The sequence below is a fragment of the Cricetulus griseus genome, chromosome 3, assembly GCF_003668045.3.
Source record: "Cricetulus griseus strain 17A/GY chromosome 3, alternate assembly CriGri-PICRH-1.0, whole genome shotgun sequence".
Lineage (NCBI taxonomy): Eukaryota > Metazoa > Chordata > Mammalia > Rodentia > Cricetidae > Cricetulus > Cricetulus griseus.
In genome coordinates, this window is record NC_048596.1 from 178850134 (window position 1) to 178922222 (window position 72089).

At 37.0% G+C, this 72089-nt stretch overlaps 1 protein-coding gene across 2 annotated transcripts; it reads right to left on the reverse strand.

Moving 5' to 3' along the window:
• Positions 1 to 11870: 11870 nt before the first annotated feature.
• Positions 11871 to 58226, reverse strand: Cdh11 (cadherin 11). Of its 2 annotated transcripts, none has more exons than XM_035441423.1 (11): positions 57929 to 58226; positions 53301 to 53595; positions 50863 to 50982; positions 49040 to 49207; positions 45062 to 45249; positions 38470 to 38723; positions 29741 to 29877; positions 27252 to 27356; positions 26860 to 26994; positions 14777 to 15028; positions 11871 to 12680 (listed from the first exon to the last, which is right to left on the reverse strand). In XM_035441423.1, exons 1-11 carry the CDS (start codon positions 58154 to 58156, stop codon positions 12184 to 12186), a joined length of 2379 nt encoding a protein of 792 aa, XP_035297314.1. In that variant the 5' UTR covers positions 58157 to 58226; the 3' UTR covers positions 11871 to 12183. The 2 variants fall into 2 exon arrangements, with proteins under 2 accessions (XP_035297314.1, XP_035297313.1); XM_035441422.1 differs by having other exon boundaries at positions 26860 to 26977; positions 27223 to 27356.
• Between the last annotated feature and the right edge of the window lie 13863 nt (positions 58227 to 72089).

Below are 72089 nucleotides of genomic sequence, written 5' to 3' on the forward strand. Positions count from 1 at the left end.
TTGGAACCCATCCACAGGGGAAAATCAAAGCCAAAAACTGTGTACATATATATTAATTTGAATGCTTGTATAAAACTGGAAAGTGGCAAACTGATTTCCATTCAAATTATAATGGGTTGCTTCTATGTCCTCTATAATTACAGGTTTTAGTTATATACCTCTGTTAGTACTTCATTTTCCATCTGGACATTGTCTCTAGAGCTGGATTGATCAGAAGGCAGGGACTTGGTCCACTTGGTTACTGCTATTTTCCTTGTCCTCTCACCAGCATTTAGCTTGTCATAGGGTCCACGTTTTGGTCAAATATATTAGGGAACTTTTTGTAGTACAAGTAGTGATTCCTCCACATAGTTCCTAATTGGGCAACCATTCAAGCAAGAGCTGAAATCATTAATTTTTAATATTCACCATGCACCTACCTTGAATATAATATAAAGAATGCAAAAGTATGTGGAAAATAGGAGCACAATATTTGCCTCTTATTTTTAATATTTATAGATCCCAGGAGAAAGGCTTAAGGATATTTTTTTAAGTCACCACTAAACTTCAAAGCTGCAAAGAGTGGAAATGTTTTTAGAAGATTAAGGAGATCAAACTTTCTGCCCCTTTTACTCCTTTCTTTGGGCCATCAGAGACCCAGTTGACTACCAACACAGTATTAGAACTATATAATTTGTTCAGTGTAATGGGTTAGTTTGGGGAAATAAGTGGCATTATCTAAAGTTACTCTAAAACTATGAACATTAGACTATCCTAGGGAGACAACCAATGACCATGGACTTTAGCAACACACAAAAGAAATATTCTGGTCTAACCTCTCTCTACCACTAAAGGACAAAAATAATCAGGAAATGGTACTGTTGTGATATGCTTAAATCCTTAGGACTCCAATAATTTCTTCAGGTGTAGTAGCACACAGGGGCAATCCTGGCACTTGGGAGGCAACATCAGGAAGATCAGTGCTTCACAATAGTCATCCTCTACATCGTGAATCTAATGCCAGCCTAAAATAAATGAGACCATTATGCAATAATCAAAATCATGAGCTGCCAAGGTGATAAGAAGATAAGGGAGTTTGGAACTAGAAGTGAGGACCTAAGTTCAATCACCTTGAATTCACATAGCAGAAGAAGAGAAGTGATTTCCAACGGTTGTCTTCTGACTTCCACAAGTTAGTCCTTATATGAATGCAGCACCCCATACACAGATACAAAAATTATAAAGCAAACTAAAAAATATCTTGCCAGGAATATCTCAAAAGAAATAATATCTATAAAGTCTGCAGTATCATAGATATTATGCGTTTTACATTAAAAATAGCCATTTAAAGGGACTTCACTAAGAATTTTAAAATGTGCTTGGTGGTGGTGGTGAACGCCTTTAAACCCAGCACTCAGAAAGAAGGGGCAGGATTTTAAGACCAGCATGATCTACAAGAGCTAGTTCCAAGACAGCCTCCAAAGCCACAGAGAAACCCTGTCTGGAAACACCCACCCCCCAAAAAAAACCTTTTAAAATTACTCAATATTTTAAATACAGTGGGCAATAAGTAAATTGCCCTTTTCATATTTTAGGGTGTGAGTTACATGTATATCATCCAACATCACAGTAAAAGCAGATGTTTAATATTTAGCACAATGACTGGCACTGTTGTAGTTTTATTTATGTAATGTATGGACTCCATAATACATCAAATTTAAAGCAGAAGTCCATCACATTGACCACAAGGAAACTTCATTGCAAGGAAGTCCATATTTCTGTGGGACATTAGAATAGGCATTTGAAACTTTCTATGTTTAAATATTCAGATCATGAGCAAAGATGTCTATGAGAACTCTTTGCCAAATCACATATCTGCATTCCCTTCATCTGCAGACACTTGTATAGCACAGGAGATATTTGATTTCTGGTAACCTGGGACTTTGGACACTCAAAAAGCTGCCAAGGAAATCCTCAGGAGGGATTAACACTAGCTAATCAGTCTACTTTCCTATAGATTCTCTGGAATTGAATACAGCTCAATCATTTTTTCTTGATCCACATTTTGTATTAATAAAATAATAAATTTGTATTAATTAGGAGGATTAATATACAAGGTTGTCTGAAAACACTCAAACTATGCAACCAGAGCTTGAGAGTCAGTTTTTGGTAATGCTTATCATCCATTCCATTGTTAAGTGCATATTTACTAGGAGGACAAAAGTACCAGGTATGGTTTTTGCATTCTTGCATTGGTGTACTGAGAAGTACAAATCAAGCTACTCTCCTAGTGAAATGTTCATTATGCTGTGAGGTGGTATGGTGTGTATTTGTGTGTGTGTGTGTGTGTGTGTGTGTGTGTGTGCTAAATGCTAAATGTGCCTGCAATCAAGCAACAGTTACAATATCGGTATGAATTAATAATGATTTTAAAAAGGTAAGATTTTGGGAAGACTGTCAGAGAGAAACTGCAATTTTTTACAGACATGATCAACAGAGGTCTTTTTAAGAGGATGATATTTCAAGGAGCTCAACAATGGATAGGAGTGGAAGGGAATGCCTGCTTCTGGACATGAGATGATACAATAAAAAACAAGGAGGACCCTAAGAGAAACATGCACGGTCCCCTGGAGAAGGGGAAAGGGACAAGATCTCCTGAGCAAGTTGGTAGCAAGGAAGGTGGGGGGAGGGAGCTAGAATAATGAGAAGGGGAGAAGAGGAGTGTTGAGGAGTACATGAGGGAGCAGAGAGGTTGAGTCGGAGGAAGAATAAAAGAAAACAAGAAAGGAGATACCATAATAGAGGGAGACATTTTAGGTTTATAAAGAAATCAGACACTAGGGAAAGGTCTGGAGATCTACAAAGATGACACCAACTAGCAATCTAAGCAACAGAGGAGAGGCTACCTTAAATGCCCTCCCCTGATAATGAGATTGATGACTGCTTTTATATGCCATCCTATAGCCTTCATCCAGCAGCTAGTGGAAGTAGAAGCAGACACCCACAACTAATCACTGAACTGAACTGGAATCCAGTTGCAGAGAAGAATGAGTGATGGGCAAAGGGGTCCAGACCAGGCTGGTGAAACCCACAGAAACAGCTGACCTGAACAAAAGGGAACTCTTGGCCCCCAGACTGATAGCTGGGATACCAGCATGGGACTGATCCAGACCCGAGGAATGTGGGTTTCAGTGAGGAGACCTGGAAAATATACAGGACCTCCTGTAGTAGTTCAGTACTTATCCCTAGCATAGGTGTAGACTTTGGGAGCCCAATCCACATATAGTGATACCCCCTGAACCAAGACACACAGGGGTGGGCCTAGGCCCTATCCCAAACTATATGATAGACTCTTATGACCACCTATGTAAGGCCTCACCCTCCCTGGGGAGCAGAAAGGATATGTGATAGGTAGGGTATTAGTTGGGTGGAGCGGCAGGGTAGGAGGGCAGGGAGTGAGGGAGTAGGAACTGGGATTGACATGTAAAACAATTTTGCTTCTAATTCAAATAAAAAAAAATAAAAAAAAACCTGGGATGAGGAACTGTCTCAAAGACTAATAGATCCCTTCTTGTGAAAGTGAGGTCACAGTAGAATATATGAGCTTTTTTTTTTCTGGATCCTCTTCCTTCCTATGTCCCCCTAAATCAACTTTTCTTGGCTTTCAAAATTGTGGTTCCTGCCAACAGCAATGGGATGATGCAGATTTAAGTATGGAACATCTCCCAAAAGCTCTTGTTTTAAGGCCTTGGTCCCAGTTGCTGATGCCATTTTGGGAGATTCTGGGAAGTTGGGGAAATGGTACCTAACTTGAGAAAGGAGATGATTGAGAAGATGTCTTCGTGGGTGCATTATACCTGTCCACTTCGAGCCACTCTCTCTACTTTGTTTCCCATCATTCCCTGCGGCCTGCTCCTGCAACCATGGTGATCTTTTTCAGGCACACAGATTCAAGCAACAAGGGACAGAACCCTCAGAAATTTTAAGTCAAAATGAATAGCCCCTCCCTTAAGTTGTTTCTGTGAGGCATTTTGTCACAGTGAAGAAAAGATAACTAATACATCCTGGTTGGGCATTTTGAGACCAAATGCTAAGGACCCATTTGAATTCAGCAACATCCTTCTTTAAAGTAACAGACACAATTTTGTCTGAACACCTTTAAATTGTTTTTTGTACCCAAACAAACGAATTTGGAAAGGAAATGTGCTATTATTCCTGTGGGTGCAAAAAAAATAAATTGGAAAATAATTATATTGGGTGTCTTCTGGACAAATTTGTTGCTGAAGATTTAAACTGTTAATCTTAATCCTTTTCAACACCAAAATTTTATGATGGTTAGCCACACAGTCCAAATTTGGACTTAACAAATCAGAAGCTATGAAACCCTAGTTAACATGCCCACATCTCCAGTGATTAGTTATGAGCAGTTACAAAATTCCACACCCTGGAACACATTGTGAAAACAAAGTCTTTGCTGCTGTTTTCAGCCATCTTTCCTTGTGTCTGTAAAGAAAGATAGTGAAAATATACTAAAGAGAGGAGTATCCAGAGACAGAAAAATGGTTAAAACATGGTAGTCAGCTCTGGGGGTCAGAGAAAGAACGTGTAAAGAAGGATGTGTCTGGCACACTGAGGGAGAGCTGTGTAAAATCACATGTTTAAGCTTGCTAATTTAAAGGGGGCCATATTTTTCTATTTAAAATGTCACTTATACTACATCTTTCCAACAGCCAGTGATGAAGCAGACACATTTCAGACTTAGAAAACACTGAATCCAGATTTCCCCCACAGCCCAGACTTTCTGGGAGATTGATTTGTAGCCTAACGGACTAGAGAGTGGTGCTGAGCCAAAAGAACTTTTGTTGTGACCATCCTTACCCATCAAATGATAGGCTCCATTTTTCAGAAGCAGTGTCTTGTGGCTACTGGACCAGAGTCTTCAAAGAGGGAGCCACGGACCCCTCAACTTTGTCTTTTCATCTGAGGCTTTCTTCTAAATATTTTACCAGTACTATGTAGCTCTGTTTTACAGCAGGATAACTCCCATATGATAACAAAGGAATGGAAATCATTAATTTACTCAGTGAGTTATACATTTGCTTTTTTAATTTTCAATTCTTGGGTAATGTACCTTTAAATTTGTGAAAGAATGCTACAAACAGATATATAACCCTACTGTATATGCATATAAAATGGGGGTGAACCTCCTAAAGATGATCTGATGTCATTTCATAGATCTGTTCAGTGGAGTGAGTACTGTTTCACTGTGTGTGCTCTTCAATTCTGTATCACAGAATTCTATGGGGCCATAATGCTACTAATACAATGTGAGAGCTAGAAAAGAAAAACCACCTGTACAAACTCAGATGCTTGCTATTATAGTGGCTTAGAATGCTATTGTACATAGTACATGAAATGACCAACGCCTTTCCCGTTCCCCTTCATCTATCCATCCCCGAGTTTGTGTCTCTAATATTTGATCAATACCTGTTCTGTGCTACTAATCTAAAAATTTAAATTTAAATAAAAATGAAATGGGTATTCCATAAGACCCCACTAGCAGTCCTTGACATTGTATTATCAAACTGACCATCTGCTTACTAAATCATAAGAAAAAAACAGTTTGCTAATTATAGTTTAAAATATAGTTATGCCATTTTCTTTCTGAGTTACTGCTTGGGAATCAGGGGAAGTGGGGGGAGTGTCACCAAAGCATACAGTAATTCCAAATTTCTAAGTGCTGAAATGATGGAAGTATTGTAGTTAAACTCATTAGATGTGTAATGAAAACAGGATTCTAATTGTATGTCTTAAAATCTAAATATTTTTAGAGAAGAGTTATGTGTCTAATAAAAGTCAGCACCATTACTTGAACAATGAGGCAAAAATATATCAAACTTGAAATTACTTATGTTGGAGTTGTCAAATTGCGTGCAATTCTTGACATGTGCAATCAAATTTCGAATATCAGTTGATACATATTTCCCTCCAATTGCCCTGAGTAATTGTGATTGTCAATTTCAGTGGATTAAAATAGGCCTAGAAGGCTAGGGAAGCCCATCTCTTCGTGTGTCTGTATAGGTATTTTCTTATACAGTTCAAACATGAGGGCTCTGACTTCCTGGGTAGACTCATCTACTGATGAATATGGACATTTAGTATCCTGGGAAGTGAAGAGGCTATGGCATGTAGGGCATGGATGAAGAAGAAGGTTACTAGGTATACATCCCTGGGGCTCTGTCTTGCCCTGGTCCTTTCATGATGTGGCTCCTGTTCTGCATTCTGCTATGACATGAACTGTTCTGTTCCATCACATCTTCCCTGTCATGGACTGATCTCTGAAACTGACCAAAACAAAACAAAACAAAACAAAACCCTCTAAAATGATTTCTTCTGAGTATTTTTTCACAGTAAGCATAGCTTCAACGCACCAATTTTGTATATATAGATATATATTTTACAGTCATGTGAATTTGTACTTTGAACAAAATACTTAAAGAATATTTTATATGTTTCTTTCCCAGTATTATGCTATTCCGTTTACACAAATATCCATGAAATCACTGAAAAAGTAATCATGCTGTTGCTTTGTTTTTAATCTTTTGGCATAGGAGCACTGTCAATCAGTTCCCTGCCTAAACGAAGTTATGACTGTGTCAAGATATTGGTTGCCTGTTTGGATTCAGGAGAAAGGAAAAAATAGGTAATGAACTGATTTCTAACGAGAGGAAGAAACTAGATGCCTAAAGGGCGAATCTTCTCTTGCAGTCATTGTTCTAGAGCCTGAAGCTGGGAAAACAATAAAGGTATTTATAAGATGTTCTGGAGAATCCGGGGCACAATTAGTGGATCCAAAAACAGGAGTTCATTAAATGTAGACACTACTGGCAAATTAGACACTGCTATTTTCATCATACATTTGGAGAAATTAAGTTCAGCGGGGGTCAAGATACATGTATGAAGTCACAAATGTTGGGGTGCTTTTTACAGAAACAATTGAAGGGCAGCTAAACATGGTATGAGGCCTGGGCATTCTATGGGATCTCTGATAGTGGATCAGTATTTATCCCTAGTATACAAATGGACTTTGGAAACACATTCCACATGGAAGGATACTCTCTCAGTCTAGACACATGGGGGGGGGGCTAGGCCCTCTCCAAATGATGACAGACTTTGGATATCCCACATGAAAGACCTCACCCTCCCTGGGAAGCAGAAAGGGGATGGGATAGGGAGCTGGTGGGGGGCAGGGGAGGAGGGGAGGGAGAGGGACCTGGGAATGACATATAAAACAAGATTGTTTCTAATTTAAATAAAAAGGAGAGGAGAAAAAAAAGAACTTTTTCTAAAGAATTAAGCTCTGTGAGTCCTGAGTCTTAATGTGTTTTGCCTCTGTGAGCCAGTGAGAGATATTCAAGCGTTGACCAACACTTCTAAAAGTTCAAAAGAACAATGGAATAATTCATCAGAAAAAGGAAACAAAAGACTTTCCACTTAAGGAGATGGGCTGCAAATGCCCCCACCAAGAATTTGCAGAACCTCCAGGGAGAAAATTTCATTGCTTGTATACCTTTTAATTCTATAAAAGACAAAATATCAGACTTCTCTATGAAACACAACATGAACACCTGTGGGTTGTCTAACTGCTCCCATTTCTATTTGATTTAAAGAAAAACTCACAGATGGACTTTCTAGTAGTACAAATGACAATTCTGGCTCATAAACTACTTTGGATCTAGCCCGGAACTGAGTACTCAGAGGTTTGATACCAGTGTGTTCTAAAACCAAAAATAATAAACTGAGCCAACGAAAGTGAAGTGGAAGTTCCCCTTCCAACTTCTCATCTCCAGTATATCAGCAAAACTACAGATCCCAAAGAACAGCCATTTCCAGTGATCCAATCTGCCGAAGTTTAGAGGATGAGACTCCTGGTCAGTGTGGGAGTGCTGAAACTCTTTCCTATGCAAACTTTACATGGTTTCTGCAATTCTTTGGGGGAAATATTTAGCATTTCAAAATTGCAGCATCCTTCACTGTAACACATGGTTTCAGTTGCCATAGAAATAAGATATGTGTTTACATATATTAGCATATGACTCCCATATAATAATCAAGTTCAAATGTTTCTCTAATATAAGGGGATATTCAACACACTAAGTAATACGCCCTGTCTACTTTTCAGTCTTTTATATACAAAGGTAAATTTTGTATTTATTAATTATAATAATAAAAACAAAATCTGTATTATTCTTGAAAAGCAGAGGTCCCTATCTTAATTGAATTGGTCTTTTAAGGTTGGGAAATAATAGTAAAAGTCAATTAGAGGAAACTGCTGATTTTGTGTACACACTCAATAATTCCTCAATCTATGCTCACCCTGCTTCACTAGCTAATGCTTAGACACCTGTGCTTATGAGTTCCTACTTGGTAATAACCTGGCTGTCACAACATCTCTGAGTCAAAGGACTCCTTAAATTTAACTCAATTTCTTTCCTCCAATCTCATTCTCTTTTTTTCATAACCTAGTCTGAGGTATCAAGGTCATAGTAGACTAAATTTTTCAGAAAAGGAAATTTAAAATCATAATGTTGTGTTCCCATCCACAGCAAATATTTATTGTTCTATCATAACCAGAAACCAAGAGCCTTGCCTCCTGATTTTCTCAAAGGTGGTCAGAAAAGCTGAAGGAAAAAAGCTATAAAGAAAGTAACCTTAATGAGTGACCACAAACTGACCATATAAAGGGAAGCACATTTCATCTGTATGAGAAATAAAATGCAGCCAGTGTGGTTGCATCACCAAGCACTGACAACAAGATGAACTAAGATGAAATTGAAGAGATTTAGAGAGTCACAGTCTCATAAAATAATAAAGAAAAGGAATCAAAATTCCTCTTAAGTCTTCAGGAAAATAAAATGGGGGTCAAAGTATGGAGCCCTGTGATCTGAATTATTTTATCAAAATAATACTGTAGCTATACTGTGGAGAAAAAAACAAGAGTAAAAGTAAGAATTGCAGGCCACAGGCAACACTGCATAGACTAGCCTTATAGTGCTTGAGCAACAGAGGTTTTTTCCTTTTCTCCTTCTGTGAAGAACTTAATTCCACAATTTCAATATATCTTATTTTGATCTTCCTAAAGATACATGTCCTGTTTCTGAGTATATATACTTCTAATCTGTCCTGAGCTGCTTGTCTCACAATGTAAGGCACTCTTCTTTCAGCAGTCCAATTTCTGTATATCACTTTTGATTGAACTGTAAAGATGCTCATAAATAGGGAAATGTGTAACAAAAAGACCCAAGAGCAATTTCAAAGACATCTTACCAGATCCCACCTGACTTAGAGAACTGTATTCACTGGGGATTATGAATCAATATCTTTAGTATGTTCTCCAATAGTTGTAAATATTCTGCTCTCATGTTTCCACGTTATCCTCAGAATCTCTTCCCCTAACAGCTGTAATGAACATACACTCCATCTTATCTGATACTATGCATTCCATCATACATTGCATTGTCTCCAGAGGTGGGTGATCAAAACATGAAACAGGTGAATGGAAGACAACAAAATAGATACTTTGGGCTATAATTGGGAAGAATAAACAGTGTTGAAGAAGGTAGCAAGGATTATTTTACAGCTACTATAGGGCATGCAAAATTACACTGTGGTGAATGAATGCATCAATAAGTTGATGAATGAATGAATGAATGAATGAATGAATGAATGAATGATGCACACAAACCATTATGCACGGACAGGTAGAGCAAAGCTGCACTCATTTTCATGTATGTGTATGCCAATCTCATAAAGTTGTGATTGCTTTATTTCCAAATAAGGAAGGACCACTTTAGATAAGATTGCTTTTAAGGCAACATGTTCCAAATGAAAAAGAATTCCATGAGTTTGGAAAGACATTTTATTTCCAAGCTTCTGTGAGGGTTCTACAACATTAAGAGCCTTAAAGTAAAAAAGAAAAGCAAGTCTTTTCAACTATTGGAAAGTAGACAATCCTGAAAACAAAACAAAAAAAAAAACCCAAAAAATCCTTGACATAAAAATGTGAAAATTTTGCTGTCAACTCTATTCTGACTACATTCCTATATTAGTAAAATGGATCATTGTTGGGGTGGGGTTACTTGCAGCTGAGAAAGTGATGTTCGTTTTCCTTTTGAGTTATTCAGTCATTTCAAATTCAATTGGAGATCTTCACAAACCTAGGAAAATATTCTTTGGATTACAAAGTATATCTAAAAAATTAACGCAACCAGCAATTATACAATTACACACTCCTTCCTGGGATAAAAGTCTCCAATGTGGCAGTGTCCACTGAGTTTATCCCATTGAATTATTCAACTGATTTGATTTCAATGCAAAGTAAACTAGGAGTGAGCACATCATAAATATCATTTCTTTTTCTATGCATTTTGACTGAGTCATAAAAATAGTATATACCAGGGTGTCATGAACTAATCACAATAAAGTTAAAAAAAAGATAATCAAAATTCACAATCCAAGAAAAAAAAAAAAAGCATGTGCCCTGTGTTTCAAAAAAGGAGGAGAAGCATTTGCAGTGAGATTCTGTGTGTTGTCTCCCCAAGTATTGCTTTTTGTCTGGACCTTTGGTCCACTGTACAAGTGAAATGTCCTTCACAGAAGTTCCAATCCCCAGGAAACTAGGTGACTGCAGATGACTGAGATGTAAGCACAGATCAAATGACATCAACCTTCAATGTTCAACTTGGTCCCTGATCTCATTGTGAGCACATGGCCCAAAACATCTAAAATAAAGGTCTCTAAGTGAATTGCCCTTTCTTTCAAGAAGACTTGAAATTTTCTATTATTTTAAGACAAAATAAAATTACAGGAGGAAAAATGAGCACTTTCAATTGCCAGTAATCATACTTTATACTACTAAATTTTACATTAAAAAGCCAGAGTAGTGTGTGTTTTGATTATTTTCTCCTCCAACTCTACAATCTCGGGGTGGGGTATCAAGTCTATATCTAGAACATCGAGAGGTCTGACAATTCTTATGAATTTTGTCTCTCATAACTATGAGTTCACAGGTTAAATGCATATTATATAACATATTGTAAAATCATAGGCTAATCATAGGCTAGTCTAGATCCCTAACATCCTTCAGAAGTTATTCTTGAGGAAAAGCCAGGATGTAAAACCAGAACGTACAAAAAATAATTTACATGAAGTTACAGAATCTTATCTTAAAAAACTCAAACATATTTGATTTAAATAAACAAATAGAGCAGCAGACTATAACAGATCATAAATAGGGTTATTAAAAGATCACAATTAAATTAGAAATATAAATGGATCATTAGAAACCCTTATTTTTCAATGTTAAGAATCAAAACCAGAATTAAAAAAGAATCTTTTTTATTTCAAAGGTTGCTTCTTATATTGAAGCTCATATTAAAGCAACAGTACAATGTTCATAAAATATAAGTGTGATGCTGTAACATTTCCGTACATGTCAGAATACTGATATTTGTATGTATACTAAAATAAGAACTTTAAAATTGTACAAATAGATACATTAAAAATGACATAGAAATAGGGTGCTCCTCACTGAAACAAGACAGTTATATCTGGCACGTATTAGTTTAGGATGAAAGTAGAAGCAAAAAGATTTACAAGAATCAGCAGTAACAAGATTGATGCTCAAGAGACATAATTGTACATTGTATTGTACATACATTGTATGGGTTTAAGCTGGCTGGATATTATATATTTCAAGTTTAAAAATGCACTACAGATAGAGTGTCCATAGTTTAAGGCGAAATTACAGCTCAGAACTGTTGTCCTTTCTAATTTTGTGGAAGCTTCTTTGACAAATTAAAAAATAAAGTAAGAGAGACTTAGATGTTCATAACATATAGATGATTTCCCTTCATTGTAAGTTCACTGTAGACTTTTCCTTCATTTAAATATTTTGTGTGCCAAGTGGTTTTTCTCTAATGAAGTTGGTATACAACTTCCATATTTGCTTTTTAGTGGGAAAAGGTACTTCACAGTATTTACCACTTTGATGTCCTTGCAGTTATATTAAATGTTTCCTCTCTGTAAAACTCTGCTTGTTTTAAATGAGCCTTTCCTTGTTTTAAAAAAATACCTGTTTACACATCTTCTAGATTCTTGAGAATGCCAGACACAGTTCTTAAGGCCAAATTTGTATCATTATTGTTAAGAGTCATCATCAAAAGTGTCTTTGGAGCCATACAAGTCTGCTAGTTTCTTAAAGCGAGGTCCCCAGTTCTGGAGATAGTCGTAGTCCAGGTCTGAATCTGTAGTGGCAGACTCTAAGGAGCTCAGGGACCCTGCCACAGAACCCCTGCCCTCATAACCATAGATTTGGATGGAGTCATAGGGAGGGGCCGTGGGGTCATTATCTGCTTCCTGTATTCTTGTGTTGATGAAGTCATCTACATCCACACTGTTGGGTGCTGGTCGAAGCCCAGGTCTAGGCATGTATTGATATTCAGGTTTGATGTCTTTTCGAGGGATAAATCCATTGATACCATCAGGATTCTGGAGGGTAGCGATGTCAAAGGCTTCTGTGTCTTCCTCACCACCCCCTTCATCATCATAGGTTATGATGTTCTCACGGACATCCTCTTCTTCAAACACAATGAGTGGTTCTTTCTTTTGCCTCCTCAGAGTCACAAACAATACAACAATGACTGTAGGAAAAGAAACAGAAAGTCAGCAAAGATTAAGCCCAACCTCCCTGGTTACTCTTCCCAAAGGGGCTCTGCTTCAAAACCTGGAATGGGGATAAGATGATCTCTTTTCCAGAAGTCACCAAGAACTCCACTTGGTCAGGACAGTCTGACATGAGAGTATCATGCCCTGTGATCTGACAGATTGGAATTATCTTGAATGTTTCACAAATGAATCCCATTGCTATTTGGCTGTCCTCTTAAGAAGCAGTGATGACTACTGATTCCTGAAAATGGATGGAACTGGCTTCTCCAATTTTTCCTAATTTGTTTCCTAACAAGTTTTCTCTGAACTTAAGAATGCTCAGACAACCCAGAACTTAACATTCTGAGGCAAAAATAGGCTCCTGCCCAAAGGCCTTAATCTATAATACAAAAGGAAACCTTATCATAAAGGGTGGGGGAGAGGACAACTATAAAAACTCTCAAGAGAAAAATATACCACCTATTTGAACATAAAAAGTAGAGTGTCATTTAAAAGCACAGGTGACATAATCCAGTTTATTCTGGGAGAGGTATTCCATTAGGCTTGGGCACTTACTAGCCAGAGCAAGCAATCATTTATAAGAAACACTAGACTCTTCTTACTTCTTTTACTTACTCTCTTTTACTTCCTGCCCACCCCTATCTGGAGGCTCGAACAAACTTTTTTGTAGACCCTTGCACATGCTCAGCAAACTGAAAACAAGTTTTGTAGCTGTATTTGGCAAATGGGGTGAGAGCTTATTTGAGGTCACATCTGAGATTCAGGAATGAGAAACCACACTCAGATTTCACAAGGTCTCCCGAACCCTGTGACTTGCTATAGTATATTTATTATCCCAAAGCATTTCACAATTATTTCTATATTTACTTATTCGTTTGTTTCTTTGTTTTGCTTTGGCAAACTAGTGGGTTTGTTGTTACACTTATTTGTTGGTGTTTGTTTTTGTCATTCATTTAGGGAACATTTCTTGTCATCCCATACCAGATAACAGAGAGGTCTATTGGCTTCAGCACCATGACATGACAACATTGATTATTGTATTTTGGTTTATGCATCTATCTCAGCTCAGTATTAATTTCTGAGAGAGCCTTTTATCTTTTTGGAACACCCATGCAGTCCAGCCTCTTTCATTAGCTATAAAACTCAGCTTCCAGAATTTATGTGTCTCCTCTAGGATTATGTGTCTGGCATTCTTGGGCAATGATAGACATTCTCTAACCTATATCTGTATTACCTCATGTCCCAATCACAGAATCTACTGTGTGCCTCTATTTGATTGTGAATTATTTCCTTTATAAGCTGTGAATTCATCCAACATAAAGACAATCTCTTAGGGTTTCCCATAGGGTCTGACTCTCAGATAACACCTACTAATTGTTGAACCAACTTTCCTGCCAATTTTCTACGGGGATGGTGGTATTAATTCATTCACTGAAAAAAATGTATGTTTGCTGTCAGAGTACTTGGCCTTGAAGTTTTATGGTAATACTTACTGGTTCTGAAATGTTAAGACATTAGTAGATTAGGAGGGCTACCTCACCAGCAACTACATGAGAAGTTCACAGGTATCACCATAAACTGAGGCATGCACATAGATGTTGCAGATAACTAGAAAGTCACAGCTCAGCTTTCGCTGGCTGTTTTCTCTTCTTCCTTCAGTGATCCATTGCAGCAATGATTACTCTTTTTGCTCTATTGTCACTAGTCTTTCTCTAACCAATTTTATTGTTTGTTTGTATAGAGAAGACCTCCCTGAGAATAACAGGTTTCTGCCTAAATATTTCAGCTACAAAATTGTCTCCCATGTCCCTCTAGGTTACAGATGGAATCTTCCATACAGTCTTATCATACAAAGTAAAATAGTCATCTTGACCATCCTTAGACTCTTCCTGCAAAATTTGTGCATTCCATGCTTACCCATTTTGCAACAGAATTCATGAGAGCTGCCACACCTTGTGGTTTATTTTATACTATGTGAATGTACACAGTACAGTACTTGTAACCACCTTGTCCTGGATAAATCATTTGAAGGATGTTCCTTGGTTGTACCATATAACAGATAAATCCTTACCCAAGAGAATGACAATGCAGGCAAGGATGGCGATAAGTGCCCCAGTGCTCAGGCCAGCATTCAGGATGTAGGCCTCAGCATTACAGGAGAGCAGTGCCCCATTCACATCACACCCACAGACTTTGATAGTGAGGGTATTGGTGCTACTCATGGGTGGGATGCCACCATCGCTGATCACAATGGGCAGGAGGTAAAAGTCCTGCTTCTGTCGACTGAAACCTCCGCGCCGGGCGTATATCCCTGCAGTGTTATCTATATGAAGAAGAGAGACAGTGTGTTTTCATCACAGGACCATACCAATCACAGTTGCTTGCCACTTTCCAGCATTGAAGACATGTTTTGTGTTGCCAAAGCCAAAGTTAGAGCCTTTCTTGCTTGTTAATTCATCTAGATATTTGCATAGGCCATGGGCATATCATAATAGTATGACGGAATGGAGAAATTGGCTTTTCAAGGTTTATATTTTGGCAGCTTGTGTTTGTATTTTCTAAAGAAATTCCACATCCTTCCACACTCAAATCACAAACCTGCTCATAAACCGCACAAAAATTTCTTCAGGAAAGTGGAAATACTTGATTAACTGTGGAGCTCATTCTTGTTTCTTTGAAACTCAAATAAGCCTCAGCAACCAAGTCCTTAAGCATGTCACCCGATCCCGATTTGATTCAACAGTTCTCTCAGTCACCTACATTACACAGCCTAAGCCTGCAAAGCAGAATATTGTGTTTTCTTTACCTAGACTTAAGCATGTTTTCCCAGTTGACATATCCTGCCATCCCAAATGACCAAGTTCAGCCCAACATGGGGAACTCACTTGTGTTCCAAGCACTCACGGCTTTGAATCTGCCTTGTCTTTCCTTCCAGTGTTTTCTCACATCAAATAGCTATTTTCTATAATGAAAATCGAACTTCTCCTGGCTCAAAAATACACCTCAAAGTCATCCCTTAAGGATACTCTCTGAACTTTTCCAATACCCCTGTCTATTGTGAATCTTCATACTCTATATACATATTCTACACATCGCTCAGGATTTGTTGACATAACCACTTTGATCTCATTGAGACTGGGGATTTCCAGAGAGTGGGGGAATTTATCTGATTCATTTCAGCCTCTTTACTGTCAGATGCACAGCAGTCATTTAATAAATATTTGCTGAGCAAATCATGTAAGTCGGTTCTGGGAAAAGTTTAACCAAAACTCTAGATGTTGGCTTTCATATTTCTCCATGTTTTATAACCTTAATTCTCCAATGCTTCCACATCATGTTTGCTCTACAGGCAAAGATCCAATATAGGATGTATTTCTTATTAGGAAAAAACATTGTTTTGGTTTTCAAAGGAGTATAAATTTAATGTTCTCCATCAAATTTCATGTGACAACCTGATCTGCTGGTATGGTCTGGCAATTTGTAGGTTAAAAAGCAATAATTTATAGCAAAGTGAGTGCTATGGCCAAGAGCAAAGCTGCCTAGCTGGCAAGCTTAAACTAGGTTGACAGGGTCATAAATTTCTTCCTATAGTAGGAAAAAGTATATCCAAGAATCTTGAAGTAAAATTGATGGGTTTAGGTAAAAAAAAAAATGTAATTTATTTTACTTGGTCGGTCTGTTTGGTAGATCCGGTCTCATATTAGGTTGAGCATACAAGTCTGAGTAGTCCTGAATCTGAGCTACATTTAGTCACTGACTTTGGCAATCTTTAGGATGATGGTTTCTCAGCCTTGCACTGCCAACTCAACCAAGCCAAGGCAGAATGCCTTGGCTTTCCTTTCTATATTTTCTGGATTTTGTATGATTGGAATACTATGCTTTTATAACTGGAGATTATATATATATCATAAAATAGGGTGAAAAGTAAACTGGCCAAATAAAAGTTAGTCTCCTGGTGACGATCTTCTGTTCATGGTGAAACTACTATTCCTCTTTTCATATTAAATGTATGTGTCTGTAATAAATTATTTAAACACATTGTCTCTTTTCTATTCTTTCCTGTGTTTTTTGTTTGTTTGTTTTTTGAGACAGGGTTCCTCTGTGTAACTTCAGAGCCTATTCTGGCTCTCGCTCTGGAGATCAGGCTGGCCTCGAACTCACAGAGATCTGCCTGCCTCGGCCTCCCAAGTGCTGGGATTAAAGGCATGCACCAGCAATGCCTGGCATCTACTCTTTGTGTTTAAAACATTTCACAACTAAAAATTTACAATCTTTATTTCATTTTAATGACTTGAAATACCATTATAGACATTATGAATAAATAAATATTAAAAATTCATAAATATAAGCAAATTGACTAAATGTCTTTATCAAAGTAGCTATAAAATGGATGAACTTCCCAGTGGACCTTGACTTAGTTTAACTATGCGTTCTACTCTGGTACCACAATATTATGGCTGAGGATAATGTGAACTGAGCATTTTTCTTTCTGTTTTCATAAAATTTTGAAAACCATAATTTGAGATCTATTTTTTAACAGATCATCCATGCAAGTTTGCCTGTTCGGATCACAGCAGTCAGACTTCTACACAAGAGTAGTTGAAACTGAAACACTAGTGTACAACATAGCTTTGTAAACACGGGAATATGTGAATCTGAGATGAGTCATCTTCTGTAAAGCTAGCTGGTCTCAGAGACACTGAAATTATTACAGAAAAGCTCATCAGAATTCCAGGTTGATTGACTCACGTCCAGTATCTGAGTGATAGAACAGGAGGATTTCTAAAACTTCTTTCAAAATCTCTTCTAGTAAAGGCTGTTTACGAAAACAGTGTTTAAGATCAGTTCTAGGGATAGGAAAGAGATGGACTATGAGTCTTCTAGAAATTCTGATTGCAAGTTCTAATGATGAATGTTTTTTTTTTTTCCTGTCTAGAGCCTTTCTTGCTTATCTTTAAAACAAGTAAATCTACTGGGACCCTACATGAAAATTTGAGTGGTTCCTGGAAGTAAATGATGTAATATACTCCACTGATTGTCCAGTAGCTGGTTGGTCTAATGGAAAACTAATGGGAAATCCACAGAATCTGCCAACCAAAAACTTAACACCCAGAGCTAAGACCATCCATGGCCCTTAGTGAAGAGCTAAGTTTAAAGATATGAGACTTCTCTACCAATTTGATCTACCACTGAGATAATATAAGCTGCTTAATTTCTCTAAATCCTCACTGCCCTACTTCCCACAGGAGTATGAAATTTTCCAGATTAGCATTTCTGAGTATGGGCATCAGAACCTATGATGGTATTTCTTATGATTCATCCAAACATGGTCAGAAATGGATAGTATGGTCAGAAACAGAGCAAAGTCAGTTCCAAAAGCACTAATGAGAAGTAATAAACTAACAATAGGAAAACTCCTTCCCTACTTAGAACAAGTGCTGCATTCTAAGAATGACTATCTTTACTTTTCATCAGAATTATTCTAAGTAGTTGGCCATTCACACTCTTTCTTTGAGAGTGTCATTAGTTTGGATTTATGAAAGTAAAAGAAGAGGTTAAGTGTGGGCGTATTTACAGAGAATAGATTTCAACATGTTAACTAAGAGGAACCATAAAAAGATGAATATTGCATTAATTTTAAATGTTCTGTTTTGAGACTTCACAGATCCTTTTCCTACCGATGAAAAGTCTTTAAAGGAAAAACTTCTCAGTCTTAAGGATAAAATGGATCCAAAGTAGTTTACATCTTGAATCTTCTCCATATTTGTTATTCGATTTTTGACAGGAAATTAATATATGTAAAATTAACTTTGCTTCTATTCACAAAAGTACTTAGTGTGGTGTTGGCCTGTTGATGATGCTAGGAGAATATTAATTCTTCTCTGGACATGCTCTTCTTTGAGTAGGAGAATAATGGGGAAGAGAATGTGAATTCTTAGAAATGTCACTAAAGTTTCTATTACAACTGCCTACACAGAAGTGCTAATATTCCACAAGTAAGGAGATAGTTTGTGTTTCAGTTCTAGGTTATATATTTCCTAAGAATAACAAAATGTTTCCAAGCACCTTGGATTTTTATACTGATATTCAATATTTTCATCTCTGGATGCAGATAGGTAAAGAGTTATACTTTTTCCCCCACTTAGGCAAAAGTTTGCAAATGTTTCCATTAGTTACTGTTATATGACATGCACAGAGTGCAGTGTTTCTATAAATGGAGAAAACAAATTCAGGTTTCAAAATTTTATGTCTAAAACATGGACTCCTAATTTCATGCTGCTTTTACCTGCACAGTTTTTCATTATACTAACAAAATTCAAAGTTTCCTAATGATGATGGTCTCCATAGCACCTGGTTGGGATGCTTACATAAGCATTATGATGATGATGATGATGATGTAGCCCAATGGGATTATACATAAAATATGACTCAAAAAGGGAAATTTCTTGTAGAGAGATGCCCTTGATATGTGGATGCACTGGGTATCAAATCTTACATTAGTCTAAAACATATTTCCAGAAAAGGCATAACCCCTGCATGTGAAAATATGTTCAAAGGAAGCATGACAGAAAGGAACTAAAATATTCTGCTGTTTCTATATTGACATCAGAGGGAAGTTTTTCCTTGCTACTCTTGGTTCTCTGTCCTTCTAGTCTGTAGGGATGAATATCCCTCGTTCCTGACCAACTGAAGCACTCTAGCTATTTATAAGACCCTTTAGATGGTTTAGTCTAAGAATTTGCTCTTGGGCACATTACATATTTTGGGAAGTTTAAAGTAGGTCTTGCTCTTAGGGAGATTCTTTCCTTCTCACTCAAATTTACCTGTTTTACCAATATATCACACACTTAGGGACAAAGTAGATCCATCCACTTTAGTAAAAATTGTGCCATATACCAAGGAAGTTCATTATCAAGTTACAAGCAGAATAAATGTTTATTTATTTTCTATTGGGATCCATTTTCTCTAGGACAGGTATAGGTCAATCCTGTGTATGTGCACGTGTGTGCTCACGTGTACACACACAAATACACACACACACACACACACACAAACACACACACGTCTCTCTCTCTCTCTCTCTCTCTCTCTCTCTCTCTCTCTCTCTCTCTGTGTGTGTGTGTGTGTGTGTGTATGGAGAATATATGTGACCCAACAGTCTTGCAGAAGTTTTAGCTTTAATAATTTAGAAAGCAGTATGAGATAGAATTACATAAATGTCATTAGAAAGTTTAAATTTATGCAATTATTTTTATGCTCATTTAAATTTGTGTATTTTTAATAATTTGCTTAAATTTGGTGCATCAAGCAGGTTGTCACAATCAAACTTAGTGTCATAAATATTAGAAATTAAAGTAGTACTTGCAAAGTATGTAGTGTATATATCTGTGTTCAAAGATGAACTTATTGGCCTTATATATTCTCATTTCCTTGCCATTTTAAATATACTAGGGTCTCTTCCTCTAAGTGTGGTAAATTTGTATTTCACTGCCCACAACAAACTGTTTGAAAGCCTGTGGTCTCTATAAAACACAGAGTTCCAGGATTTTTTTCATTCACTGTTTTGTTGATCTCCATATGCCTGTAGTATTCTATGTGTTGATCGAACAAATTATTTCATGTGTTTCTACACTGATGTGGAATATTATCTTAAGATGTGCTACATTCATTCATATGTGCTATGGAATATTTGTTTAATGATGCAAGGATGTGTTTAATTCTTTTATGTTGAAGTTTTTTAGCTCTGTGAGGCTGTGATACTTTACTTGTGTAAAATACCAGATTGGTCTAATAAAGAAGTCAGTGGCCAGTAGCTAGCCAGGGGAGGGATAGATGGGACTGGCATGCAAAAATAAAGAGAAAGAAGAAGAGAGGTGTGAAAAACAGAGAGGGAGATACCATGGGCCAGTCACCCAGCCACACAGCCAGACATGTAGTAAGAAACAAAGAAAGATATAGAGAGGTAAAGAGCTAAAAGGTAGATGGGATAATTTAAGTTCAGAAAAGATGACTAGAAGCAAGCCAAGCTAAGACCAGGCATTCCTAAGTAAGAATAAGTCTCTGTGTATACATTTGGGAACTGGGTGGTAGGCCCCAAAGAACAAAGAGGAAAAGAATAGAAGACCAAAATAACAACAACAACAAAATGCACTACACTTTTCTTCTTTGGTGTTTGTGTATATGTGCCTGTGTATGCATATCTGAAGTTGTGTGAACCTGTATGTGCATAAATGTAGGTGTGTGTCACTGTGTGTGCATGGCTGTAAGAACCTCTGTGTGCATAGGGGGATATTCTAAAGAGGGGTATGTGTGTGCAGGTGAGTTGTGGGCACACCTACAGGGGCCATTAGAAGACAAAGGTTGTCCTGCTTGAATATTTGCAACATTATTCTCTTGAGACAGAGTTCCTCACTAAACCTAAAGCACTTAGCTTTCAGATAGGATGGATGACTAGCAAGCTCCCATGATCTGACCATCTCAGTACTGCAACATGGGGATTTCAGGCATACAAGGACATTCTAGACTATTATATGTAGATGCTGGGGATTCAAACTCAGGTTCTTTTCTTTACACAGAAAGTTCTCTTAGCCAATTTGTCATCTCACCAGTTCCTGCCAGGCTACTGTTTTCAATTCACCACATTCTGACCACATAGCCATTTTATGGTTGGATCTTTATAGTCTATTTCCTCATATTATTTACTTTCAAACCTAATCTGACCTATGCCATATATATCTATACTGTACATATTACTCCTTTGTCTTCTTTTTTGCTACTTTTGTTTCAGGACAAGGCTGAATTCTGTTGCCTACTATGGCCAAGAAATCACAATGTAGCATAGGAAGGCTGTAAAAGCCCCAGCCTCTTAATGACTAGAATTACAAACATGCAACACTACATAGGCTATCAAGATTTCTTTTAGTGACTGTTTTGTCTTTTAATGACATCATTCCTTTACTATTGTTTAGATTGTTATAGAGTCAACCTGGCAACATTTATTGAGCTTTTAATATGGGTATTCTCCATACCTTATTGCCTCTATATATGATTTCCCAACGAATTTCTCACACAGAAAAAAAAGAAAGAAACAATTCCCACAATAACATGGAAATACAAATAGAAACAGAATTGAAATTTTGTAGTTTTCAGGGCATTTCATTTGTCCACAGCTAATCTTTGCATTCTGTAAGGCTATATGACAATTAAGCTTATTTCCTTTTATCAAGATTTTTCCAACACAGATTGTAAAAAAGTGAACTCCATCATAGTTGAAGAACCAGCAAGTCTCATTCTCTAGAGGAAAAGAATCTAAACCAAAAACAACAGCAAGAATAAAAAAAAATCTCTTAAAATGTAAGGTCTTTGTTGCAGAGACAGAAAAGGAATCAAAAGTACACACAGAATGCTTCTTATTCCATAGCTTTGTCAGTAGTCCAGATACACACCCAGCATCCTAAAAAATGTATAAAAGTCAGACAAAATATTTTATTTTACCAGAATTTTGTAATGAAGGGAATACTAAAATGAAGCAAATTCTAAATAAGATGGCCTTTAAATTGCTAATGTAAAAGATGATTCAAGACTGTGGTGGCTGCAATGACTCTCAGAAGAAACAAGAATTTGTACACTGCTGAGGGAATTATGTTGCAGAATCTACAAAATAAAATAAAAATTACTATAAAGGAGACATGGCAGTAATAGTTGCCTTGCGTAGTTATATAATTCAAACAAGCACCCGTGAGACATCTATGTATATATTCTTTGTTGACATTGACAGAATATGAATAGTTACAGTTTATTACATTTCTCATGCTAAACTATTCTGTGATATTTGTTCAATTTTCTCCATGCTGGAGGGGTGCAAACATTCCCAATGAACACTTTGCCTATTAGGGAGAAATGAAAGTATATTATATAAAGAAATCCATTTGTAATAAAAGTAAAATTGAAAAAATAACAACAAAAAATGCTTTTGGTCTACAGAATCCATTCCAAGAATTCAACCATAAAAGAGTTAATCACATAACTGGCAAAGGTGTGCAAAAGTGATGAATTTAAAAATAACAGCCAAATGCTAGTGAACAAGATCCTAGTTAGAAGGCACTGACACCAGTGTTCTGATGCAAACCAATGTATGTCACATGCTGAGTGGAAAACAAATGTTTAGGGTGCTTTTCATTAAAAAATAAGAAAAGAAAACAGCTAGGAGGAATAAAAAATAACTGCTATTTCTTTAGAGTACACCATGTTATTTTTTATTAATTTTAATCTTATTTCTGGTGTTTGTGTTTTCAAATTTTCCCACAAGGGATATGTATTAATTATGCAATAGAAAAACAACATAAGATTCTTTGAAAATATGTTTTATCACAATTATTATGGCTATGATTGAAATGGAAATCAAAGTCATTTTTTATTTTCTCTTTATACGTTCCCTGAATCCTAGACTCATGGACAGAACTATAAATTTTTCCTCTCTGGGGCTTCTTGTCATTTAACTGGACAGTAAATAAAGATAGAAAAGAATTAAGTACAAAATACCACAGTTTTCTATGTACTTTCCATGCACCAAGCAATAACTTCCAAATATTTAGACTTGATTCCAAGACTGAGTGGGAGTATGACCTTTGACAGATCACTGCTTTTGGACAATTCATGTTCTTGCCTCATTTGAAATAGTGACTAAAGACATAAAACACATCCTTATGGGCAGTTTTAAAGTACGTGTGTCTCAATGGGCTGAGTTCACTGACTTTTATCTGCCCAAACAACCCCATTCCTGATAGTAATAGCTCAAGATGGACACACATGCTGAAGAGCTACCTGGTGTTCTTTCTTTATCCCCTCTGATCCAGCTTTAAAGCTAGGACTGAGGAATACAGTAAGATGAAATGAAACAAAAGGCTGGTTTGTACTAGAGGGTTTCCCTCTTATGACTCTAAAGATGCTTAGGAAGACTTTGGCAAACACAATAGTGATTATTTACACTGCATAACGAAAGTAAACACTCAAGGAGAAAATGGCTTGATACTTTTACTCAGCATGATCTACACCATTATCTCCTATTTTCTATGGAAAATAGTCTCTGCCGAGAAATTTGGTAACTCAGTAGGCTATTAATAGGATGTGGAATGTGATTATTCCTTTTGGATTACTTCAATATGTAATTACTTTTAGGAGCCCAGCAGAAAGTAACTCTATTAAATGATAATTATAGGACTGCATTTGCTTTGAGATTCTGTAATAGCACTAAACATGCAAGTTTTCATTAACTGTTTGCCATAGTTAATAAAGTAATTTTTCTTAAGAAGTAGCAATTCTCTGCAAAAGTATAGCTCAATAGTAAGATTAGTCTCCTAAAAGAGAAGGTAGGGGAGATGGATTGTGTAGTTAGCTGGCTCATCAGAGGTAAAATAATCTCTGTGAAATTATAGGAGGCATCCACATAGTACTGTGGTAAAATAAAATACTTACAAACCTCCTGAGAACAATATGCCATAGTACAGTGTTTACAGAGGTTAATGGAGATAAAATATGATTTCTCTCTCTCTCTCTCTTTCTCTCTCTCTCTCTCTCTGTCTCTCTCTCTGTCTCTCTCTGTCTCTCTCTGTCTCTCTCTGTCTCTCTCTCTCTCTCTCTCTCTCTCTCTCTCTCTCTCTCTCTCTCTCTCTCTCTCTCTCTCACACACACACACACACACACACACACACAAAGACTGAGCAGATGATGAATCTGGCTCACTCAGTGAAGCCTAGAAGAGCCTGCTGCTTGCAAGAGGCATGCTGGAAATGCAGATCTTGTTGGGAATAGAGCAAAGCATTAGATATCAAATGTAATTTGAGGATTATATGAACACACAGGTAAAAACATGAGCACAACCAGAGTTTCTTGGACAGCTGTTCAAGTCTCCTCACTACTGACAGAGGTAAGTGAAAACTAAACTAATAATAACACTGAAAAATGGGAAAACAAAACAAGTTGTCAATCCAGACTAGTATTGATAACTAGCTTGGAAGATGACAATGACTATCAATTAAGGCAGGGATTCTCTTGTGCTAAAATAAAGACACATAGATACCTCAGAAAGCCTTGTGAAATCTTAATGTAGTCATTTCTCAGTTCAGCTAAGTACACCTTGATTAAATTCTCACCTGCACTCCTGTCTCTTCTAATGGAGAAACATCATGACAAAAGTAAGTTCCTATATTACTCCTCTCTGTACCTCCTGAAGGTATATGCCCTTGGCTGAAAACTGAAAACACTATCCTAGTGTTTTGTAGAATTCCCCACCTCCCCCCACCTCTCTCTCCCCCACACTCCCTCCTTCCCTGCTACCCTCCTTCTACCACATCTCCTATACTGTGGATTGAATGTTTGAACTTAGTGCCTCTTGCAGACCATGAAAACATTCACTTTCAGCTATACCTCAAGCCCTTTTACTTAACTTTGTTTTTGAGAAGGAAGCTTGCTAAGTAGTGTAAGCTTTCCTTCAACACACTGTGGTTTAGGAAGTCCTTGAATTCCTCCTGCCTCCACCTTCAGAACAGAGGAGATTATAGGCCTGGGTCACAGGTTCTGTTCAATTATTTCCTGAAGGAGCTCACACATAAAGCCAAGAAGGAGAAGGTTATGGACAAAATAAAAGGATGCAAAATAAAGAATCAATTTTGAAATGATAAGGGCTATTTTAAACATCAGCCCTGGCTTTACTGTAAGGTTCCTTTAAAGCAGAAGACTTGCCTTGCTTTGTCTGAGAAAAGCCCCTGTCATAATACCTCAGGCATTTTCCCTTGTAGTCTCATTTTGATATATGCTTAATTTATAAATCCCATAATTAAATGTTCTAGTAAGTTCACGAAATATTAAAATATGTCAAATCACATTCCCTAGAGATCCAAGAAGCATAAGGAATGTTGCTCTGCTTTAATACCAGTACAGAAAAAAGTTAAAGCAGTAACATCAACCGGGACTACAAGGTTCAAAACTCTGCTCTACTTTCCAAGTGCATGGTTAACTTTAGGCAAAATATTTAATGATTTTGTGCTTTATTTTCCTCACCTGTCAAATGGGAATGCTAATAATCACTACTGCCTGTGGTGTAAAGAAAATTAATTCAACAGAATAGGTGAGGAATCTCAACATAGTGCCTAGATCATAGCTATGAACATTATGGTAGTGATGGCAAACATAACAGCGACGGGAAGTAACAGTGTTCTCATGTTAGCTTGAGAGCTCTGTTGTTAGTCTCTTTTTCAGTCAAGAGGAAAGAAAGGCCTACCACTGTTTCCCATTCTGGTTGGTTGCATTGACCTCCACATTTCATAGGCTGACACTGTCCCAGATTTATATACACAATTTCCACTGAGAGGAAATGCTCAGAGCATAGCAGAATGGTCTGTGAATCAAAATGATCACTTATTCTTTGCCTTTGAATCTGCTACCAACTTTGTCCAGAGACTGTGTCACTTCAGGCCTCTACAATCAAAGCATCTCCTTCTAACATCCTGCTAGTCTGTAACCTCCTTGACTGACAGAATGACAATCAAGAATTACATTGAATACTATCATGTGTTTTTGCAATGGACAAACAGTGCTTCATTTTAACCCCTTCTGGCAATACCACTGTCAGCACTTTTAGATATGGAGTTTGGCTGCCAGCCACAATGCGTTGCAACTATGTTTGGAGGGAAAAGCCTGTGTGTGAAAGATTATGCTGCCTTACAAAGTTGAACTAATCTCTTTTAATGCTTTACTTGATATCAATATTCATAAAGCCATGCTTCCCCTGAAGGGTTTATCAATCTCTTTTTAAAAATTAGATAAATGGAGTTGTTTGCATATTGACCCTGTAAGCTTTCCCACTTGGTTTCCCTGCTGCTTCATGAATATCAAAGCCAACACACACACACACACACACACACACACACACACACACACACACACACACACACGAGAGGAAAATAAAATTATACTCACTTATTCATATGTATCAAATGAATCCGTGTGTCAAAACAGAAGTGGCATTATTATTCCTTGTTTATTCTTCAACAGGAAGGCATTATTAAATTAGTGAAAATGTTTGTGCTTTGTGATATGAACGGCATTTATTTTCTATTTCTACTTCTGTGAATGCATAGGAATTTTGGTACAAACCTCTGTTGTCTCTGACTGTGAAATTTGGGTTGTGAATGATTTCAGGGGGTAGACTGAAGATAAATCGTGGTCCATTGGCTGTGTCATCCTGGTCATCTGCACTTACTGTAACTATTGGCTGAAAGAGAAGGGTGGCTCGTAAGTAAATCATGATGATGATGATACCAGCATATCATTTATCTAGAATGTCCTAACAGGGTAGAAATTCTGATCTTAAAATCTCTTAAAAGGAGTTCTAAGACATGAAAAATTTTTAGACAGCGGGAGGTAACTCGAGTTGATGATTTACAAAAACAAACAAACAAACAAACCCTCTTTCAAATACATTGCTTATATGGCCAGGACAGGAAAAGCCACCCTTACCTGGTTGGAGAGTGGCTTGGTCTGATCACTCTCACAGATAAAGCCTTCATAAGGGGCAGCAAACTTAGGAGCATTGTCATTGACATCAAGGATTCTGATGGCCACTGGGACTTTGGCTTCCTGATGTCTGTTGTCTGGGAAAAGAGAATTCAGAAAGTAAACACATACCAAGTAAGAGCATATAATGGTCCATGCTAATTCTCAGAGTGGGCAAACATCTTCCACTTACATATGCAGTTCTAAGAAATGAATAACTATGGTTTGACTAAGAAATGTCTAGACACATTCATATATTTAGGAATTGGTTTCCAGTTCAAGGGCTTTGGGAAGAGATTTGATACAAAGGCTCTCATGTAATTAAGTATCTGTTGATGGTTTTGTAGTAGTGTGTTATTATAGGGAAAATAATGAAAAGCAGAGAGTAGAGTCAAGTTAAAGGAATGATATCACTGGGGCGTGCTTCATGTCTACCAATGCATGAGCATATCAGCTCTGTAGCATTTTGCCCAAAACAATGCTCTGCTTCCTTATAGGCTGGTAGAGATGAAGCAAGGGAACCCTGGGATGAAATTCTGAATCTGTGGGCACAAATAAATTGCTCTTCCCTTTAAGTTACTTCCATTTAAGTACTTCCCTTTAAGAGTACTTCTTTTATAACTGGGGAGAAAAAAACCTAACACATGTGTTGTTGGCACAAAAGCTTTCTCAGCACTGAAGTGTGTGAAATTCTGTAGAAGGATTCCTGGAATAAATGTCATGCATAAACCAGGAAATACCGAACCATTTTCCTACACTGGCTGAGAATAATTCTAAAGGTTGCTAACTGAACCCAGTCCTTCTAGAAAGTACTTTATCATCATGATTTTCCAATGAATCCCCTAGCAGCATCAGATGCATTTGGTCATTTGTTGCTCATAAAAATTAAGTTATTGGACTCTAGGGAATATCTATTGAATCTGGGGCTCTAAAGATGGGTCTAAAAACCTTTGTTATGATATGCATGTGAAATGTGTTGAGAGAGCTTGATATATGATCAACTTCAAGAATTACTGGTTAATATCTATGCAAAATGCCTCAAGTTTAATATGATGATCATAAGTTTTAAACTTCTGAAAGATATAAACCATCTGTGATGGCTTTTCTTGGTTGTCAAGTTGACTACATCTGGAATTAAGTAAAACCCAAATGACTAGGCACACTTGTGAGGGATTTTTTCTTAATTAGATCATTTGAAGTGGGAAGACACAGGGCTCAACTGGATCTTTGAGGTGGAAATATAAACCTTTAATCCAGATCTTCGGAGTGGAAAGATCCAACTTTAATTTGGACACACATTTTGTTAGTGGCATTTAAAAAAACATGAAAGAAGAAAGCTCTCTCTCTTTGCCTGCTTGCTATCAACCTTACTTGCAAGGTCAATCCTTCACTGACATTAGAGCCTACTTCTTCAGGAATTCAGTGCATTTGGAAGACCAAATGAAGCATCCAGCCTGGTGGACCACACAACTACTGGATTCTTGAGAACCCTGACTAATAAGCCATCTTTCTGAGTGTGCACACAAATCTTCCAAAGAAAATGAAATAATTTCCATTTGGCTGATTTCTTTCTATCATGCACAACTACAAAGAAAATTTAAAGACCAACCAATAATTATAATAATAACCCCAAGGACCTGGGGTAAAACCAAACACTAAAAATAAGTAAATAATAAAATGTAACCACAAAATGACTCCTAATGACATTCTGCTATAATCCTAGATCAGTGTCTTGCTTAACCATCATCAGAGAAACTTCCTCCTGCAGCAGATGGGAACAAACACAGAAACCCATAGTCAGGCCATATGCAGAGAGTGAGAGCTTGGAATTCCTATCCATAAAAGGGATATCTGCATCAAATATCTCCCCTCAGGGCTCATGGAATTCTGCAGAAGAAGAGGCATAAAGAATGTAAGAACAAAAGGGATTGGAAGAAACCAAGAAAAAAAGGCCCTCTAAATCAACCTGAAAGTTCCTATGAACTCTTAAAGACTGACACAGCATGTGTAAGGCTTGCAAGGCTCTGAATTAGGTCTGCACCACAGAGATTTGATTAGGGCCTCCAGTTTGATGAGTTTATGAGATTCCTGAGCAAGTGGGTATCTGATATGTATGCCTTATCTGGGACTCTTTTTCTTCTCTTGGTTTGTTTTGCCCAATTCAAATGTGTTATATTTTATCTTACTATATTTTATTTTATCATTATCCCTTAGGGGAAGCCCATTTGTTTTTTAATGAGAGACAGTAAGGGAGTGGATCCCAATGGGAGGGTAGGTGGAGAGGAACTGAGAACAGTAGAAGGAGGGGAAACATAATAACGATATATTATATGAGGGAAAAAATCTATTTTCAATAAAAGGAATGAAAAAATCTAAAACAAAACAAAACAAAAACTCATCTCATCAATTTTATTCTACAGACTAGAGTCACAGGAATTAATATTTAGCAAAGTCAAATCAAAGCCCTTAGGAGAATACTTACGGATTTCTGCTGCAAAGACAGAGATGTTGAGCCAGGCAGTTTCCTCTCTATCTAGAGGTTTCGTGGTTTTAATAAAACCATCCTCTGGATTAATTGTGAAAAACCTGTCGAGGTCAGTATGACGATCAATTGAATACCTAAGCAGAATGCAAATGAGGCAATTAGACCAAGACATTCAAAGCAGCTTAATATTTGAATATTTTCTCCATGCTATATTTAATGCAACTTTTTTTTTTTTTTTTACCAATTGATCTCATGACTTAGGTTTTCTTTTTAATCAAATTTAGTTTTCAAAATTTACACATGAATATTTTATAGAAATCATTTTGGTACATTGGACTTCTTTATTCATACAATGAATGAAAATGCTGTTTAGCATATTTGATTGAGAAGTATAATAATGTGTTGCATATTTCTCCATATTTACTATAATCACGAACCATCTGAATATTTATGAAACTGCATTTGGGGAGTAAAATTGTCTCACTCCCAAACTACTCAGAAAGTCACAAATGTATCAAACCTTTGCCAAATTTTGAGATATGAAATATTAAATAGTTTCAAGTTTATTTAAATTCATCATCAAATATCATTTATAGCTCTAAACACCAGAATTTTCCATATTTAAAGAAAAGTGCTTGCTGTATTTTGCATGTTTTTTTTATTTTGCTAGTTATAGAGACCTATAGATAAATTTGGTTCTAAATTTCAAGGTGCAAACACAAACAAGGCTGATCCAATTACTTGTAGTCAAAATCTCAATACCTTACTGAGTGTTCTGTGCTTTATAGTAAAGTACAAAGGTTTTATCAAGTCCTACTCACTCAGAATTTGTCTCTTTCAAACAAACACAAAAAGATTCTCAGATTATTATGAAGATGCATTTACTGTAATGTCAGGTGGGAGATGGGAAAAGAAACTTGTCTGTGATTGAGGTAAAGTAAAATATGTTAGTCAGACTTGGCACATACTAGCAACTTAGTTTTAATAGGTCTGCTAAGCTTGAAAGTTCCCACTAATTCATTTAATCACACCAAGTCCAAAATGGAGAAGAACAAAGAATTTTGTTCACACAGACAGCATGCTGGACCTCAAAAGTGGGTAGTATCCCTCCCCTGATAAAGAGATTGATGACTGTCTTATATGCCATCCTATAGCCTTCATCCAGCAGCTAGTGGAAGTAGAAGCAGACATCCACAAGTAATCACTGAACTGAACTGGAATCCAATTGCAGAGAAGAATGAGTGATCAGTAAAGGGGTAAAGACCAGGCTGGTGAAACCCACAGAAACACCTGACCTGAACAATAAGGAGCTCTTGGTCCCCAGACTGATATCTGGGATACCAGCATGGGACTAATCCAGAACCAGGAACGTGGGTTTCAGTGAGGAGACCTCTAAAATCTACTGGACCACCTGTAGTAGTTAAGCTATCCCTAGCATAGGTGTGGATTTTGGGAACCCAATCCACATACATGGATACTCCTTGAGACAAGATACACACAGGGGTGGGCCTAGGCCCTATCCCAAAGGATATGATAGATTCTGATCACCCCTATGTAAGGCCTCACCCACCCTGGGGAGCAGAAAGGATATGTGATAGGTAGAGTATTAGTTGGGGGGGGGCAGGGGAGGATGGGAGGTAGTGGGAACTGAGATTGACATGTAAAATAATCTTGTTTCTAATTGAAATAAAAAATAAAGAAAAAAGTGGGTAGTTTTCAGTTCTTAGAAGTTTTGTGCATGTTTTCCTAAATGCATAAAATATGTGTGTTTTGAAGCATTAGTGATCGTTAAATGTATAAGAACACCTGAAGAAGCAAGGATTCTGGATACCAAAGAGCCTACTCTCCTAAATTTATGCAGAAATGGCTTGGAAAATGGTATGTGTCTAGTTTCTGAGGAACCAGTGTTGTAGACCAGATTTTCTAATTTCAGATCTTTCACATCCTTTCCAGGAAAGACAGTCACTCATGGAGCAATACTTTACAGTATTCAAAACATGACACCATTCATGATGGACTTTGAATCTACATCTCCTTATGAGGAATGAAGAGTTTTGATTTCTCCTGGGTATGAACTTCAACTTAGTCTTGCATTTCATCAAAGCTAGCAAAATCTCTGTAGGTGAGTCCTCAGCAAATAGTTCTATGTACAACAACAGACTTGTTTTTTTTTTTTAACATAAGGGAGCTTCCTACTTAAGTAACATGACAGTGCATATACAATAATAAAACTGATATGGCAAGACATAATTCCAAAGATAGTAAATGGTCTATGAATGTGGATTTTGCAAACTCTTAACTCCAGTCATGCCCCACTGCACATAATCTGAATAATATAATTTTGAAAAAGTAACTTAAAATTGCTTAACTTCAGCATATTTATCTTTACACCAGAAGAGCAATTATAACTAACTTTATATTCTATGTGAGAATGAAGTGAAGCATCCTCAAACCTCACCCACATTAAGCAATGCAACCCAGAGGAGCTGTTATTTTAGTTTTTGCCTCTGCTCCTGTTGTGTTGAGGAAATATGAAAGCTCTTGAATGTCAGAGAGTAACCTCCATCCTGTAGCCAAAGAGAAACCATGAAGACCTTTCAGCAAAGAAGCAAATAAATGAAATTAGAACAACTGAGTAATCATTGAGGTAGTGTAGAAAATATGGTCCGAAGAAAAATAGAGAGCAGAGAATATTTAGGAATTAGCTGTAGTTTTCAAAATAAGAAAAATAGCTACTGATAGGTGTGAGGGATTGAAAACTGTGTGGTGAATGTAGTAGAAGTCAGTTAAGAATTAGATATCTGGGATGGCTAGGAGAATTTTCAAACTTTCTTGCCTGACTGTCTGAAAAGGAGCTATTGGAAGACTCAACATTAAGTTCATTCAGCAGAAAATAGAGGCTGAAGTCAATGATGAATATACCTCAATGTTAAGATAACAATGATTCAATTCTATGATGGGCAGAGATAAAATCCGCTGTGTGATGTGATGATTGTGGGGGGTGCATTAGTGCATATACAGATGCATGTGTGCAGGGGAAGATACTTGTATGTGCATGTGCATTTAGAGGCTGAAGGAAAACCTTGATTATTAGTTTTCAAGAATTATACACCACACTTTTGGAGACAGAGTCTGTCAAAAGCCTGGGACTCTCCAAGTAAGCTAGGCTTATGGCCACAAAGACCTGAGATGCATTTGTGTCCTCTTCTTTAGCACCAGAATTATAATTGTGATCTACCATAATCATCATTTTCATGTTGGTTCTTGGGATCAAACTCAGATCATCTTGGTTCCCAAGTAAGCATTTTACTAAGATGTACCTGTGCTCTTCTGTCTATTTTAAATAAGGCACACAGTAAATATGAGCTCACAGATAACTCTATTGTGTTTCTACTTAACTGAAACACACACACACACACACACACACACACACACACACACACACTTTTCAAGTGTCTAAATGATACTATAAAGTCTTAACTACATATCAAAAATTAACAATTACCTGTAAAGATGGAGAGAATAATCAGTACATTAGATGTTAAGAAGTACATTCAGTATAAACTTGTGTGTCTACCTGTAATTTGTCTGACATTTCTAAGAACAGAAATACAAGTGGATAGGACTGGGACTTGACGCTACTTGGCTATTGAGAATCTGTGGGTAATGATAGTCTTGGAAATTGCCTCTATGCACAGAACAGCTACTACTGAAAACATGACCCAAATAAATGGATTGCAGATTTGGATTCCTGGAAACAATAAAGTTCAGGGAAAATAAGCAGTTGTTCCATGTGTCTTCATATTGTTGTTCCTCTAAAAGTTTCCCAAAACACCTTTATATTGTAGGTCAAAAGTTAGTTGTATTAATTCAGAAGTATGCGCATTGTGAAACAGTTAGAGGCACAAGGGTCTCCTGCCATTACATAAGAAGCTTCTTTTACCAAAAGAAAAGAATAGTCAGATATTTCTGAAGAATCATTTCTGTCACCAGTTGCCTATATCTAAGAGAGCAGATTGAAGCTAAAATAGAATCTGGATTAAAATTTGGACACCAAACTGGTCTTGTGAATTTAAGCAAGTCATATTATCCTCCTGTGCATAATATTCCCATCAACTGACTCCTGAAGCAGTCACAGTCTCAATAATTCAGAAAAACTGCCTTAAACATATTGTTCTGGCTAGGCATTGGCAGTGCACGCCTTTAATCCCAGCACTCAGGAGGCAGAGACAGGCAGATCTCTGTGAATGTGAGGCCAGTCTGTTCTACAGAGCAACTTCCACAACAAGCCCCAAAACCCTGTCTAGAAAAACCAAAAGAACAAACAAATAATCATAAAATAAACATATTGTTCTGATTCTAAGAAAATGTTCAAAATTTTATCTCTCATCAGTATGAACAATATTCTAAAATGCAATAAATAATCTTCTATCCTGCCGTGTTTTTGTTTTTTTTTTCATTTTTGTACATGGGGTAAAAGAAATCTCATGTGTCCCAGAATGGACCCAAATTTAATATGTAGCCAAGGATGACCTTGGAATCTGATCCTTCAGCTGCCACCTCTGGAGCTCTGGCAATGGAATTACAGATCCACACTTCTATATCCCATTTATGCTCACCTTTCAGCTCAAACCCAGGGCCTCAGGTATGGTAGGTACCAATTCTACTTACTGAGCTACACGCTGAGTCCCAATTTTCTTTTATGGATTGCATATATTCCATGGACTATTTCAAATTTCTTCATATTTATATCCCCATATTACTAGGGATCTTTTCTGCTGCTACAGCTTTTCAGATAATTGGTTTTATTTTTACATAAGAATTGTAAATATGAATGGTTTGATGGTGCTTCAGTAAATGTTTACATTGTGCAATTTTCAAATCCAAGCCATTAGCATTTGATCATCTTAAACATCATATCTTTCATTACAAATATTCAAATGCTTTTCAAAGTATTCAGATTATTTATGTTAGTGATGTTCATATTACTGTGCACCAAGACACTAGAGTTTATTCTATCCAACTGTAATGCTAAGGCTATTTACCAAACTCTCCTCATGTTCTGGCCTTTCAGTCTGCACAGTATCTCTAATCACTACTCCATAAAAATGTGACTGAATTACAGATTCTACATATGTATGAGAGATAATGTATTATTTGCTATCCTTTACTTTGGTTGGTTGGTTAGTTGGTTGTTTTTTCCCTGATTTATTTCACTGAAGGTAATGTCTCCTTGGTTTACCTTTATTCCTGAAAATGAAAGTGATAGAATTTCATGATTTCTTTTATTGCTGAAAAGTTATTTACTATTATTATGCAACATATTTTCTTTATCCATTTATCTGTGGACAGGCATTTAGGTTGGAACTGTATCTTGACTAATGTGAACAGTGCTGCAATAAGCAGGGAAGTGCAAATATCTCTTCAACTTACAGATTTTATTTCTTTTGTATAGATATACATTAGTAATAGTGCCTAGCCATATGGTATTTCTACTCTTGATTTTTGAAATTCAAGTACTATTTTATATTATGGATATATAAACCTACTATCTTATTGACAGTGAATAAGTCTTTCCCTTTCTTTATTTCTTTGCTAATATTTTCCTCTTTTGCTTTTGTTGTCTGGCTGAGAATGGTCATTATAACTGTGGCAAGAGGGAAATTTAAATTGACATTTACATTTTATTGGCTATTTTTAATACCAATCATGTTCATAATGGCCACCCATCGTGTTTTAAATTCAAGATTTCTCCCTAACATGAAGTTCACCAAGTAGGCCAGGTAGGCTTGAGAGTGAGTTGTAGAGATATTTTTCCAAATCTCTGCCTCTCTAGTGTTGAGGATTATAAACATATTCTACCACACCCATCACAATGTGTATGAATGTATATATATACATATATATATATAATATATATATATATATATATATATATATATTTGTGTGTGTGTTGTTTTGCTTGATTCACATTTTTTTTAATTTGGTGTGTTTCTGGAGGTTTTTAAGTGTATGTAGTATTATGAATATGTAGTATGTAGAGTATAGAGACCAGAGAAGAACTTTAGGTATCCTGCTTTTTCACTCTCTATTTTGTTCCCTAAGACTTTTTGCATAGCTGTTGCCTGTTTGTAAATTTTTACTATAGACATCCCTCATTAGGTTATTCTGTAGGTTATTTGGATATATTGGGGATCACTTGTGTGTATTTAATACAGGTTTGTTGAATAAGTTCCGGAAGAGAATGTAATCACTTCCAGACCTAAGAATCTGTGCTTCTAAGACAAATCAGGGACATTAACTTATTCATTCAGAAAACAGTTATCCACTATGGACATGTACCACAGTTAGTGGAAAAAATCACTGATTACCCAGAATATGGGTCAGCAAACATCTGATGGCAAAGGGTAGCTCATTAACATTTTATACTGCATAGGATGCAGGATCTCTGCATTTTTAGCATGGATGCTTCCATGGACAATGCAAAATCAGGCCATTGTGCCTTTCCTATATGTATAACATACAAAAATACTAAAAGAATCATAGTTGCTCACATAAAAACTTATAAAGTTACAATAATCAAAACTGTTTGACACTGGCATATTTAGGGATACACATATAAAGGGACCCAAGGCAATATGATGCTCTTCTCCCCATAATACCCAGAAATCAATTTGAAATAAATCAGGGATCTAAATAAAATTCTAAAACTATAAAATGTCTTCAAATGAAATACAGATAAAATATTTTTGAGTTTGTCTAAAATAGGCCACAATTTCTTATATCTCACAAGTAAAGTGGAAACAACCAAGGAGAAAATAGTTGAGTTAATTATAACTAAAAACAGTTTCACCTCTAAAGAAACAGTCGGAAAATTTAGAGGCAGCGCACATAGTGAGAGAAAATATTTACAAATCAATGGCATCTAGAATATATAATGAACTCTTATAATCCAATAATATAAACATGGTTAATACAACCATACAATGGGAAAACGACATAAACAGTTTTTTGTTTTTTTTTCGAGAAGATACAGTCTGTTACTACACTGATGTCTACATGGGTACTTCTGACTAGTAGCTATCAGTGAAACAAATATGTCATGTTGTTTGGAATTTACTGAGGTGCCTAGAAACAAAAGATATAAGCCACATTACTAACACCATAGAAATTGCTGTAAGAATTTCAGAAATTTAAACACAATGTTGCTACATGAACAAGCAATTTTGATTCTAGTTGCATAGGCAATAGAAAGTCCTACATGTGTCAAAGATTTGTGGAACAGTGTAAAGAGAAGCTGTATCTGTAAAACCCAACAATTAAGAGTACATGAATGCCCATACAAATGACATATGCATAAACAAGATACTGTGCATTCATAGGTGGAATATTGTTTGGCAATGAAAATGAATTTTAGGTATAATGTACAGCAGTGTTGATTATCCAAAAGACACTATTTGGAAACATCCATTTATCTAATATTGCATGTAGTATTTAGCTTACTTAAGTGTAAATAAATACTTGTATACTTTGAAAGAATGTATATTATAATTTATGATATGGAATTTTTTCATAGGGAAATAGGCAATGAAACATAGAATGAAACTATGGATTCAAGGGAGGAGAAAGGGAAGTATAAGAGAAAATGGTGTCTGGATTAGGCTAAAAGGATGAAACTTGGATGAGAGAGTCACAACCCCATTTGAGATGCGCATAACAAGCCTGACAATGCAACTTGGAAAGCAGAGATTTCAGTTTGAAGACAGAACATGTAAAGGATGGGAATTAAAAGTTAGAACACTTGCTTTAGATAATGACTAAATCTAGTAAGGGCATTGAAGATGATGCTTAAATAAGATACTATATTATTATGGAAGGGAAATTAATGACAGACAATTCAGTCACAGTATTTTTCTGCTTTTCAATCATATGATATTTGAATGTGCATTTTATATCAGTCATTTTGGCTATAAGGTTAATAGAATTATGATGCCTGGGAGCTTGGAGGCAGAGAGATTCTGAGGAGGCAGACAAAGAAAGAAAATAGTGGAGTGGCTATGTAGAGAACAAAAGACAATCCAGTCTATGGAACTGGATTGCACACAACTTCAAATTTGCTCCCCATAAATATTTTACATCTATGGTTCAAATAATTTCTCAGACTCAATTACATTACAATGCCTTTTTGCTCATCTGCCTCATGGGCCAGTAGGTCTAGTCAATGGTGGGAAGGCCAGGCAGAATTCTGCATATTTTTTTCTGATTAACGAAATAAAATCATATGATGGTCATTCTGTTACCTTTGCAAACTGCTAAGTGGAGATTAGAAATTCCCTATGACTTGTAACAGCTCACAAATTTCATCCTGTTTATTTAATCCTACAGAACCCCAATTTGTGATCAATTTAAGAGACTACAGTTTATATAACAACAATGTTGTGCAGATAAATTGGATCATATATCTAACACACATACTAAAGTCTGTGGGGCTTAAGAAGATATTAAACACAAGAAAATTATTATAATTATTCCATAGTAATTATTTATAGTATATCCCAATTCCAGATGGCAGGTAGACCTGGCTAATAGTTTTATCCACCAGAATCTTGATATATTCTAAAATGGTTCTTGGTTCTTGGTATATTTTCTTTGGTTACTGTAAGACTCTTCCCAAACTTCCTGCCTCAAAAGTTTCCAGTGTGTTCTTAAGAAAAATCCATGTGTACCTTATTGGGCTGTTGGCAGCATCCGGGTCTTTGGCATGTACTCTCCCAACCACAGTGCCAGCAGCTGCATTTTCTTGGACTTCATGGATATAACTTGGGGCCAAGAACATGGGGGGCTCATCAGCATCTTCTACTGCAATCTTGACTGTCACAGTGTCCTTGAAAGGTCCATTACTGATGAACTTCGGATCAATGTGTACATTGGCGGCCTCTACCTTCAAGCTATATGCTCTTTTGGTTTCAAAATCTACAGGCTGGTAAGAATGAAGAGAAGATTGATAACCAGTTCCTTGAAAGAATAATGGAAGGTCTTTACCTGATTGGTTCACTGAGTGAAGCAAACAGTTTCTCAAAGAGAGGAAAATCCACGCAGATTCAATATCCATGGTTTCAAAATTTAGAATAATTAGCCATTGAAACATGGTGCAAGGTGTACATGATGCAAAGAACATGGCAAATAATGAAGCACCATCCCACATAAAGCAAAACTTACTCTCTGCAGCCCCCAAGAATGGAGATAATAACCATTTTGTGCCCACTCTGTGAAGTGCTACAAATCTGGTAATAAAAAGACACATTGTTCCTTAGCCAAAAGACAAAGGTGTGTTTTATTCAACAACTGCCTCATCCTGCTTGCTACATAACTACATAATATCCTAGCTTCATCATACTGATAATTTCTTTTGCTTAGTTATGACTAGATTGTATTTCCCAAAGGCTGTGACCTTATGAGCATATACATCCAGCTATTTATCATATATAGTTTATGGATAGACTTTTGTCGGTAGAGCTGTTAGATAACATTAATTTATTCCCCTCTCCCATTTTTCATGTGTATGTATGTTTGAATGCCTTTCAGACTGACACAGGAAGTTTTCTTCAATATTCTTCCACCTTATACATGGATATGCACACAAGGCTTCTCAACTGAACTCAGAGCTCACTTATACTATGCCACTAGTCTAGCTAGACAGCCTGCTCCAGGATTCCCTATCACTTCCTTCATAGCAGTAGAACTCCAAGGAGACTGTTCAACTAACCCATTTTCTTCAGGGTACCTGAACACCTGTCTCTATGCCTACTGTTAATGCATCAAGTGCTCTAACCATTGAGAGAAATCTCTCCAGTCCTACTTACATACTTGACATAATTTTGTCTTCTTGAACATCTCAGGGATATTAAAAAAAAAAAAAACATATCTGTTGTGTTTCCCAGTCTTCTTTTCAAAAGATGTTCACTGCTTTCTAGTTAAAATGCCATGCCAAACGTTTGTTCTGAGTCCATTCTGTATTAGGTTACCTTCTCTTAGGAATAAGTGATTGACACCAAGACAGTCCTTCCTTTTGGTCAGAACACATAAATGACAAATTGGTCCATATACAGAATAGCATGTATAAGTAGTATGTATTTTTGCACAAGTAAGCAAAAAAATAAAACCTCAACAAGTAGCATTTGAATGGACACAGTCATAGGGAGATTGATGGTGAGTGACCTTTACTTCCATATAAGAAATACAAAGAGTTAGCAAAGGGTGAAAAGCAAAATTGTAGCACAAATGTAAGCTCTAACACTTGTAAACAACTTTCTCAACAGTATTCCAATGAGGCAGAGCCAATAAATACTTGGAACTAGCTTGATCTTTTGAGGTTGGCATCTGTCTTCCAAGCAGTTGTCATTTGCCCAGTAAATACTTATTCTAAATGGACATACAATCACAAAGCTTAGACTGACCCAGTTCTGCATTGCTCCGGACCCAAGACCATGATCATTTCAGCTTAAGCATATTCAGCATCCTTGACACTGTTACCTCCTACCCTCATTTAACTGCAATCAAGAACCACTCCCTTTTCCTACTGCTAAACATGCCCTCTAATTATCCATCATTCTGTCTTCCCAGGTGGGACCCAATAGCTCCTGGATCTGTGAATGTATTGTGAGAAGCAGCTGAGCTGAACAAGGGGGAGCTCATGGACCCAGACTGATAGCTGGGAAACCAGACTGTTCCAGACCCCCTATACGTGGATGTGAATTTGAAGGTCTGGGAAATCTATGCAGCCTCTGGTAGTGGATCAGGATTTATTCCTAGCACATGAATGGACTCTGGGAGCCCACTCCACATAGAGGAATACTCTCTCAGCCTAGACATATGGGGAAGGGTATAGGCCCTGCTCCAAATGATATGACAGAATTTTAAGATCCCCATGGAAGGCCTCACTCTCCCTAGGGAGCAGAAAGGGGATGGGATATGGGGTAGGCTGGTCTTGGGCAGGGGAGGAGGAGAGGGAGAGGGAACTAGGATTGACAAGTAATACAAAATTGTTCCTAATTTAAATAAAATGTGTAGAGTAACATCAAAATAAAATTTGAAGTAAAAAATATTTATTTTTTAAATTTATAATTTAAAATAAATTATATTTGCAGATTGGCAATACAAGACTGCTGCAGTTTCTCAGAAATCTCTGTAACGACTAGACTGAATCACACAGTGAAATATAATCACTCTGAAACCAGGTGATTTGTAATCAGAAAAGATGAAATTTCTTTCAGTTAACATTCCTAAAGCAAAAGATATATATCCAAGTACCCAGATACATGTTATCACTATAAATTCCTGTCTGTGTTGAGTAATATGTGGTCATACTGCAGTTTAACCAACTTGCTTTATCCAGATAATTCCATGGTATGATCTCCAGGTATTTGCAATGGTTTGTCTAGAACATCTTTTTCCACTCTTGTGAGACACTCCTAAGTGCTCTGGAAGTTAGCACGGCTTCATTGCCTTTAGACATCCTGCTCAATAGCCCCAAACAGCTGTGTGTGCTCTCAATGTTGCCCTTTACTACTAACAATGAAGCATGCCCAAGGAATCTACTGAAACTTGTTGGTTTTGGTCTCACTATAGCTAGGAATGACTGCATCATGTAGTTACATGCATCAATCATTTTAGTGAATGCACAGCAAGGCTGATGACTAGATAACATCTAAGTATTTACTTAGTTGTTCCCTTTCTCTTTCCAAGCATGATTTGAGGTAGTTCCCCATGTGGACATTTATACTCATGTTATATGAATAGTTGAAATAAAACTAAATGAGGCAACACACTGCATAAGCCATAAAATTCTTAATGCCCACCCCAGCTTACTAATCTTCACCTCTGAAAATTCTCCCTCAGGGATTTATTCAACAGAAAGTGCAAACAAACAATATTGAAAAAGCATAATATTTGTTAGCTATAATATAAGGTTATATCTAATCAGGGGAAATGTACACATAGAACAGCAAATCCAACTGTGAGCTTTTATTAAGGAAATCACAGTCCATAGACAGGATGGGATGTAATGTTGTCATTAAAAATGATTATGTGTGTTATATAACAGCAAGTAAAGTGTTTATGATGTGACATTAAGTTAACAAATCAGATCACCCTATGACTGGAAGCAAGCAAATGTTATATATCCACATCTATGTGTACAAATACACAGACCATAAAAGTAAAAATAAAAAAGTAGACATAACATTGATTACAACAAGGAACGCGTCACATGTCTTCTATTTCTATTCTCATACTACCTCACAAGTTTATTTGGTTTAAAATAAACATCTTAGAAGCTATGCAGGCACTTGTTTATAGTGGATGGGATTTCTACCTGGCTCAGGGTACTGTAATGGACAGATGAGTGTGCTTTCCTTCCTAAGAGCGCCAAGCCACCTAGAGGCTAATCTGGTTTTACATTGTTCTGCACATAACTGCACAGAGAGTGGTTAAATACTCAGAACAGCTTTTCTTCTTTGCCATGAAACTCTAAACCGGGATCAAAGATTTACAAACATTATTTTGGAAAGGATTTTAAAGGAGTCTATCAAATGACTGTACCATGTGGTCATGTACATTTACCATTTTGACTATGAGCAGCAAGTTTAAAATCTATTCCTGTCCTTCCAAACATGACTGGGGGAAGCTCCCCCAATCCTCAAGGACCCTGACATCTTCTCTTCACTAGTTTTATGGCACATTCAGCCTTTTGAAATGCCCCTTTTCCCCAACAACAGATTGTCTACTGTTCCTACTGTGTTTGTCCACTCTCAGTCTCTTCCTTATGCCCATTCTCTCTGAAACCAGTCTTTCCTGAGCCCTGTACTTGCTTTCTTCTTGTCAAACTGGGAAAGTGCTGTTCAGCTGTCTGGAATCAACTTAGGATGCATTCCTCTTGGAAGCCATTCCTGACACATAAGGGATGGTCTCATACATATTTTTTTAACATAATTGAGTTTTCAAATGGGGACTGATTTTCTCCCAGTCACTCCAAAGGTATTTGGTAAGAACTAGGGCATTATTTTTAACTATTATACAAAAGGTGTGGTGAGAGAAAGTATATGTCTATTAACCTGTACACAAAGAAGGTCCCGGTTCTGTGAAATAGCCTGCATTGTATAGAATATTCCCTATAAGCATGTTTTATCAAGCCGGAAACTTCAATAATGAAAATGCTGAGGAAACTCCTCTCATCATAACCAACTTTTAACTGAACTCTCCTGTTAATCTGTGTTTCCCTGTGGCTAGCAGTCAGTCTCTTACATTTTGTATTCCCAGGTTTACCCTAAACAAATGAATCAAGAGATGAATGAAAATGTCATATTAAAGAAAAACTATCTTCAAAATATAAAAATATTTCTATGATCTTTCCACATACCTTTATATTATTAAATTGTGTGTAATGTCCTCCAAAAGGATCCATATTTTTAGTCTAGTAATTTAACATTTAATTGCTTTATTCTGGTGGGCATTTGGAACTTCATGGCTCAAGTTTAGACAAAGCTTCTCTTCCAAATTAAATAACAGCCTGCATTGTTTTAAATCTAAATGTCAGTACTTTGTAAAAGCTTATCCTGCTGCCTATAATAAACAATGAATTGGGGGAAAGTGCACAAATTAATCATATGCAGAGAGCTCATTTGCTATGTATGAGTTTCATGGGAGTGATTTAAATGTTTCAGGGTTGTAGAGAACAGTATGTGTTTATGCCCTGAATACACTCAAAACAGGTGACAACCTTTGTATAACCAACTACCCAATTACTTGAACAACAAAGGATGGGAGGCAGGAATCGCTGATGTCAACTTTCATATGCCAGTGTCATACAGGAGGGATAGTAATATTAATTAACAAAGAAAGTTGACAGCTACACACAGTTCACAGTGCTACTTTTCAAAAGAGACACCAGAAAGAACAGCTTTCCATCCTCTTGTGACTGATAATTAGACAACTTTGGTCATGAAACTCATAGTCAGGAAGGGAAACTTTTGTAAATATCTGAGCGTTAACTCAATTTCCACTTGAGATTTCATTGCTCTTTCAGTATAGTCACCTACCTTTTCTTAGTTCTATGTCCCCTAAGTGTTTTCACCCACCCAATATGCATTATATTACAGTGAAATGTCAGCTACTCGTGTTCCACCTGCTAAGAAAGTCTCCCAGGGCCAACTTCTACTCTCTAGCTATTAGCTTCTTTATTGACTCTTCACTTTAATTTTTTTTTCTCTCAATGTTACAATCCAAACTTTTCTATCACACCAGAAGCTTAATATCCATATTATAAAACCAAGTAGAAAATGAATGCTTGATTAAAACAAAGGTAATCCCCTCAACCAATTCACATTTAATGCTCCATACACTGTGATGATGGAGAGGTGTTGATTTCTCAAGTGGTAAATCAGAAGGGAACTGCTTTCAAATGCACTGTAATTGTTTCTTCACTTTAAAGCAAATCTTATCTGACTTTCTGGCTCAGTTGCTTCCAAAGTGTCATAAGAGGGGCATTCCTCTAACGCCATATATTTGAATTATACATGTATCTATGTGTCTGTGGCTGAGCCTGTCTGATTCTTAATTTCAACATTAAGTTGGGGGATTATTGGTCATTGGAGCAATTTATCTCATATGACTTTCTCATGTTAAAAATGAATGAGAGGTGGGATTCTTCTGTCCAATAGGCAATACTGAGTAAATATGAGATTGATTTATATAAAGCCAAACAGAAAGAAGTAATAAGCTCAGATGTGTAATCAATATAGAGGAGGGATATGTTTTGTTTCTGATGATAGTTTAACTGAATTAGGAGGAAGAATCCTCACTGTTATTTCAAGATCATATTTGAAAAAAAAAAAGAGAAATGGAGATTGGTTAAAATTTCATGGAAATCCCACAGTGCAGTGAACTAGGGATGTTTAAAGTAAGACTATTGTACAGCCTGTATCAGTTGACTTAGGCTAGCAGATCTCAAGGAAATTAGAGTTGCTTTTCCAAAATCCAGGAGTTCAAGTTGTCTTTTCTCCCACCAGATAATTTTGTCAAAACACAGGAGAACAAATCAGCCACTTCAGACAGGTATAATCTGCTCTTTGGCCAGCACCTTCTACAATATTGCTGTGAAAAAGACTTCTCTTATCTCCCCAGAGTTGAGGCCTCAGCCGCAAATTGATGAGGTCATCCCTCAGTGTTTCACAAGCACATTTCTTACCCATCAGTCCCCTTCTTCAGGTTGCCTGGGTAACACAGATCACCTGACTGACATGTCTGATTCCTCTAACCTACCTTTTTCAACTTCACCACACCTTCCTGTGTTTCATAGTCTGTTGTGATTTCAAACAGTTCTATGCCATCTCCATCAACGATATTGTACGTGACTAAGCCATTTTCTCCAATGTCTGGGTCTTTAGCCTTCACTCTTCCTACTTCCTCCCCCGGGACAGCTGCTTCTGAAACAGACATCTGGTACACGCCTGAAAGAAGAAGACATCTACTTTTATTTTCCTTTTTATTTGGCAGTTGTAAGACTTGAGATTTCATTGAATTTCAGTAAATTTCTCAAAGGGTTTAAAATTGAACTTTCTATTGGCAGAACCTGGAAGAGAAGTGGATGGATGGGAAGAGAGTCCCAGATGGCCTGCTTGCTAGAAGAATGTGTTCTTTACAAAATGATAAAACAATATTGGGGTCTTGGGTGAGATGATGGGGTCACCTGTTACATGAGAGAAAGGAAAAGAGTGATGAAGAACTATGAAAGACTCCACATATATGAACAGCTGAGTCTACCTTTGGTTTTTTCACGATATCACACAAACTATTTCCAAGGTTTCCCTCTACCACTGCTAATTGCTCAAGGAGGAGCAAAAACAGAAAGGCAAAATCACCCCTATATTTTAAAGCCTTCCAGCACTTCATAATTATTTTAGAGATAAATAAAAATCTTATCTTTCAAAATTATCTCTTTCTTACAGATATATTTGTCTCTCATCTTACCCTTCCCACTAGGTCAGGCATGGAATTCTCTGGAAGCATTTAGATATTCTACTCCCTCCATATTTATATTTATATTAATCAGAAATATAAATGATGCCACACAGTGAAATTTATACTTATCAGGAATATAAATGATGTAACATACTCCTTTGGCTCTGAAACTTGGTAATAAAAAGAGCTTTATGATTCTTCCCTTAGCAGAGGTACAGAAAAAAGAAAATGCATCTATATACATTATGATGTTATAGGCTAATAATAATTTGTGGTAAGGGATAAAAGGTAATGTGTGTGTGTGTGTGTGTGTGTGTGTGTGTGTGTGTGTGTGTGTAGTATTTACATTACACAAGTGTATAGGCAATTAAGTTTGTGCCTATGCTATATATGAGTGACTGTACATATGGAAGTGTGAGATAAATGTTTTTCTATACAGATTAATGTGAGTGGACACATATCACTGTTTGTATGTGTGGGTGAGGAGACTTGGAAGGATAGAAGGAACTGAACAAGATAAGTGTAGGAATATGTGTAACATAAGTTAGAGGGCCAGGAACAACAAAAGTCAGAGAACCTCATGTGAAAAAATTCTGAAAGGGTACAGGATAGCAAGGACAAGAGTAAGAGTGGGACCTCTGTTACAGGACAATAATAGGTAGGAAGGTGGTATTCAAAAGTGCACTTTAGAAAATAGACAAGATGTTGAGTTTTATTTAGGAAACAACTGGACAGTGTTCAGTATATCAGTGACATCAGATATATGTCATATGACACTTTGGAAAGGCAGTCTATGAGTTTAAGTTTAAGACACACTATAGAGAGATGGAACCCTATCCTCCAGTGTTCAATCCAATGGTACTGGCTACATCCCCTATCCTCTTCATTTCCTCTCTCAGCTGCAGTGCTGTGTTTCCTTTGCTTTTATATTACACCCCCTTTCAACTTAATTTTGCATTCTTTTCACATTAAAGGAATAGTTAGAGAGTCATTCTGTAGAAATTATCAATATATAACAAGGTTTAGAAGACCCACTATAATGTGATTTTCTCCAAATCCCATTCAAGTCCACAGCTGTGAAACACTGACACTGGAATGGTAGCGACATATTATTTATTTGACTCCTTATAAGAAAGTATATTAATGACCACCCACAGATAATGCTGTCTACCCCTTTTTTTTCTGACGTAGTGAACAATTGTACAGAATGGACTATGCAGCTTTGACAGCATTGTATGAGCCTCAATTCTAGCAAAGTTGTATAAATTTCAATCTGAGCAGGAAGAGCAAGGTTACTCCACCTCTTTTGGAATCCCCAAAAGCTGATATGTGTCTCAGAATCCTCTCCTTTGATATCTCTACTGTGTAGATTGTTACCTTTGGATTCCTTTGAATAACCAAGATGTCTCTTAAAATGACTTACTTTCGGTTAATTTGTACTTTTAAGATTGTGTCTGTGTATGTGTATTTATCCCTTTGAGTTTGCATTATGTGTCAGGGAACGTGCCTGCAGAGAAGAGAAAGGGAGTCAAATCCTCTGTATCTGGAGCTACAGGTAAATTTTGAGCTTCCTGATATGGGTGCTGGCCACTGACCTCAAGTCCTCTACAGGAAGAGGCTCTAATGAACAGGATTCTCATTGTGACTGTTGTTTTTCCATTACTAGAAACTGCAGAATTATTACGACTATGTTATAACTCTACATTCACTTTTGTACACAAACATATTTGTGTTAAATTATGGTTTCGGAAATTCTTTAGGCCACTCATTGTACTTTCCATAGAATCCCCATTTTTATATATAAAATGTCACCTTATGTTAAATATTTATAGTATTAGTAACCACTAATTAAATGATGGTACAATTAGCATCTATTATTAAGTTCAGTATTTCTATACCATTTTATCAAAAAAGTTGTTTAATTTGGTGCTGGAGGTGGCTGCTCCTTGGTTAAGAGCTCATGTTTCTCTTCCTGTGTACCAGAGTTTAGTTCCTACCACCCAAACCCGGAAACTTATAAACACTTATACCTACAGTTCTAAAGAAATCTGACATCTCTGGCTTCTGTGGATACCTTCTCATAGATATATGTATCCCACATAGGCACATAATTTATAAATTTATCTTATTTTTAGTTAAGAATATATCTATGCCTATGGGCACAAGAGTGCATGTACAGCAGAGACCAGAAGAGAAAGATAGATCCTCCTGGAGCTGAATTACAGGCAGGGAGGAGCCACCAATATCAGTATTCTAAAAAAGTAGTATATATTCTTAACTACCTAGCCATGTCTTTCGCCCTTTGTTCATCTTTATTTCCCTCATTAGTTTCGTAAATTATGTACAATAATAAAAATAACAATGGCTAAACAATTTTTGCCAATTTTTTTCAGATGATGTAAGAATCAGCACTAGCTGGGTTAATACAAACAATAATAATTATATTTAAATTACATACTAGGATGTCATCTTCTTAAAATAGACAAGAATATCTTGCATCCTACAGGCCTCTCTTCAACATTATATTATGGTCCTTCCATAGAAAGGTGAGGTCTGGACGAACTACTCTTAAATGTTGGCAGCTTAATGGGTACAGTGAAAGAAGCCACGTGACTTCTGCAGTCATTTCAGAGAAGGCAATGCAGTTGGTTCCTGTGGTCTTGGAGTTCTTATGATCAGAACTCAGCCACAGAAAGGCTCATGTGGAGAGGAAGCAAAAGTCAATCTCAGCTTGCCAGCCTTGTAAGTAATCTTAGAAGTGGGGCTTTCAACCTCAGGTGAGCTGTCACCAGCCAATGCTGGAGTGAAAATAAAGGAGAAATTTCTCCTAAGCTTTGCACAAATTGAAAAGTCAAGGCACAAATAAATTATTATTTTAAATCTCTAATATTTGGGGCAGTTTGTTATGGAACAATAAACAGTAGATCAAAGTACTGTTAACATACAGGATATTAATGAAGACAGGGAGAGAAAGGGTAATTGATTTCTACCTTGCATGACTAATAACCTAGTAACTAAAATACCTAGAAACACAGATTTTCTGTCTCTGGAGTTACAGAGCTTTTAATATCTTCCTTTCTTCTCATTATCCCTATACTATCTAACTTTCTTTTGTGTGTTTCTAAATAAGTTGTTATCTTGGTTTAGTCTTTTGCAAGAATGATGAAAAAGGTTCATGGTTTTCTAGACTTTTCTTTTTGAAAGCTGAATAAATTCAGAGTAAGTGAAAAGATGAGGATCTGGCTGTACAGTAGTAAAATGCCAACTTCAACTACTTACTCTGTGGAAACTTTGGTGGGTTGTCATTGACATCAGTCAGTGTGATTGTCACTTTGGTTGTCCCTGAGAGTCCTCCCATATGCCCACCCATGTCCTTGGCCTGGATCACCACATGGTACTCCTCCTTGGCTTCTCTGTCCATATTGGGAAGGGCTGTTCTGATGATACCTGGAAGGTAAGCAATAAAAAATCACAGCTATTCATTCATGACAAATTTTCAACAAGAAAAAATATTTTAGATCTTGGAAAGGTAAAGATACAAAAAAAGAATCTGTTTGCTCAAAGAAAAGTCATTTTGACATGACAGTTTTAACAGAAAGAACTTGTGCCCAAAGTACCTATTGTCAAGCAAAACTACTTCCATAGTATTAATTAGTTTTGTTTTTACTAGTCATGTAAGTAACAATCTCAGGCACAAGAATCCTGAACATTAAAAGGACAAGTGCCTAGTGTATGTCTTTACATAACTGAATCCATACTTCTGAACTTCTAACAAAAACCTTCAGGAATCTAGTCCTACATGTAATCATTAGAAACATTTTTACATCCCATACAAAGTTTACAGAGGGGCCAGAAATTTTATGCAATACATTAAAATCCTTATATTGATTTTTAAATAAGTGAACTGATGACTAATAAAGATGAGCAAAGCTTGTACAAAGATTTGGTCTAAAGCCACCTGTCACTGACAAGCATGATAAATTATTGAATTATTCATGAATCCTGTACATTGAAACATTATTTGCATGAAAAGCATGCTAACATACATCTCCAGGGATCATATGGAAGTGTTCACACTCAGTGAATAAGGTAATATCTGTAGCATAAATACAAAAAGCAAAGAGGAAGTGTTGGTCTTTGCTATGCTTTCCCAAGCCCCAATGTTGACTTGTTTCTTTGCAATACCCTGGAACTGCTGAGACCTTATTTTCCTCATATGCTAGATAGTTTTGTATGTATCAATTGGTAGTTACTAGCCCCAGCTCCCCAAGACAAAGATTAGAGTTTTTCAACATGTGTAAATCCCTAGATGAATCCCATATTTATCCTTGGTTTAACTAAAAATTAGTGGCAAATGGCTTTATGAAACCATAGACAATAACTAAACAAGTTGTTGTTTGCAGCAGAATAGTGAAATGAATTAATGCATAGATAGGTAGTAACTAAACAAGCAAATGAGAAAGTACCAAATCAGGAAACAATATGTAAAAGCTAAAAATTTTATGAAAATGTCCCTGTTATAATAATATGGAAGACCAGTTTCATAGGATTGTAGTGTTTATTCTTATTGAGAATCACATTTGATATAAATGAAGAACAACACGGTTTTAGTTTGTGTTGTGTATTGATTCATTTTGTTTGTTTGCTCTTTATTTCATAACATCCTTTGAGAATCTATTGCACAGCAAGTGAGGATGCAAATGTGCTGAATCTTCTTGTAACATGAACATTAACCATTACTCCTGACACTGCTGAGTTTACCCAGTGGTCTTCCAAAGATACTTTGAAACTTAACTACTTTATAACAGTTTCTGTGTCATTTTAATATGGATCCACAATTTAAGACACTTCTATCTCATAAGTTGAATTTTAAAATATTCATCATTATGAGCTAGGTCACTAATAATTGGGTTTTGCACCATTCAGCCATATGCCCAGCATGTGTATAGGCTTTCAGGCCCTCATACTAACCCGCCAGAGTGTCCCCTTTATTTCCTTCAAGTTTAAGGGATTTTATAGCCAAAGCAATTAAATGAACAGGGATTGACTACTTATTGACTCCAATGTGCCACTGCTCATAATGATAATGCAATCCACTATACCTGTCTGGGCCTCCACTGAGAAGTAGGGTTGTCCTTCAAGAATACTATACACTAACTTGGCACTATTTCCATAAGTGGGGTCGTCTGCATCGGAGGCTGTCACTTGGATTACTGAAGTTCCTAAAAGGGGAAACAAAGCAATGAGCAAAACCCACTAAACTTTTCAAATACATCAGTGTTTACAGAATTTCCTTTAATTTCAAGTCCTGAACAGTGGCCCAAAACTAGTCAATATGGTATTATTTTACATTATTTTCCTGAAGTTCATGGGCAAAACACGCCCCTCCATTTATTCTTCCTTTTCTCATTTTCCTCTTACATTTCTTTTTAATTCTCATGGCTTAAAACTAAATTTTCTATACTCACAGTGCCTCCAGTCTGGCTGTATAGTTAAAATAATAATATGAACATCCCTGTCGAACATTCTTAGAACTATGTGATGGAAATATTCAGTATATCAGATAATTAAATAAAAATCTTCCCAGAGAGTGTAATAAATGATAATTAGCAATGAATTGCTTTTGATGAAAGGACAGAGTGCACTCTCCTATCTGTAACAACTGATACATCATTTTATTGTTGCTTTGCCTGTAATAAAATTACTTCTAATACTAAATTTTAATTAATTTATGGCTATACATATTATATGGAATTCTGTTCCCTACTGGCATGAAAATTGCATTTTTCCTATCTTTGTTGGGTCTGGTAGATATGCAATAGAAATCATCAGTGAGCACCCAATTGGATCTAAAAGACAAATTCCTATATCAGAAGAAAGGGAAATCAGGAATAGGATGACAGAATCTCACAGTAACAGTCTGGGAAATGGTATGTTGATCATTAGAGTAGAGAGAAAGGAGATGGAAGGAGGGAAGAAGCAATTATCCAATTTATCTCTGCCAAGCAGTGTTTGGGTTAAATTCCATGTAAAGTGTTAACATTCCTCCGCTAGACATTTTGCATCTATTTTACTTGGGGAATATTTGGTATAAGAAATATGTCATATTGAAGTCTCTTTCAAGGTAATTTATTGTCAGAGTCAGGAGTCTAATCCAGTTCCATCAATAATAAGACCCAAAGTCGTTCTCTGTCATTGTCCAGCAGAGGCAGGGTTCCTCCTGTCAGGTACAGAACTCATCTACATGGCTTACAGATAGGGCAGACAAAGGACAGGCCAAGAAAAAGTGATGGAAAGGAAGAATCATCCTGGCTTTTACTCAGTAACAGAAGACCTTAGTTTGCATGTAGGACAATGGCATTTCTTTCATTAGAGCTTCACACACATACTGGAAGGTCCTTAGACTCCTACAGTCACAGCTGACTCTCTTAAGTAAGGTAATACTCATATTCAGTGCTTGTTTTTCTCATTTGTAAAATGAATACCTATCCCTGATTGTCTTTATATTCACTCAAGGTCAATGGATCAGACAGCCTCAAAAGACCATAACCATGCATTCTATAAATTCAAATGGAATTGATACCTAGGAGGCAGCTACTTGAGAAACATTTAGAATTCCATCGCTGAGAAAAGCAATGTGTCTTTAAGTGTATTGAGATTATCAGATGATGACAGTGTTCAATGCATGCTGGATGGACTAAGTAGTACAAGTGAACCTGTAAAATTAATTGTTTCTGCTTTTGTTTCTCATTTATACATGGCCAACTAGATCAACTGCTTTGCAAAATTTAATTATGGCCAAGTTAAGCTCAATAGGTTAGGTTCACAATCAATTAGCACAAATCCCACATGCAACAAACATTATCATTGCTGTTACTTATTGAACATCAATATGCAATAGTGATTGGATGCATATTATCAATACTCCTTGAAGATGGGAAATTGTTAGTCTCATTCCACAAAGGAAGAAATGATATTAACTGGTGCCACATCACACAGCTGACACTCCAGTTCAGAATTTGCTAAACTGAATCATAATATCCCCCTTAAACTCTTCACAGTTAATATCTCTTGACTTCACAACCTCAAGTCTGTTATGAAGATTTAAAAATTCAAGTTTCTGTGTCTATATCTGCTTTATGTACCTTTTCTTGGGTCCTTTCCCTTCTGTTTGTTTCTATTGTCCTATTTCCAAGCATTAGATTTTATTATATCTTATTATATTTTCTTTTATTGTTATCCCTCAGTAACCTGTTTCTTTTCTACTGAGAGACAAAAATAGGAGGAAGTCAGACGGGAGGGGATACAGGGATGAACAGGGAGGAGTAGAAAAAGAGGAAACCATAATCAGGATATATTGTATAAGAAAGGAAACTATTTTTAATACAGGAAAAAAATCCAACTAGGCAATGTTTTCCTTGTTAATGTTCAATAAAGATGCAACACAAGCTCTGGCTCCTGAGTTGGGAGGACAAGCACTAGCCTGTCCACCTGCAGAGACATCAGCTAGAAGTGGAGTAGGTGAGCCCCACTTACGCACCCACATTGGACCTCTCAGGCACATTGGCGTGATAGGTTTCATGCAGAAACTCCGGAGGGTTGTCATTAATGTCCTGGACCTTGACAATGAATTCTGATGGTGGTTCCAGTGGCCTGTTGGTGTCCCTGTCCACTGCCTGAGCCATCAGAGTGTACTGGGCTCTCTCTTCTCGGTCCAGTGTCTTGGTGGCATGAATGTTCCCTGATTTGTCATCAATCACAAAAATGGTTCCGGCTCCTTCACCTGAGAGAATGTATTTAATGTTCCCATCACCAGAGTCAATATCAGAATGAAGCTAGAAAAAGAGAAAACAGGATTTGTAATTTTATAAGGAACACAATAAAAACTCACAGGCTGATTGCTACACTATGTACACATATGTGCATATGCATAAACACACACATATATCATAAGAGCTAATCATTTCCTCCAACTTTTTCTGAATGTTGAAAACTGGTCTTGGAATACTGCCATGGCTAAGGTCATTAAGTTGGGTTCTGATGGGCTAATATATAAATACATTTTTAATTCTGAAATTCAATGTTCTTCCTCTCTCCTTTTCCCTACACACATACACACACACACACACACACACACACACACACACACACACACACATATGTGTACATGCATACAAAAGAGATAAGACATATCTGCCTCAATATTTATTTTGAAAGAAATGCATACATATATATTTGAGGTAAACATGAATTCATGCAGTATCTTCCTCTCAATTTTTACTCCCTTTCCTTCTCTAACTAGAAATACCATTTTTTACCAATTTCTTATGACCCCTCTATGAGACATATACAAGCTTATCTTCACAGATTCATAAATGTTCCTCACTTAATTTCACATAATACCAGGCCAGAGACTACATATTATTCTTGCAGGTTCCTCTAATTGTAACATCTGTAGCCCCTTCAACATCCATATTCAGGGGGGCTTCTTTATGATACTCCACTTGATATTGTTGTCATTTCTTTCAGAGATCCTCCTCAAAAGACATTTGTATTGTCCAGGTTTTTTTTTTTTTTTGACTACAAGTAATTCAACTAATCAGACTTTTACAGCTGCTTTCTAGTACTCAGGGTCTAACATCTGGGCTGTTATCTTCTTAGAAGAGTCTCCGATGACCACAAAAGATGGTGAAACAGGGTGATGGACATGTAGTCCTTAGACGCTTGAAATAACCTCCAGTAACCTTGGATTTTTCACTTTTTTCCAGAGAATTTAGAGATATTTTTTGCCTAAATCTATATTGACTATGATCAAGAATCCATTCTTTTCAGTTAGACACCTTTTCTACTAGCTCTGCCCCAATTGTGCTCTGTGATTCAGAGCACACTTCACTATTTTTTCTTCAGCAATAAACTCCCTGCACTTTCTTTTCATCATCATGATTTTTTTTTGGTTTTTTTGAGACAGGGTTTCTCTGTGGCTTTGGGGGATGTCCTGGACCTAGCTCTTGTAGAACAGGCTGGTCTCAAACTCATAGTGATCAGCCTGCTTCTACCTCCTAAGTGCTGGGATTAAAGACATACGCCACCACTGCCCAGCCATCAATCATGATTTATGAGTTCCTTAGCCTCCATTATCTCCTCTTATAGGAAAATATAAATGTTATTTTCATTGTCTTATAGTATTGAAAATTAGCTAAGACATTTAAAAATATCCATTGAGTAAACCTGTTTCATATGAAAATTCAGCAAAAAATAAACATTCACAATAATAAAATTATTACTAATTTTCATTGAATATTTAATGAAATTTAATTTAATATTTTTACAAATATCATTTCTTTACTTTCAGCAAAATTTCTATCATTATTATGAAACTACAGCCTACATAGCTTGCTCAAGGTTCACAAGAAAACAACATGAATATACTACTTTTTAAAATGTTTGTACCATTTAAATTTACCAAAAGATATCTAATTTATTTGTAGTGTTTTAGTGAAACATCAAATATTTCAGCTTAGAGGTAAACACAAAGACCATTTTGGTGGAAGACTCCAGGACTTCTAGAGCAGGGAAAGCAAACAAACTTTACTTTAAAACTTGTTAGATTGAAGCAGAAGTAGAGACCCACTGAGACAAAATAATCCACCATTTTAATAAAATATGGCTGATGTATTTCTTAAGAATTTGGCTACTTTATAGACTTCAAGTGAACAATCATCATTCCATTTTCTTCATTGTCTGTGTTCCTCTCTCTTATCCTATCTAGGATTGTTGTGTTCCTTTTTGAACTCTCTGCTTCACAAGTGTCAGAAGATAGAGGTTTAGTCCCATGAATGAGGGATGAAGAAATAAATATGAATGTCAAGCCATTGCAAGTTTCTAAGCGTCTTCACACATTGCATAGGAAAACAGAGAAATGCAATTCAGAATGATTCAAGTACCTGAAATGTTTACCAATCATTCTCTTCATCATGTTTCTCCTTTGTTTCTACTCCCTCCAAGATTTAAAAGTTGGATAAGCATTCCCTAGTTTTCCTCTCACACAAAGATAATCTATTATATTGACAATACTATTTATTAGGTTCTACACAAAAGCAGTTTGGGAACACAGAAAGCACTATCAAGGGTCCAGTTGCAGAGGCATGCACAGGCAGTTCCTGACGCCAAAGACTGATGGCTTCTCTCATTGCACAGAACAGCATGACACGGGCTAAATTTCTGACATGAAAACTGCAAGTCTTTTTGCTTTGCCAAATTCTACCTTTTCAGGGAATTTTAAAGCATTCAACCTTGAATGTCACTATTCAAAGGTTGTTAGAGAAAAAGCAAACCATTGCTCTGACTTGAGGGAGATCCATCTCAGCACTATTTCAAAAGGAAAAGGAAAGATTTGTCAGATCCAGCTGCACACACACACACACACACACACACACACACACACACACACACACACACCATCTAACCAACATTCATTTGGGAGACTAAATTTTCAAAATCATACAGGAGATGATGCCATGTTTCCCCTTCTCTTCATCCCTGTGTTTCTCTCTAGTAGTACAATATTTGCTAGATCCAGAGAGGAGAAAACTCATCTGACTCATTAAGTGTTGTCTTCTCTGCAACCACCAAGTCTCAACACACACTGTTCCCCTCTAAGGCAGAGACAAAACAGAAGGTCATTTTTTCAGGGCAGTTCATGCCCAGCTCTGAACATTGCTCAGATTACATTGCCTCGCCTTTCTGGACTGTCTTTTTCCTTTCTGTGGACTAGCACAACACTTCAGCCTATGAAGTTTGCTTGTCTAATATTTCTCTGTTTTTCCATTTTATCAAAACTGTTTTCACTTTATGTATACATGAACGAAATTATTTAGTACTTCATTTCTAGAAAACCTATTCCCAGCTCTGAATTATGTTGAGATCATCACAAACACTCATGGAGTATAAAAATCAATGATATAAAAATAGAATGCTGTTTTCATATAAAAGAACAAGTAAGGCAACTTTGTTGCCATCCTTGGGGTTCAAAAGGTGTGTATCTCTACCATCTATGTTTATATTTATTCCTCTATGTTGAACTATTTCTGTTTACCTTTCAGGTCAGAAGTTATTAGCTGAGTACCCTCTATTTTTCACAAATATTAGGGACATAAATTCATAATGATTAAATTGAATTTCATTACTCTTCTCATTCTAGCTGGAATTTTTCTTTCTTAATTGAATGCATGACTGCCTCTTTTTCCCTATGTTATTTAAGGTCAGGTATTGCTTTACCCTGATTTATCCTCTGCCTATCACTTCTTTCTCCACATAGTATTGCCTCAATTTGTGTGTATGGAAATACCTGTCTCCTAATAGCTATTGTCAGTATTATCTAAAGGACACACATATTTTATTTTAATAAATAGTAAGAGGTCAGTTTGCCAAGTATCTTTTTGGACTCTCCACATTTATATTTTTGATGCTTTTGCATAACAAATGCAAAACCTAAGCAGAAGCAGAAATCTAGGTCTGAAGGTAATAAGGATAAATCACTCCTATACTAAGGACACACAAAAATTCATATCCTTGCTTTTGGGGTTAGTACCAAGACTTGAGGATTTGGAGGTAATCTAATCCTTCATACAAAGTAGAACAAAATTTGGTTAAAGAGCAAGGTATGAGTGAAACAGAAAGGAAGCTATGATGACAGTGTACAAGGAAACATGAGAACATTAAAATGGGGACAGGCAAGTTGGAGTTAGGATATAATCAGAGAAATTCTCCAGTTGAAGAATGATTCAGTAAATTAAGGCAGTATTTCTTTCAATAGACTACAAAGCAATTTTTACAAATAGAGTTCTTATGATACAAGAAGAGGAATTTAGAAGCGTTCTCAGTGTGGATAAGTGTATGAATGAGGGAGAAAAACATTTAGCATATATATATATATATATATATATATATATATATATAGTGATAATCTTTTTAATGACAGCTGGTCATTAGTGCTGTCTAAATGGGCTTTTATTTTGTTTTTGTTTTATTGAGTCTTGCTTTTGCCTGTTTGTTAGTTTGCCTGTTTTTTTTTCTGCTTTTTTTTTTTTGCTCCATTTTTGCCCTGCTCATATCCTTCCTATGATGAAGACATACAGATTGATCAGTATTGAATATAAGTAGCCTTACCCTGCCCACAAGCACAGGGTCAGGCCCAGTGTATTCTTCTATCACAAAGAACTGGTTCCAGACCCAGCCTCTCTTGGAGCGCTGCAGCACCTGTCCCTCCTTGCCCTTTTCATGGTGTCCATGGAATGAGGGCCGCAGGTGGTTTCGTCGCTCCAGGGCAAATGCCTGACTGTGGTATAGCATGCTCAGGCATACCAGGGCAGCTTGTAAACAGTAGTTCTCCTTCATTTTTGGTTATGCAGTAGGCACAGGAGAATGCAGTTGTCACTCCCTACACCAACAGAGTGGCAGGCTTTCGGACGTGGCCTCCCAGATGTGTCAAGTAGACCTCCTCTGGAATAGAATATCTTCATGTATTGAGGACATCACATCAGGGCTGCCCACTTCCCCAGTCAGCTTCTGCAAGCAGAGAGATGTTGGGTTAGCTGCAGCCTTCATCCTCACATCATTTCATTTCCATTTAGCAGCCATGTTTGTATGAATGTCAGTTTACCACTTGTCAGCTCTCAGAAAGCTGACTGCTTTCTCTGAACCCATCTTGCTCATTTTAGGAAATGTAGATAAGAATAGTATTCATAGAAAGGTTGCTGCAAAGATCAAGTGAAAAGTGAATATAAGGCCCCTAAAAGTGTCTGACACACAGAAAGATTTCTATAATTAATTGATCGTAACTGTGCTTGGCTATGTTTATGTGCTAGAAAAACTACGGGTATTAAGGAAGTCCAGAAGAGTAACACAGTACTCATGGAAATGATGCCAGAGGCTGGCCCAGTTAAGGGAGAATTCTTAGAGGATGCGGCAGCTAGGTTGAATACTGATGTGAAAGGTACTAATTTAAGAATGGGGAGAATAGGCTACCATGAGGAAAAACACCAGAATTCTCCAACCATTCCAGGTGGTTAACCACAGCATATACCAAGAGGTTAGCACAAATGGAAAATATAAGGAATTCATGTCACAGGCTCTTAGATGGAAGGGAGGACAATGATAATGAAAAGGATCAATGAAGAAATAAATGGTCAAGGTGTGTGTGGGGGGGGGGCACAGGCCTGAAATCCAGCACTCAGTATACATACTCAAGATAAAACAAAGTTTAAGAAGTTTGAGGTTCTACCAGAGGCCATGCTGGTACCCAGACCCTCAGACAGAATCCTACCTGAAGACCTCAAAAACTCCTCAGAGCATGCTGATTTCCTGAAAATAGATCCCCTCCCTTTGTCACCCAATTCCAGCCCATAACTTTGAATAGAAAAACAAAACAGCCAAGATAGCCAAAAGAATCCTGTACAGTAAAAACAGTGTGTTGAGGTATCACCATTGCCTCTAATATTGCCATTATATATATAAAAATTACCTCATGGTATTGGCATAAAAGCAGACAGATTGGTCAATGAAATTAAATCAAAGATTCATATGTAATTTCACACACCTATGGACACCTGATTTTGATAAAGAAGCCAGAAATGTACACAGAAAAGTTAAAGCATCATCAACAAATGGTGCTGGTCTAATTGGATGCCAGCATGCAGAAGAATGCAAATAGATCCATATCTATCTTCCTGCATAAAAATAAAGTCCAAGTGGATCACAGACCTCAACATAAAACCAGATACATTGAATCTAATAGAACAGAATGTGGGAAATAGCCTTAAACACATTGGTACAGGGGACAACTACAGAACAGAAAACCAATGGCAAAGGCACTAATATCCACAGTCAATAAATGAGACCTCATAAAACAAAAAAACTTCTATAAAGCAAAGGACAATAGGACTGGCAAAATATTGCTACCAACTCCACTTCTGAAAGAGGGCTAATATCCAAACTGTATAAAGAATTCAAGAAACTAGTTATCAAAAATACCAAATAATGCAATTTATAGTCTAGTAATGGGGGATAAGGAGCCTGCCCTTGCCATCTTCTGTAACCAGGCAAGGCTTCCACTAAAGGAACTGGGACACCAACCCAGCCACAGAACATTAAACCTACAGTTTGTCCTGCTTGCAAGATATGCTGCTGTAAAGGTGAAACAGAACTCACGGTAATGGCTAACCAATGCATGGTCCAGCTTGAGAGCTATGCCACCAGATGTAGCTCATGTCTAACATTGCCTGGAGGGCTAGGAACCAAAGGCTGAATAGGACAAAGACATAAGATGGAACCAAACACAACTGGCAAAAAAAATAGTCAATGAAATTATTCCTGCCAGGCATTAGTGGTGCATGCCTTTAATCCCAGCACTCGGGAGGCAGAGGTAGGCAGACTGAGCTCAAGGCCAGCATAGTCTACAGAGTGAGTTTTAGGACAATCTCCAAAGTAATACAGAGAAACCCTGTCTTGAAAGCCAAAAGAAAAAGAAAAAAGAAATTATTCCTAATATTCTGACTAGCATAATGATTATCATCAGAGAGGCTTCATCCATCAACTGATAGGTGTAAATGCTGACATCCACAGTCTAACATAAGGCATAATTCAGGAAATCTTGTGGAAGAGTGGGATGAAGGATTGTAGGAGCTAGATACGTCAAGGACACCACAAGAAAACTAACAGAATCAACTAATCATAGCTCATAAGTTCTCATGAAGACTGAACTGACTATCATGGAGCCTACATAGATCTAAAATAGGTCCTCTGCAAATATATTATGGTTGTGTAGTTTGGTGTTCTTGTGGGACTCCTAACAGTGGGAGCAGAGTGTCTCTGAATCTTTTGTCTGCTTTTGAGACCCTTCACTTCATACTCGGTTGCCTTGTCCAAACTTAGCATAAGGGGATATGACTAGTCTTACTGCAACTGCCATGTTTGGTTGATGTCCTAGAGATGGGAGGCCTGTCCTTTTTTGAAGGTGAACAGAGTAAGAGTGGATCTGGTGGAGAGGAGAGGTGGGGGAGATGGGGCCTGGGAGATAAATAGGGAGGGGAAATTGAAGTTAGGATATAATATATGAGGGAACAATAATTAATAAAAGAGAAGAAGAAATTTGAGACTAGTTTGATCTAATCTGAGCTTCATAGTGAATTCCAGGCCAGCCCTACCTAGCAAGATGCTGTGTTTAAAAAGAAAATACTTAAAAGGTCAAGTCTTTATTAAGCTTTGTGGATCAATTAATTAAAATTATAGTGATCAATTAACACTACAGGGTGAACTAATAGGTCAAATTCTCATTGACTCACTGGTGGATCCATTAAAGCTATAGAAGTCAATTAAAGCTACAGCATCAATTTCTTTTTTGTTTTGTTTTGTTTTGTTTTGTTTTTTATGATCAGCTCAGCATGTTATGTTCCTGAGCAGTTTTACATAGGCTGCTTTCCTACTTCGCTCAAATCGCAAGAAGAAAATTTGAATAAGAAACCAGTAACAGGCCCAGAAATGCTTCCTCAAATCCAACCATGATCAGCAGTAAGAAGGAGCCATTGATATAGTTTGCCTTTCCAAATATCTTGTACTTATCTTACCTACAGTCTCTCAAGTTTCTAGACTTCTTTTGAAGTTTTAGTACTCATTACTGGAAATAACTTCTTCCTTGTATAACATTCTTTGCTTACTCTGCTTTCTTATAACTCATGTTTCCTTGGATAAAAGCATCTGCTCTCTCTTGATGGCATCTGGAGTCTAGGCGTAAACCAGCTAGCTCTCAGAAACGCATGTATTCTCTATTACTCCACTACCCAGGGACAAACACCAAGTAGGACCTAGGATTCTTCTTCTTTTCCCATGGAAAAAAATACAAGGCTGTTTGTTACTCTTTGCTACTCAAAAGATTGTGTACTTGTGCCTTGAAAGTGGAGAACACAAAAGGAGAGCTATGAGGTACTCAGAGAGGAATAAATAAGTGTTACAGGTGACACTGTAGCCATTTGGCCTTAGTAATATAGGACATAAGTGGGCTGGTAGAATACTTTTCATAGAGCAAGCAAATCCTTTATCCCTTGTTACTCTTTGACTTGGCCTATCCAAGCTTTCATCATATGCCAAAATAATTTCTGAAGAGACTACAGATATAAAGTTAGAGGAGTCTGCTAGCAACCAAATAAAATTTCACAATAGTATTGTTCCAGTTTCTTCTCAAGGAGTAGTTAAAGCCTTTTGCATTTGTTGTATTGTATTGTATGCATTGGAATACGTAAAATGCAATTATATGCATTGGAATGTGCAAAATTCAGTAAGAAGGAAGGAGGTTAAAAAGGCAGTGCTGTCACACATCAACTTCTTTTCTCATTAAGATTCATCATTTAAATATTGTATTTTTAACAATCTCTCCCCACCCCTCTGTACGAATGGTGTACATGACTATAGATGCTCACAAGGGCCAGAAGCCTTCAGATCCCCTGAAGTTGGAGTTCTAGGTGGTGAGGAGCCGTTAGAAATCAGCGCTGGGAGCACAACTAATGTCCTCTGCAAAACTTGCAAATGCTCTTAACTGCTGAACCATCTTCCCAGCCTCAACACTCATCATTTTAATAATCCACCACATTCTGCTTCTAGCAAACCCAGGACACCATGTAGAAAAGCACAGAAAATACCATCTGCAGGGAGGAGATCTTAAAGTGTGGTCCTAGGAAGCAATTGTGAGGGAAGTGGTATTAAAGGAGGAAACAGGGCTCCAACACTAACTTATCCTTGGACCACTTCAGTTCCCCTCTGTAAGGCTTTGCCTCCCCACTGGTAAAACAGAAGTGTGAGTAAAACTGTGTATCTGTGGCTTCATTCTTGTAAGTTGCTAGGGTTTTAATGAAAGATTATGGAGGGTATTTCTTCTGATTCCAATTCTGTGTTTTTGACAGACTGGTATCCACTTAATAGTATAAGGTTATATTTATTACACATGTCTAGGACCTGAGTTCAAAGACGCCATCCATAGCAGTTCAATACATGAATTCAAGTACACACTTGAACTTCAGACTTAATGCTGCCTCTATGGAAATTCTAGAAGAGAAAAGAAAGAACATATGGTGTAAGGTCTCTGCCCATTTTGTACCATGCCAAGTATTAAGTGTTCATTCACAAGGTGATAAATTATTCCAACATATAAACTGTGAAGTGTATTTGAAAAAAAAGGTTTAATTAAAGTTGATATTTCTGCACCTCCTTTTTTTTTCTGGCTGCCATTTTGCTGTAAAGCACAATTATTTCTGACACCAAAGTGCTGAAACTACATGACAACTTTTCTACTTTATAAAAAAGCCTAGTTTCATACTAATGAGTAAGAGTTTTAATGTGACCAATAAACAATAGACTTTATTCTTTTTCTAAAAAGATAGCAGTATAAATTTTCTGTTGAAAACAATAACAAAACTAACCTTTTAAAGTAACTAGTCATATGACTTTGAAATGCTTGTATGACCAACTACAATATATTATATATCTTAATAACTAAGTTGAATTTTAAGTTATTTATTCATTTTAGAATAAAATCTATAGAGTAAATTAGTTTTTATTAGCCACCATTCAAAAAGTCACGATTATTAGGTCATCTATTGATTAACACATCAATACATTTAATGGAACTGTAAATACTATGTTTTAAAAAATATGAGCATTTAGGTCCAGACAAATTAGACACAACTTGTGCTGCTGTAAGTTTCTGGGGACAGCTGCACTGAAATTTGAACCCACTCCTTCATTGTCTACTTTGAACAACTGAACATTACCTTCTCTTCCCTTTGTCTGTTTTTAAAGAGCAAAGGGAACTGAAAGAATAATCTAGAAGACAACAGAATGCAGGCTATAAGTTCACATTGACCGAAATTGGTTATAAATCAATAACAAAACTATGACAAAAACCATTAACTAGCATTGTTAGTGTTATCTGACTAACCTTAAAAGGACTTTCCTTGAGCTAACTAATCACAAGAACCATATAAACGACAACATTACTGTCATCTCCATTACATACCCAAATGGAATAAAACACACAGAGATGAAGCCACTTTTTTAGGGTTTCAGAAACAGCCAGGGAGAATAATAGGATTGACACCCTGTGGGATGATGGTTCCCAGAGCTTCCAGACAGGGATTCCACCCCAACCTGATCCAGCATCTCTAAGAGAATGCCAAAGACCAAACACAGATAGATGCCTCCATATTCACCAAAACCACCTTATCACAATAGTAATTTAAGATTAGGGATCCTGAGGTGAGTACATAAACTATTATTTAAAAAAATTAGCCAAAATGGAACATAAAAGAGAAAGCACTTCATAGAAGAATCCAAAGTGAAGAAGGACAGGAAGTGATAAATTATCACCATCCATCTTACAATGTGCTGCAGCCAATCTTTTTTTCCCAATCCTTGATTTCTATCTCAAAATTTCTAAAGAAAGGCTTTAAGTGAGATAGGTAGTCAGGGAGTTTTACTTATATAATTCTGGGATTTTTGTAAGAAAGACCTGGAGCATCTCAAAAATGGATTGATGAATACTGTAGAAATTTAGCATGAATTTCACACAGAAATTAATAGGATGCTGCTCTCCTACGGAGGCCTTGACATGGGTAATAATTAGGGAAATATATCAATGCTCTAATTAGTATTAATAAAGACCCCCAAGGCAGTTCTTGAGCAATCTTTCCATTAAAGTACTTTCCAGCAGCTGCTGGCATGCCTCAACATTGGGGTTCCACTAACCCATATAAGAAGACTTTATTTTATGATGGGAGCACATTGCTTGGAGGGAAAAATAAATGTTGTTGAAAGTCACAGGAGTAATAACATGACAGGAAAATGGATTTGTAAAATCACCAGTTCTAAGTAGAAGGCTCACCCCTCTATCTGGAGAGCAGATAGTCCGTCATAAGTGACTGTGCCTTGAGCATAAAACATTCCTGCTGTGCCGGCTTTTGTCTCCGTAAAAGAAAATGACATATATGGGTGTTTAAGTATATTTGGACTCCTGCTGGAAATTGTTATCGGGTAGAGAATGAAAGACAAAAACGCTTAGCAAAAAGAAAGCAGATTTGGTTTTCAGCCTTCTCCTCCCCACAGAGCTGTAAGGATCAGACACACTGACCCATTCTTTTTGTTTCCAGCTAGCTAATTTACAGCTAAAGACAGGTTATCATTACGCTAAGAATATTATCAAGGTTCCCACCAGAGCTCAAAATCCTATTTTTGAATCTGCAATGTTCCCTTGTGGATGAGCTCAGGGGCTCTGGTCTCTCCTTCAACAAACACAGCTTTGTAACCAATCGGATTCTATTATGCAAATTAATTCAAGAATATTTTATTCCCTGCTCAGATCTCATCATTCAGTGCAGAGCTGGTCTCTCCTTTCAAATCAAATCACAGGAATTATGCCTTGTCTGTGAAAATCATAGAGAAGGGTGAGAGGAAGTATTACAAGAACTGTTGAAACATAATTCTCTGTCTCAGAATTCTGCTTGTGGAGAAAGGCCTAAGTTTGGAATAACCATTTCTTCTGAGGTGCAAAATATACATCAGGCTCTATAAATGCATCATGATATAGGTTGACCCATTGTCAAATGCCAAAATCGAATACTATAGTGTGTTACAACAAATAAAAAGCAATGAAGCAATTTTCTAAACTTAAACGGAATATTTTACAAAGGCTCAAAGATAAGTCTTCCTCTTTCCTTCCAGATACATAAAGGACCATGGAGCACAGTTCTGGATGTAGGAATGACACTTGATAACCTGTGAGTTGTGTAAACTCTGGTCCAAAATCTGGCTAAATTCCTTACAGAATTCATAAATTTAAGTAGAATTGGTGGTAGTAGTTTCATCCTTTCCAAGCCATCTGACTTTTGTAATACTGGCCAGGAGGGGATAGCTTTCTATACAACATTTCTTTGCATATTCTGCATAACTTAATATATGTTACCCCTGGGTTCTCATGATCATAAGGTTTCAAGGGAAACTAATCCAAGACCTTATGCCCCACAATAATTTAATCATGTTTATGTCCAGTGTGTACAAAAAAATGTATTATTCATGTCCCACTCAATTCTTAGGATGGTCTCACTGTAATACTTTTTAAATGTTAGCCATTAATATAAATAAAATACATCAATACATACAGGAAACAACATTGTGAGCAGTGTCTGCTCTAGTCAGAATAAGAATGTGTGGAAAGAAATAGATTTCACGTTCAACATTTCTTTGGCATGAACTAAACTAGCCGAGGGAAGATCAGCCCAAAGTCTCAATGACAAGCAGATACTTAGCTTAATGTAACGTCATCAGTGATATGAAAGGCACAGGTGCAAACTTCCCTGTCTCCAAACAATAAATATGTAGAAAGTGATCTTTAATATCTGCTTCATTAATTCAGGGTCAAACCTTGATGGGACCTTGAGACTACATAGGTGTCAGGGTGCTTTTAATCCTTAGACTTCCTCAAAGACTGTTACCCATGTTCTAAGTAGTAAATGAAAGACCTGCACAAACAACCATATGTACAAAGCTCAGAGGAATCAGCAACTGCTGTCATCTTGGCACATGATCTGGTAACAACATCAGTCATTCCTGTTGTACCTGCTTGCTCTAACCCCTTCCAAGCAAACAGCCATATCCAAAACCTCCAATGCCTTTTCTACTACTACTCTCAACTATGGTTGATTAATCTGCTCCTGCTACACCAACGAGTAAACCATAAACTAGTCAGTGATGATTGCAACCAGTGTCATCTGTATCCAAATGACAGTCTAGGAAAATAAGATTTCCCAGGAACTTGAATGAAAGACAACAGAAATCTTTTGTAATTAGTGAAAGGCCTGGCACAGTCCTGTTAGGAAGCACCTAAAGGAGAGAGGAACCACAAACTGTTTTTGCAATTGTCCAGGTTTCAATAAATTCTAGGCTATAACCAAACCAACTAGAAGCAAAACAGAAACTATAGCATTGCTCCATGAATCATGCAGATGACCCAAATTGTAAACATTTTTTCTGAAGACCTATGTAACTGTCCTTGTATAACCATCACCCTGGGCCGAATCTACTGTTCCAGGCCCTACCTATAAGATGACAATCTACCTCCTGTGCATGAGGTATCCTGAGTGTTTTGTTTTATCACCCCAACAGCAAATCTAGAAATGTATAGTAATTTGAGAGAAAAGAGTTGGCAGTTCATTTTCTGACCCAATGTGAAATGTTGTCACTGTAAAGAGCATTAGTGCAATTGTATAAAATCCCATTTTTATCTCTGAATTTTTAAAGAAGATTGGGCCAAAGATCTCTAGACCAAAAGCCAAGATGTATACACCGTAGTATACATAGGTTCTGTTAGTACAGGACTGTGCAACCAGACAAAGTGCTTCTTCCTTGGGACAAAGTTTCTCCTCTAAAATAGAAGGACAGAAATAATTCATTAAATGTTTCTGTCTGAAAGAGTCTGTAGGTCAGTGTTTCCTTGGATGAGAGTTTTAAACCCTTGATAATGGTATAAGGCCAGCCACTAGATCTACCCTTATGGGACTCCATGAGGGTTCACTAACATAGATTTCCTTGAAATCCAGAGAATAATGACCTGTACCAATGGGCAAAGAGAAGCCTCCTGACAGGGCCAGTCCTGAATCTAGGCAAGAGGATTTAGACTTTCTTAATTAATGATAAGATTGCATTAATGAATACTGAGTAGGATATTAATGGTATCCAACTTCTCAGAGGAATTCTGGTGAATCAGAGCTGATTCCTTAGCTGTGGCAAAACTAAGGATAAGCTCAGGTGTCAAAGGAGTAGGATATCAACAGCTCAGTTACTGGCTGGGTGAATCAGCACCAGTGAGTCTTCAGGCCACCATAGCAAAAATGATAAAAATCGTCAGACCAGTCTCAATGGGGGAAAGCAAGATTAAAAAAAAAAAAAAAAGTGATGCAACTGCTAAACACAAAAATGCAGTCTGTGAAGGCAAAGGGTAACTTTGTTCCCCATTGCTGTTACACAGAACATGGTCTAGTACACAAGAAATAACAACGAAAATTAACAGCACAATCATTCTAGAAGCCCTGATACAGTAGTACTTCCTCCAAAAGATTCCAAGAACTCACTGCTGCACATGAACAGAAACAAGGAGCCAGTGTTTCTACCAGGCAAAGGTAAACATAACAACTGACATGTGTAAACTATAATAAAAGTCATAAAGGTAAATTTGAATTTAAAAATATTAAGAAAATTAATTTTAACAGCACATTTTATCATACTGTAGATGCCTGCATTGGATAATTAGAGTATATATACGATAATATCAAAATATAAAGTAATAAGCTATCTTATTTTGCTTCTGTTTGTTGTTTTGTTTTAGGTTCAGTGTATATTTCAGACTTAGGTCACATGCCAGAGTTGCTATATTTTAAGAGCTGAGTAGCCATGAGTAGACAGAGGAAAATCAGAATACTAGAAAGATATTGATAGAAGAAGGCACATCATCCAACTTAAGTTATTCATAAAAACTTTCTGATTATGAGAATATGCCAAGTAAGAACTAGAAAAATAAGGTGTTGGTAGTAGGTAAGGAACTATTCTAGAAAATACACAGGTAGCCTTTGGAACTCACATATCCATGATAGGACACTAAGAAAGTAAACACAAGGGAGGATGCTGAAGTTCTTAGGTTCAGTAGAATGTATGTATTTGACACAGGAACATTGTGTTTTAAACACTTTGATATTGTGAAAACTCTGTTCTTCCAACATTCTTCCCAGAGTAGCTATCCTCAATGTAACCTCTGTTTCAGGTGGGGAGATTCTGTTACATTGTCAATTTCCAGAACTTAAGAATTGCATGATAAGGTAGAGACTTCAACTATTGACTTTTTCCCCTCTTTCATTAGACAGAGGTGATGGGTAACATTTAAAATTAGATTGAGTGAACAAAACCTGGACTCCCCACTCCATAGAGAAAGAAAAAATATCAGGAGGTGAAAGATAATTTTCATAGTATAGATGTTTCCTGCCCTAAATGTAGTTTTCCATTCAAGCCATTTCTGTGGAAACAAGAAACACATCCCTAGCTAACCTAAGAATGCTCCTTTCAGAGTTGGGGGCAAAATAAACAAGCGATATTAATCTGCATATTCTCCCTGGTACCCAAGGTCCTGCACAAAGCTACTGCCAAACAATCTGCTTTCTGATAGATAAACAGTGGGAGGAAGGATTGCCTGAATTTGGGCTTCATCACTGACAAGGTCTTGACAAAGTCTTGCAAACTGGTCACTTCAACCAGAGAGTGCCTGAAGTCACTAGTGTCCTGCACCAGAACTTCTGTAAGAGAAGCATATTCCATGGCCTTATCCCACTGAGATCCACAGGCATCACAAGAGCTAAACCAATGTGTGGATAGCCTTAAAAGGAACAAGGAATGCAGTCAATCTGCTTCCAATTACCAGAGGCCTGATTTTCACCAGAGTGTGGGTGGGCTGTTTCAGAGGTCTCTTTTTTAATGTTCCTGTCTGGACCACCCCATCGTGCTCAGAGCAGTTTAAATAAACCCTGGTTCTTTAATATTACCATGCATATTACAAAGGATATTTCACCCAATTATTATTAGAAAGCTTCATAATTATCTCATTGTTGTTTCAATAAATCCAACCTTTACAACACATTTTTTCCAGTAAATTAATGCCATTTATCAGAAAGAATAGGATAATTTTTTAAGTCATGATGAAAGAAAAGCAATAGGATACAGCAAACTCAACCAGTGCCTCCCATGCTTGTGGAGTATTTGCTGAAACAAGAGCCTACCACAGGACAGACACGACTTTCAAAGGCAATGTCAGGTGTCTTTTGTGGGTCTCGGACAATATGGTCCATTTAATTACATTTTCTATAATCCTAGGTTAATCCCATTGAGAATTACTGATGTGAATTTTTCCACTTACCTGAAGAATAATCCATTGTTCTAAACACATTTTGTGCATAAAACAAACAACCATATACCTTATTTTTAATTTATCACTGCAATAACTAATACAAAGAACTAGTCTTTTTTTCCTCAGGTATAAGTGACAATTTCCTTTCCTTTGGCTCACACCGTCAATTGATATACTCAAATAGGATATTTCAACACTTTTCTGGCCCTACAAAGACATGTAGAAGACATTAGACAAGTAGGAGACATTAAATTCTCCATAAACTTAAACAGTGGCCAAAGCCTCATTGCATTACTCACAATGTATGCAAATGACCATAGAACAACCTGATTTTGCCTTCCAGGAACTGAGTATCTAGGCATTCTACTTTCAGCCCTGACTGAACACTAGAATCACCTGGAGAACCTACTAAATTCTTTACCATACCCTAAGTCAAACAAAAATAAATTAAGTCCAGACTATAATATTTTTGAAGATCGAAGAGGATTGGACTCTATAGTTTTTAAATTTTAAGCCATAATATCAAGTGTCTTAATGTACTAGTTCAACTTAAATCAGTTTTCAGTCATTTCAAGTAGGTGTTTAAGTCCCTGAAAACTGTCTCATTAGCCAATCTTTGTCTTAGATGTGAAAATTACCTTCTGAAACAGGCAATGTTTGTTTGATGAATGGAGGCACACAAACGAGGGTGTATTGGGCATCTATCATCAGCCATTAACTCACTATGTCATGTCCCCAAACCCCAGCCTTCATGTCTGTGAAATGAATGGCTTTGCTGCTTGGGTGGTTCACTGAAGGGAAACACCTAGGTAAGAGAGGCTGCAATAGGTGGGGATGCCTGAGCTAACTCCCTGTACATTCCCCAGAGTGTGGAAGGCTGGATTCAATAAAATTTCCTGTTGAAAACCAGCTGTGCTTTATAATAAAAAAAAATAAGGAAAAGTGAAAGCATGTGTGATGTCTTGATACCGAGTGGGCTCCTCGTCTCAGCAGGTTAAGAAATTCTTGCTTCAATGCCCATAATCTCCTGGTATAAGGATGAGGCCTCCACTCAGGAGATGGTGGCAGCACTGACAATTGACAGCTCACTTCCCTCCATTCAGCCTGTTTTCTCATATGAAGAACAAGATGAATGTTGTCTGACCTCCCTCGCTCTCTAGTTAATTTCAGGTTCGTGTAGGATAATGGGTAAAGGAGCTTTTACAAAAGCATAATGTGGGCTATGTAGGTGAGAATAGAGGTGAAAAATGGTGACAGCCATGACACTTTGGACTTCTGTTAATTTTAAAGTCTTTGACTTTTAATCTTCAGCATTGTGGATTGTAGATAAATGTAAATTATCCTTTATCGTTGCCAGACAGATATGTGTTTCTTTTATTTTTCTCAGATAAAAATATAAAATCTCCTAGATGCTGAAAAGAGGTCCCTTTTATACCTACACAATTCCTTTCTGTTGGTCCCAGAACACATGAATCCTATTGTGACCTCAGTTCCTCCTTGTGAGATGCTGTGTGGTGGCCACAGGGTGGAGGTATGATTCCAATAGGAAAGCTGTTACATATGAGTCGTGGACTCTAAGGAGATCCAAATCACAAGATACTCAGCAGAAATTCTGGACCATTCAAGTTTTCCATGATATGGGATGAAAATGAAGCAATCATGAAAAGAGGCAAAGCTGATGGGAAGTTGGTATGAGCTATCTTGTCTAGAGGTGTGTGTGTGTGTGTGTGTGTGTGTGTGTGTGTGTGTGTGTGTGTGTGTGTGTGTGTTCCTTCTTCATAATGCTTACATTTTCATTGTTGTTGTATTTTATCTAACACAAAATCTTTTATAATGAATATAACACGAACATTATGCAGCTTCGCATTCTACCTGCCACCCCCCAATCTGTTTCATGGAAATCTCCACAGAATATTCACTGGCATGATGCAATTATTTCCCGAGACAGAACCATTGTGTAACAATTATATGAATCTGCTTTCTTTTTCTTTGACCTACACCCAGAGGTCTATTGGAAGCTCTACAGTCTTCCCCAACTTTATATGACAAGTTTAGAACCCTAACAAATGCATTGGTTTGTTGAAACGCTTGATTCTTTTTTTACAATAACCATCACTTTTGCTATATTTACATGCAGTGTTAACTAGCTATGGCTATGACTTTTGTTTTAAATAGTCTTTGTATCCAGAAGAAATTAAGCCTTAAGGATGGTCTTCTCACTTGTGCATTTAGCCCCTTCTCATGCTGCCCCTTTCTTCTGAAACAGCCACATCTCCAGCTGCCTTTATGTCCTTTGGCCTGAATCCTTCTCTCACTTCTGCTATTACAAAGCTGGCTGGC

Excerpts from the sequence above, each read along its gene's own strand:
- Cdh11 (XM_035441422.1), bottom strand. The coding sequence starts at position 58,156 with ATGAAGGAGAACTACTGTTTACAAGCTGCCCTGGTATGCCTGAGCATG. Across the intron at positions 27,357-29,740 it reads TGTCTTTGCAGCAGAAATCC|ACAACAGACATCAGGAAGCC; the intron begins GTAAGTATTCTC and ends CTCTTTTCCCAG. Across the intron at positions 15,029-26,859 it reads CACAGTCAGAGACAACAGAG|ATAACACTGCAGGGATATAC; the intron begins GTTTGTACCAAA and ends TTCTTCATATAG.